The sequence below is a fragment of the Lissotriton vulgaris genome, chromosome 3_1, assembly GCF_964263255.1.
Source record: "Lissotriton vulgaris chromosome 3_1, aLisVul1.2, whole genome shotgun sequence".
Taxonomy (NCBI): domain Eukaryota; kingdom Metazoa; phylum Chordata; class Amphibia; order Caudata; family Salamandridae; genus Lissotriton; species Lissotriton vulgaris.
The window spans coordinates 902,805,125-902,877,213 of record NC_141689.1 but is presented as its reverse complement, the minus strand read 5'-3'; positions in this window follow the sequence as shown (position 1 = coordinate 902,877,213).

Genomic DNA, 72,089 nt, shown 5'->3' with positions numbered 1-72,089 from the left:
ACCCACAACCCGCTACAGAAAATAAATTACAAAAATAACATATTTTTCAATTAATCAATCATAATTAATTACCAATTATATTTGAATTAATTACCAATTATTTAACAATTATTTCAAAATATATACCAATAAATAAATTAACATAATTAATTAATTATAAATAAATTACTTCCCACCCTATTCCCCTATAAATCCACAACCCGCTACAGAAAATAAATTACTATAATTAACATAATTATCAATTAATCTAATAATTAAAATGAATTACCCATTAAATTTTAATTAATTACCAATTAATAATTAATTAACAATTAATTCAAAATAAATACCAAAAAATAAATTAACATATTTAATTAATTATAATTACATTACTTCCCACCCTATTCCCCTATAAACCCACAACCCGCTACTGATTTATATTACGCAAAAATAAAATACCATAAAATGAATTAATTTAAATAAAATATGAAATAAATATACACTTTTCACACATATAGTAACATAAAAAACACTTTAAAAAATTGATATTAACTTACTTACCTCTAATTCGATATTTTTGTTGTCTATATTCTGTCCAGTCGATATTGTGTCCATTCTATATTTTGGAATTGATATTAATGCTATTCTAGTCGATATTTTTGTAGTCTATATTCTGTCCAGTCGATATTGTGTCCATTCTATATTTTTGAATCGATATTAATGTAATTCGAAATAAAAAAACTCGATATTTTGACTCTATACCTAAAATTTCCAGCAGAATGGTACCCAGTAAAGGCATACTCTGTGGGTGAAGATAGCACTTCTTCTGGTACTGGATGCATCCATTTCCCTTTCCACCGCAGTCATTTAAAATCACTATTTCATTGTGGATCGCCTCCATACCAGCTGAGGGTAATGTTATGTTATGTTATCCGGATTTATTGAGCGCACAGATGCCCCAGCAAAGGGGCGTCCTGGCGCTGGAACAGAACAGAGAGCCGGACAGGAGTGAGAAAAAAAACACAACACAACAGAACTAAGGAGCTAGGGTGAAAAGAAAGGTTTTGACAGCCTAGCTTGTGAATATATAGTTTAGATTGGGTGCAGTAAACACGCTTAGGAGTGCGAGTTCCTGTGGGGCTGGAAGAGTGTACTACCTGGGAAGTGCGAGCCCCTCTGGGGATGGGAGAGGAGAGGAACAGCTTACCAGAGGGAGCACAGAATCAACCTGGATCTAAAGGAGGCATGCCACACCAGTTTTTGGAGTGTGTTTGTTCTGGCTAATGTGAGATCATGAGGGCTTTGTTTGCTCTCAAACCTTGCCCATATTATCCTGCCAGAGGTTGGAAGGGGCCCAGAGGCACATTGGTTTCTTCTCAGCTGCAAAGTTGTATTTAGCAAAGTAGGTAAACAAATGATGCACTCTGACACAGTACCTCATCTTCAATGTAATATCAACGTATTATTACTAACAAGAAAAGCCAGAATTGCTACCAGCTACCTCATCTTCTAGTCACAGCACTGTCAACTTGAAGTCAGGGTTTTTTTCAGATAGCTGTGTTACAGCAAGGCCCCACATAAACAAGACTCTTAAGTGAGAGTAAAGTACATGGGAAAATACTGCATATGCCAGGATTCATGGTAACACAAGTCAGAGGATAAATACATAACAAAGCAGTCTTATTTCCCAAGGAGGCATTTAGAAAGGAAAACAACTATTTTTGGAAAGAGGATGTGACATGATTTAATGTCTTTTTATTCTCGTCTTTTAACTATTTATGAAGCGTTTTTTTAATCAAAAATGTATTGTATTTTTGTTATGTGCTTTTAAGATATTTTTTATATCGAAATAAAGCTTTGATTGATTGACATAACATATAGAGCTGCCGACTTTGGAACTGGAGAACCAGGTTTGAGTCTCCACGTTGGTTCTCCCTGCACCTACCAAAAAATCGAACCAAAGCAAACGGAAAAAAGAGTGCAAGGAAACAAACAGAAATAGACAAACACGCAATAATACATGTAGCAGGGGCAGTCACCAGGGACAAGACCCATCCACAGAAAGGAGGGACACAAATTAACAATTAGCCATAGAAAGGAAAAGAATTTTGAAAAGCACACACAAGAATGAAGGGCAAGCAAGAGGCATCCTCAAAGCCCACAGAGGAGATTACAGCATGTCTCGAAGCAGTGCAAGCGCTGCTTAGGTGAGACCTAAAAAGGAGAGAATACAATCAGAAGTTTTAATTAAAGGTCAGTCCTTAATGCCAAATTCAAGGAATGTAAAGAATATTTTTAAGACAGCATGCAGCTTGAGGATACAACAATGTAGAAAGCAACACAAATTACTTGTAAAGATAGTCTTGTATTAGGTATTTTTGATAGGCACTAGAAGTATGTGAACGGTTCTATGACGTTTCAACGCATGCTTTTACCACGCATGCCTTTACAACGCAGGTATTACAACGCAAGTCGTTACAACGGCTTGCTTTGGGGCCGCTGGATAGTGGAATAGTTTAATTTTCTATTCCAACTCCAGTCCCCGTGGATAGTAGGGAAGGTGTTGGAAAGAAAATTAAACTATTCCCTATCCAACAGCGCACTCCTGCGAAAGTCGTTGTAACGACTTTCGTTGTAATTCCTGCGTTGTAATGGTAGTGTGTGGTAAAAGTTTTGTTGTAAACGATTTTCCCCTATGTGAACCATCCGTCTGCTACTAGGCTAAATCATTAATCCTGTCAGTTGATCAGCTTAAGGGTTGAAAGTGAAAAATAATAACTGGGCACATATGTTGAGAAATATCAAGGGCTTTAGGTTGCACTCAGAGAAAGCAGCAACTTCAAGATCGTAGCAGTATGAGAAAATACATGGGAAATGAAGCAAACATTGAAAGGAGATTCTGCCAAATCTGGTGTTCATCCTCAGGTTTGGTCCCAGTATTAATTACAAAGTAGAGTGGGCTCAATTTGGATGCCTCTGGATTGCATTGGCACCAGATATAAGGTGAGAGCAGCCTCCGAGACAGACAGTGGAAGCGTACTGTATGGACTCTAGTGGCTGGAGGGCAGGAGATGAAAACACTGGTGTGAGTGTGGAGATTATAAAATGACTCCCTTTACAAATTCAATGAAGACATTTTAACAAATAGCTGCTAGTTAGACTTCCTGAAGTGTTGCTCTTTTCTACCTGTTTTAGGTGAGGAGGGGTGGAGCCGCAGGTTGAAGGGGGGGCCTTTAGATAAGGTCAGGCCTTCTGTCTACATTGATTACACCTAGTTGTGCCACTGTTGTGGATGTTCCAGGCTATAAGAAGTTCACACATAAAATAAGACAAAGAAAATATATCAAACAGAACAGAGTAGATATCTTTTCAGGACTTATTGGTTCCAAATAAAACATTAATTTTAAGCAGGGCAATACGTAAAGTTCAGGCAAAGCAAATAAGCAGCAACCGGTTGTGCTGTAGTCTGTGTGTATGCTCACGCCCCCTTCCCAGTGACAGCCTCGAAGAGAGAATGGCTGATATCTACAGCACCCTGAAGAAGGGGAGGATTTAAATATAATAAATCAAATAGTACAGTACTGGCAGACGATAAGTGATACAAAAATGGGAGATGGGCTTGTTCGAAAACTGCAGGTAGAGTCCACTTGAATCATGTACAATAAGGAACCCCTACCCCTCTTACTTTGGATTATATTCTGTCATAAAGAACGTGTATAAGAAAATGTGGCTGTAAACAGCCACGCTTAGAAAACTCTGAATTGCCTAGGACCCAGAACCTCTTAAGCCATGCCGGAACCCCAACAAAGCTCCACGAGTCAATGACAGACAACAGATCCTTTCGGAAGAGAGCCATGTTTATTAAATAAAGAAACACAAACACAACATTTTTTAACATTCACATCATTTCCTTAAAACATATAGCAGTACACATCTAATAAAACTGAAGAAAACACATTTTACATTTTCATAATTGTATATACATAGAGTAACAAACTTTTACACTCTGCTAAACCCTATGAAGTCAAACAATGATAGTGCAGCCTCCCCTTCTTTGCTCATTCAGGACTAAGATCCAGGCAACCTTCATCCCATGGAAAACCACAAAGGTGTACTCCACCTGGGTCCCTGATGGATGGTCCCCAGTCCTCTGATCCTTGTCCACAAGCCTAGGGGCCCGCCCCTCCGACACCAGGCTGTACACGGGGCTTGTATAGTGTGGCCCACTCTGACTAACTGTGCGTCCTTTCACCAAGCCGTTGTGAACCTTCTGTTCTAGGATTCAACTTGCTGTCTCCTCCCTCAGTGCTGCCCAAGGAGGTGTGTTGGAGGACTCCACTCGCTGTTGTAAATCAATCATAGTGTTCACTTTTGTCCCACAAGCGCGACAAGGGCCTTTCGGTTCTTTGCCTTCCACACCAAAGAATAATGCCTGAGGAAAAGCCCAGATTCCATTGATAAACAGGTCAGTGCCCAAGTCCGACAAGTGAACTCCATCTCTGTGAAACATTTGGTCCCCCCAGAGCATCCTATGAAGTATATTCCAAAGCTAACCCTGTCCCATGTGCAGTTTGGCCATTTCAGCATTGAGGCGCCTGACTGATACGTTCAGAGCCCTAGATCTCACGTCAGGACCCCACTTGTGCTGCAGGATCATGTGAGGCCAAGCTAACAGTGCCCTAGGAAACATATTATCCAACCAGGCAAACTCACCTAACAGAGTGTCCCTGACTGCCCTATGCCCCAGCTTAATAACCATGTCATTACCACAGACGTGTATAATAATCAAGTGCAGGAACTTTAGTCCCATGTGACACCATGCCATTATCCACCAGCTGGTGAAGCTGAGCAATCCTGAGCCCCCAATTGTGCGCCATCAGAAGAAGACTTGCAGGTTGCATCTTACAATGCTGCTGCAAACGATAAGCGGTCATTGCACAAAGGAGTGGCCCAGCACCCATACCACTTTGAAAAACATACTACTAAAAGAAAGAAACTAGAGGGAGAAAAGCGGCACCACATAGAGAAAAAAGGTGCAAAGCACAGACAATCAGAGTAACTTGGGCATATGTAGCGATTAAAACACGATGATGAGCACCAGCCAATCTGCTTGACCTCAGTCAAAGACAACCCTGCAGCGCAAGTTGCTACCCCAATCCTGAATGAGTGAGACGAATAACCCACTGGGTTAATACAAGGCTGCCGAGAGTGGTGCGCAACACAGCTGAAAATTGATACCTTGACAGCCACTTTCCATTAGCATGAACAAACAGCGTGGGGGATTGCACATGTGATTGGACAGAAACGTAGGCCCTCATCAGTGTAACTGAGCACATAGTTGATCCCTGGCCTGCCCCGAGCTTCACCATAGCTCCATTCTGTGTGGGGTCAGTCTTAGACTTCCTTAGCTTAAGCGTGAGTCTGTAGTTGGTTGTTCAACAATTGCAGACCACCCAAGAAATTGTTTTTTGATTTACAAAGTAGCTCACCCACTCTCAAGGCCCCATAAAAAGCCACAGACAATGCTGCAAAAAAAGGCTACCTTATAAGGGGAGCTCCTTCCATCCTTAACCATGCCCCCAAGCCTGGCCAATCCTACTAAGGCCTTCCTCACTAGGAAGCAAACGCCCACGTCAATGGCTGCCAAATGAGCTTTCGCATAGGAAACTGGCCTGCCTTGTGATGTCACTGATTTCAGGAAGAGGCATATGACCATTTGCTATGGACCTGGAAAAGGGCAGCCCATGGTAATAGTGCAGAGAGTGAAATTGAGTTGACCCACAAGAACCTTAAGCTGATGTAACATCACCTTGCTATCTGAGAGAGAAGAATCAATCACCATGGTGAAGGGCCACACTGTATCAGGAGGTAAGTAAAGTCTTATTGGTTGGATGACTAAAGGCCTAATTACAGCCTTACAATAGAGTGGTTGTGTGGCGTTGCAAACCACAACACCACCACTCTACCGAAGGTTGGCGCCGCCTGCCAGATGACTACTTTTCAGTGGCCAGGCAGGCAGCGTGGCTATTTCCCCTGTGGTGCCCTTTACAAGGCGGTGGTGCCTTTTAAAAGGGCACTGCAGTGTGAACTGTTTGAGGGAAATCTATTGAATAAACCCCAAGAACAGCAAGTTGACAATACAATGTGGGTTTATTACAACACTGTAGTGAGGATAATAATCCACATTTGTAAAGCGCACAATCACCCGTAAGGGTCTCCAGGCGCTGGGGGCCGTCGGGAAGATTAAGCAAGCTATTGCCCAGAGTCACATGGTGCTGGGCTAATCTGCAGCCGGCCCTGGGGATCGAACCGTGATCCCCAGATTCCGGAGTCAGTCACCCTGGCCGCGGCGCCACACCTCTTGGATCAGTCACTACAGGAGAGATCAGTTCACCTCAAAGGAGATGCAACTTGATGTCTCTCATTTTAGCTCATAATCAGCTCTATTTATTCTTCTAAACCACAGAGGAAAAGGTCACAAGTTGACCATTGACGTAAGCAATGTTCACACAGGACATACAAGATGGCAACAGCAGATGTTGCAATTTCTCGGAAACAGAACCACATGTAGGTGGGTCTAGCCTCACATGATGAGTGTGGAAACTGCCCTGTTGGTTTTTGTTCTCGAGATCTAAGCGGAGCAAAGATATCTTTATTTAACTGCACGAGTGCTGTTATGTCCTGCTCAACACCTATTTGCCAAGCTTATCTGACCTTTTGTATGTGGTTTCTTCCATCAAGCCATCTAGCTGCTTAGGTGTGAAGCTGTGGTTTCTGCAGAAGCGATTGACCAGCTATCTGACTTCTAGGTGTGATCTCGGCAAAAGCGTACAAATATGCGTCAGTATGTACTAAGACAGGATGTGCACCTGGTATTTCTTCCTATGTACGTGTTCAAGCTTAAAGGTGTCAAAAACCATAGCGCTTCTGAGGATCCAGGCTCATATGTGATTGGTGCATTTTGGCCTATCCCTCTAGCAGATGAAACTTGTGGTAAACTATTTTTGCAGTTTCTATGCTAAAGCTCTACTGGTGTCCTACATCTAAGGAAGATATGATCTACTCTTCAAGCAGAAGCTCAATTTTCTAACTGCAAGCAATTGCCTGACCTTGAAGGCTACCTCCTGACATTTCAACAAACCGTGTGACCAGATTAATTCCGCTAAGCACATTGTCTTTTGTGGCATGGTACTTTTTACTATTCCTCGCAGAGGCCTGGGGTCCAAAACTGCTTCTAACTTGAAACCTTTGCATGGGAGTTGCAGGCCTCAAATTTGTGTGTGTTTGGATATAATGTATCCTATTTTTACCTACATCATTCCCCCCTCTAGTTGATTCTTCAACTACTTCTTCTCCTAATCTTCTTTCCTCAGAGGGAATCTCCTCATATATAACATTCTGTTCTAAGGCATCTGTGGTTCGTTTCCTAACTAAAAATATTCCTCCTACGCTAGCTGTAATCCTTTTGCAACATGCTAGTATCACCTGAAATATAAGACATGTCAAAGTTAGCACAACAATAGGAAGGCAACAAGGTCTTGAACATCCCTATCATGCAGGCCCGCACCCATTAGAACCAGCCCTCCAACCACTCATCCGGTGCTTCCCTCTCTTGAACCATCTTCTTGTGTAGATCATGCAATTTCTGAATGGCCTCAGCCAATGTCCCATTGTCTTCTTGCACACAGCCCCCTCATGGCTGTTGTTATCAACTTTATTCTGGTTCTACTTCAAAATAAAGTGTGGGGGAACTCACAGGGGGCTTGCAAACTGCATCTGGGCTTAGCCAGACCGTCTCCACTTTGCCCTGGGTCATCCCTCTGGTAGCAACCCCTAATGATAGCCACCACGCTAATTATGACCACATGTGTCATTGAATAGTCTGTGTTCCTGTGGAATATTTTCCCAAACCGCAGTGCCATAGTGTTCTGCAGCTTTTTTCTTCCGCTGATGGTGAAACAAAGTCTCCTAAGCGCATTGGACGGTTATACAAATTGGAGACATCCACTGCTGGTATCACCAGGGAGAGTGTGTGTATAGTCACAGATGCCATTCCAATTTGGGGTCAAGTGCATGTGGAGCCCGTACTGACAAAAGTGGTCCATCAGGCTGGCGGTGCCCCCCCTGCATGTCAGCGTAGTCTACAGTGGGGTTGCAGTTGAGGTTACTTCATGCCTTTACTGTCCCTTTTCCTCTGAAACTAAGAGAAAGCTGAGTTAATTTTATTGCTATTCTAGAGTGTGTGTTTTAGTTCATGTCCATGTATATCTTTGTATGTTTGCATCCCATATTTGCTGAAGTTGTCCTATAATGTTATCAAATCTTAAAGGGCTACTTGTCTCTGTGCCATTCTACAATGATACAGCTCCACATATGAACGTGGCACCAGAATGCCATTTATCGTTGGCAAATACTGATCCTGTACTACATTCACATGATGGTTGAGTTACCTATGAAATACCCTGGTCTAATATCTCTGTATTCCCCCCACTTTGGCCAATCTTTCTTATGACCTGTTTCCTTAATTCTTGTTTCCTTAATTCTTGACATCTGATCTCTTTTCTCTAGTCTATCTGTCAAGGTCAGTAGTACTTCAGAGATGGTATCAAATCTTGTTGTTTTAACTTGCGCAATAATGGGGCTAAGGTGTGTTGGTTGCAGCTGTGCTTTTCTTCTACATAAAAAAAGGTGCACAAGACAATGAGTTAAGAGCTTGGGAATACCTTTTTAGGGTGATGCAATCTATCTAGTGCAGCAACATGGGGGAGGGGGTGGGGGGGGGGGGTGAGGGAGCATACATAACAACTGGTGTTAGATGTGGATGCGCCTTTACAGTGCATGTGCTGGTACCTGGTACCACAAATCTTCAAATCAAAGCAGTGTGGAGAGGATTATGGTCAGTATCATTATCAGCTGTTCTGCGCATGTGTATAATAGTGGATGTAGAAAAAAAGAAACAGACAAGAGCTAATAAGCATCAGTATTAGCACACTGAGAAAGAAAAATAAAACTAAAGCACATAACTTAAAATAAGTGCCTCTTGTTGAAGCGGTGGAGGAAGGCTTTCCCCTGGTTGCTTCTCCTGTCCCACCCTCCCCCTCTTTTTCCTGCTCGGTGTCCAAAGGGATGAATGGCACAGCTAGGGCCAGGCAGATGAAGGAGTGAGAAAAAAATCCATTGCTTGTAGCTGCAAATGTTTCACTACAGCTAACTGTGCTGTCAGAACCTCTCCACTGGTGAATCAGTTTCTGATGCAAATTAGAGTTCCCAATGGCAAGGGTGTCTGTTGGTCATGCACTGGAGCGGCGTCATCGGGAGGGACGTTAATGTGCATGGCAGCTACAGTGTACCCTCTTTAGAGATTAATTTTGACACTTGGTTTAGGTGAGACAACATACATTTAAGTTTGTACTATTTCAGGTGCAATCTCAGTCTTTCACCTATGTATAGTTAGTAGCACAACAGTGTTTATCTTCTCTGTCATTATCTGATGTGGGGTCAAATGGTGGTCTGACCTCAGGTGTTTCTCGAAGTGAGCATTGCTAGTGAGAGACATTACAACCATTTTTTTCCCAATGTTACACAAGGTTTACTTATTTTGTGTTTTAAGGGCTCATTTAAGCACACCAGGATTTTGTTACTTTGCGGGTGGTAAGCTAACAAGAACTTGTGTATCATTCCTAACAAAGTGATGAGGTGGGACAAGATATTATTGACAGAAATGTGTGTGCCAAAATAAAACCTGATCCCCTCAGGAACGCCCCACTGGAGCTTTAACTTACTGAACAGATAATTAGCAGCACACTTGGCGTCACAGTGGACATGTGTTCCTACTTTATCACTGGTGGCGCCTGGTGCGAAAATGTTTATTGACACTCCCCAATGACCACCTCTGCCACTGATTCACTCGCTATCAACCCGTAACAGTGCCCCTTAAGTCTTCATAAACACTCTCTCAGATGCATTTAATTGGTTCTGAAGCACCACTCATATCGATATTAATAAGAATGCATTTCTACTTATTGCAACATTAGAAAAATAAAAGACTGAACAAAAAGCATACTGCTCTAATCTGTACCTTGTAGTATCCCTACAACTCTTTGACAGTCAATAGCTCACTGATATATATTGTGAGTTTAACTAATAAAACTGTAAGTGACGCAAGTATCTTCCAGAAGAAAGTAACCCACTCACCTATTTACTTTGTATGTACTTTGTGATTTGCCTGTGGCAAGGAATGCTACCAAATGCTTTTAAAACCATAATACACTTGAAACCGGTGCCCCCCCCCCCCCCCCCCCCCCCCCACCTGAAGTCAACACTCAATGTGATGGCACTGTCCGCACTTCCCTTTTGTTGGTCCTGATCCCAGTGGAGGGCTTTCGATGTTGAAGTATTGTATAAACTATTACTTTAAAGGTGGGGTTTAATTAACCCTGCTGGCACCCAGTACAAGCGTATTCATATAGTTTGGTCATCTCTTGTAAGTTGCAAACAAACCAATTCTGGCGTATTTATAGAGACATGCTGGGCCAAGCGGTGTGCCAAGGGAAATGTGGCTGATTTAGGGCTATAAGTAGCAATGCTTGAATATCTTTCTATATATATTAACCCCTTGCATGCGGCGCAAATTTTCGCGCTGTGCAGGCATTTTAATTAGTGGGCGGGATTCGGCCAGCCCCCGGCCGTCCTCCGCACAACCCTACCGTGACGCATGACGGTCGGGGGCCGTGATAAGCATGCAAGGGGTTGAATCTGTTCCTGTCTGTGTGCATCCAATGGGCCTGAAGATGGCAATGTTTTACTAGCTAACACAACTATAGTATGTGTATTACGAAGGGACCATTTTGCACTATTGTGGTGACATAGCCTGAATCAAAGTATATGGTTATTGCTTCCCCTGCCCCTTGTTTAAGTGCTGGCACTAAAACTACTAGTTCAGAAACCTGAGTTAAGTAATGAGGTGGCAACCTTATCTGGTCTGGTATCAGCAATATATCTGAAGAGTCATGCTAAATGGCTTTGACCATTACTGCATCTGTGTGTCACAATCATGTATCCTAATCTACTGTGGAAACCCATTTGCAAAATATACAACACTGCCTGGAATGGGGTCTTCTTGTGCTTGGTTTTGCTCATCTGGAGTATATGTGGCCCAGTCATGGATATCATCGCCTGTATCTGAAAGGGAGTATGCAAATAAGGCAGCTGGTTGCCTTTAAGACACTTAACCACCTTGATGTGAGTCAACTGAGGAGGGCATTTGTTTTCTTTCAATGTCCCTTCTTCTGCTTAGTTCTCATTAGGATACTCTGGCTTTGGCCATTTTTGAGGTCTCCCTCTTGGCCTCTTCTGGGATTGTGCATCTACTACTTGTTTCCGTGAGTGACTTTCCTTTATACTGCCCTTGGGTCTACCTCTGAGTCTCTTCTGCATAGGAGAACTGGCAGGGTCCTGACTTCTCTTTGCACTGTCCTTAGGTCTACCCCTGTGTCTCTTTTAATTGGGAGGACTGGCAGGCTCCCGAGGCCATGTGTATGTGGTATTTGGTAGCCTTGTGCCATTCTGTACAATTGTTTCCTATCTGGTCTCTATTTTCATGGTATACCTCAACCAACTGTTTTACAGGGGATCCAATGGCACTTTGGAGGACCTTGAGTTTATGTTTGAATAGAAAGGTTACACTGGACAATGCATGAATATCTATTCCATTAATAAATTGTCCACCTCTATTTCGCCAACCTCCAAAGCAAACTTTTTATATTCCTAAATTCCTGAATTCTTTCATATGATCATATTATTCTATTTATTTCTCATTATCCTGAAGATCAACCGGTCTCCTACTCCTTCCATACTTTTCATTAACACAGGCTAATCTTCCCTTTGAACTCACTGAGGCGTCCCACCAAGCATATTGCGGCCTCTCACTGCTGCTCTTACGCCAGGGAATAGTGGTTCCTTGGGGAAGCCAGCGTTCCTAGTGCGGTCCGACTACCCGAGTCATAATCGGGTGGTCAGAACTCCAGTGCGGCTGTGGCTGGATCCGCCTGGCCACCATGAGTCAGGGGGTCTGAGGAGTGCCAGACTTGTGATATGAACCTTAGAGTCCCTTCCTTTCTCTTTCGATTTTTGATGTATTTGAATTCAGGATGGGAGGGGTGCCCCCGGAATGAGCACGCATGTTTAAATTGACAAAGCCCTGCTGGCCGGTAGCACAACTTCCTATGAAATGCTCAACAGGACCCTTTTTTGTCACTTGTACCCCCTTGCACACGAAAAGGCTGTTTAAGTCAGGTTTTACTGTTTACACTCTCCAGTAATACATTAAACTCAGTTTGGCCCCATCCAATCTTGGGGTCCTCAACCTTAGCCCATCTGAAGTCCCTATCATAATTCAACCAAGCCGTCTTTTTGTACACGTGATCTGCTTTAACCATTTTATTCAGACAACAGTGGTCCTTTAAGGAGAAATATATACAGTGAATGAATATAGACACAGTCATAGCTATATTGGTTAGGACTTGTCCAGCCGGAGAGAGGTCTATTATTTACTTATAGTTGAATATGAGGAATGTTACACAACAATTCACAAAGTGGGGCAAAAGCCTGCACCCTACTTAACACATGTGTAACAAACATTCAATGACAAAACAGGAACACATGGGTGTGTAGGCAAAAAGGAAGAGGTTTGAGGTACCAGTAATTGCACAATGTCATGGTACATCAGAACATGATCAACACCTTTACATTAGTAATACATATACGATTTTGAACTTTGTATAAGGTGTTATGACACCTTATACAAAGTTCAAAATCGTATATGTATTACTAAGTAGGGTGCGGGCTTGTGCCCCACTTTGTGAATTGTTGTGCCCCACTTTGTGAATTGTTGTGTAACATTCCTCATATTCAACTATAAGTAAATACTAGACCTCTGTCCGGCTGGACAAGTCCTAACCAATATAGCTACGACTGTGTCTATATTCATTCACTGTATATATTTCTCCTTAAGGGACCACTGTTGTTTGAATAGCATTTCTCCCAAGGTCCCTTTCGACTTAATTGGGTCCCCTTGTTGTTCTTAATATATTAAGCATTTTATGGCATAAAAATTCATGCCACTGCTAATCCTGGTTTCCTTTCCAGCCAAACAGTCACAAAACATTAAAACCAAACATCCAATTAATGATGGATTCCTTGACCTTAGGTTTCTTTTCCTTCGAATAACCATCCTTCGCCTCTTTTTCCTTTGCCTCTCGTTCTTGTCTCTTAGGTCTAATCAGTGAAAATATGTCAACAAAATCACCCATCCATATTTTTTCCTTCACTTCCACATGAACATGTGACACTAACGTCCCTGGCCTGGAAAGTAAAGTGTCTTTCTTGGTCATGCCCTTTGTCCCTTAACCTGATGCAGCTGTGGCTGGGTTTTTGCATACAGATGGGCCCCTGAGTCCATGCTCTGAGCACTGGGGTCACCCATCATGTGCCTTTGCAATGGATTCCACCTGCTTCTGCAAATCGGCGATGGCAGACACAAAGGTCGATAAAGAGGCCCAGGGGGCATTAAGGGTGTGAACTCTTGAGTTCTTGCTGTCAGACCCACTAAGTGAGACAATAGAGACGCCACTGATGAAAGCACCCCAGTTGTGGGGTAGGGTAGGGTCTTAACCCCCCCCCCCCCATGAGACAGTCGGTGCCCCATGGTTCAATGGCCCAGCTTGGAAACTATGAGAAGCCACCACCACCGCTAATAATTGGGAGTCAGGGACAGGTGTCCGTGTCACTTAATGTGCTAACCCAACAGATGAGTCGTCTACTGACCACCGTGACTGGGAGTCAAACACTTTTCTGTTCAGAAAGCAGCTTCAATAGCTGTCTAATGTCAACTAGTAGAGAGATGACCTCATGTGAGCCTTGCACTGCCTGCTGTGAGTCTGGAGGGGGCAATAGGTGGAATGGATGAGAGAGTAGTGTCCTGCGCAGTGCCCTCGGTCATAGGGTTCGCTTTGGTACCTGCAACTAGCTCCAGAACCAATGGAGCCCAATGTGTCCCACAGTTGGGCTGGATACCTCTTGGCCCTTCTCTTTACCGGTGGAGAAGGGCGCTCAAGGAGGGGGTCTTCCACCATGTGCTCTGGTTAAGGCTCAGGTTCCGACTCGGTTGCCAAGCTGCTCGACTTCCCACCCTCCCACAACTTTGCAAAGACTATTTTTAAAAGATGTGCTAACTTCGGGTCACCACCCTTTTTCTTATCCGCTCTACCACCCTTGGCAGCCGTCATACCCCCGCAACCTAACGAGCAACCAACAATGCACTTAAAGCAGTAAAATACAAAAAAAGCCCCCTCAACAGACACTCACCTTTATTTCCCAGTCCGCATTCTAGACTGGTGCAGCTGCAGAGAAAGGAGCACAAGGTGCCTGCCCAAGCAAATTAATGCCAGGGATATAAGAATGAGAGTGACTACCCCCTGTCAGGGACAAATCAGCGCACCTGCCTGAAATATGTATGCACCCCAAGATGCCAAGATGCCTGGCTTGAATTATAGCTTGAAGTAACCTATGAAAATGTACCCGACCACGCAGAATCCCCCTGGATTTGTACCCTTAATCTTCAGAGTGAGAGTCCCAGGCCCTAATCAATTGTGCAACAAAATGACACAGAAGAGAGGGCTACTTTGCTGCTGATCCGTGCCCACCATCATGATGGTGAAAGGAAGGGACCCAGGCCGATATCCCTTCTATAAGCCCCATGCCTACGACAGTTGGAGCAGATGTGACACGCAAACCGTGCACTGCCTGTGAACCAGAAGGATCCACTAGCCCACCTCGCTTCCGGCCAGAGAATCTAAATGGCCATTTGACGTTCAGGGCAAAACACATAGCAGGGGTGGACAATGACATTGCTGATGCTCTCCCTCGCTCATCAGGATTTTCATGGGCTTGCACCATGAGCAGACGAGAGGGAGACAGCAATGCCGGGGGACCTGTGTAAGGTTGGAGGGGTCTCATGATGCAGCTGATCAACAATTTTGTATCAGATTTCACAGGAAGGGCTTACGGCCTTTCATGGAAAGAGCTTTTGGCTTTAGGGGCTTGGAGCGGAGGCAGAGCAAATGTGAAGAGAGAAGATGAGAGGATGTGATCAAATTCATTACGCTTTTAATTAAATGAGGTTTGTCAGCAGTGACCATCGCTGGTAAGTTGGTAGGCTTGGCATTCTTCACCCATCAGCAGGGGAGATGGAGAAGCCCATGTTGTAAGTTCAGGCTTTGGAAAGAGGAATAAGGGACAAGGTGTGGAGACCAGTGACTTTGAGCATTTTGAGTAGACTGTTGAGAACTCTTCTGGAGGTGTGTGAAGGTGGGAAGGGAAATTTATTGTTTTCTGGGATTATGATGTGGTTGTCTTTTGGGGCATTTGGAGTGGCAGTGGTGTAAGTTCAAAGGGGAAACAGTGTCTTCGGAGTGGGGACATCCGTTTTTTGTTCGAAATAGTTCAGGTGTGATTGCCCAGGTCAAAGAAGGATCAATCAGTACAGGGAAAATGTGTACATTTGTGGTGGAACCCTGATGAGACAATTTGCCCTCTGCATTGGTGGGAGAAGATTTTACATGGGGCGAGCAGACAATGGAGGGTTTTTCGACATGTAAATGGTGGTAAACTTTCAGCGTTCCAAATCGTGGGAGTGATGAGGAAGGCGTTATTTGCAATGGGTTTACTTGTACAGGATTTTGTCACCCACTCATTTGGCATAGGGAAGGCAATTGGGGCGGAATTGTGGGGATGGTCCAATTCAGACATACAGCGGTTGGGGAGGTTGAGGTCCGATTGTTATAAGAGGTACATGAGATAGGGTGGTTGCTACAGGAGGGTTATTCAGTGTAATGTTTTTGTTTGTTGCAGATTGTGTTGCAGGGCCCGGGTGTAGTAAGCACATACATCACAGGAAACACTGTCATTCACTCCTCTGCCTGCGGGTGGAATCTCCGGAACTCCTGCAACTTGGAACGAGACAAAGCATCAGCAGCGTGGTTATCAACACCTGGTATATGTGCCGCCTTGAATGTTAGATTCAGTCTCAAGCATGCTAGCACCAACCTCTTCAACACCCTCAAAACATGCCGGCAAGTGGCCCCTTGTCTGTTGATAGCCTCCACCACTGCCACGTTATCAGAACAAAAGATTACTGCCCTGTCCTTAAAGCGTTCTGCCCAGACAGTGACTGCCACCAATATGGGAAAGAGTTCCAGGAAAGCTATGTTCTTAGTCAGGCCTGACTCATGCCACTCTGCCGGCAATTCTGCCCCACACCAGGATGGACCCAAGATTGCGCCAAAGCCAACGCTGCCCGCTGAGTCAGTAAACAAGCCGAGCTTAGTGCTGGACACTGGGGGCGCTGGCCACACCACCAGCCCGTTGAAATTATTGAGGAATCTGCGCCACACCCTGAGGTCGTCCTTTACTTCCGCCCTCAGGCGCACACTGTGGTGCTTCTGGGTAAGACCCACTATTGCCCTGGCTATGGACCTAGAGAACGGGCGTCCCATGGGAATGATTCTAAGAGCAAAGTTTAGTTGACCCACCAACACCTGCAACTGGTGCAATGTCACCTTGGGACCTGCCAGGGTTGCTTCAATCGCCTGGGAGAACGCTTGCACCTTGTCCAGCGGCAGCCTGCACTCCCCTGCTACCGTATCAATTTCAATGCCCAGGAAAGACATACATGTGTCTGGGCCCACAGTTTTGTTTGGTGCCAAAGGCACGCCGAATTCTTGGAACATTGCCACCAGATCGCTGAGACCCCGGGCGCACGCCTCTGACGCCGCCGGCCCCATCACCATGAAGTCATCCAAATAATGCACCACCTCTAAGCACCTAATCCTGTGTGAAAAAAACCCACTGCAGCATGGAACTAAATGTCTCAAAGTACTTGCAAGATACTGCGCACCCCATTGGCATGCACTTGTCATAATAAAATTGGTGATGCACCTGGAAACCCAGCAAGTGATAATCATCAGGATGTTCAGGTAGGAGGCGAAAGGCTGACTCAATATCTGTTTTTGCTAGCATTGCAACCATTCCCAGGTCTCTCACTTTTTGCACTGCAGCGTCAAAGGTAGAGTACGTCACAGAACATAACGCCGGATCAATGGCATCATTGACTGATGACCCCTTGGGGGCAGAAAGATTATGGATCATTCTGAACTGCCCAGGTTCTTCTTTTAGGCACCACACCCAGGGGTGAACATACATAATCCTCCCACGGGGGAACCGGGAAAGGGCCAGCAACGCAGTCCAAAATCCGCTCCTTATCTACCTTATTGACCACTACTGAGGGATAAATTTTAGCTGAAAGGAGGTTGTTGCACTGGCTAATGGGGGGGACATCTAGGGCTGGAATGCCAAAACCTACGGAAAAACCTTCAAACAATACCTTTGCTGCCGCCCTGTCTGGATACAGATTGAGCCACTAAGTCAGTCTACCAATGTCTACTGGCGTGGGCAGTTTAGGACTGCGGGGGCTTGATGTCTCTGGGCCCTGCCCCCCCACGCTCCTTGGCCTTCTTGTTACACTTAAACTCGGGATGGGAGGAGTGGCCACAGAAAGAGCACTCGTGCCTGAATTCGCACTGTCCCACGGGCCAGGTGCACACTTTTTTATTAAATGCCCAACAGGCCCCCCTCTTCTCCCCCGGGCCTCCTTGGGAGGTCTGAAAGGGCTGTTTAGCGGGATGTTCCCTACTATTCACACTCTCTAACCAAGCATTCACTTCCACTTGATGCCACCCAATGTTCGGGTTCTCCTCTTTTGCCCACCGGAATTCCCTATCATAGTATTACCAAACTGCCCCCCCATGTGTTGCATGGGCCTTCACAATCTTGTTTGTGTAAAAAACCAATGGAATTGCCAACTCAGGCTTCTTTTCCAATGACACTGTAGTAAACACATGGAATCCAAAGAGCCAATTAGTCAGAGATTCCTCCACTCTCTGCTTCCTGTCCCTGAAGGAGCCCTCTTTGCCTTCCCTTTCTTTGTACTCCACATCCCTCCTCTTGGGTCTGATGAGTGCAAATATATCCACATATGCTCCCTTCCAAATTTTTTCCCGCACCTCCATAGTGATGTGCGTCGCTAGCATTCCTGGCTGGGACAACACATTCCCCTGCATTCCCCCAGGGACTACTCCCACCTCCAAGCTTTTGGTCACTGTTTCTCCCATCTTACCTCCTATAGACATAGCTGCTAACGCTGTTGCGGGGAGATTCGCTCCTGTCGCCATGCTGGGATTCGCATTGCGCGTTTCCACCAAGAGAGCCAACTGTCTCTGTATTTCATTCAATACCCCCTGTTCTGCCGCCTGCGCATGGACCCAAGGAGCCGCAGCCGAAGTACTTGGTTTACTATTCTTACCCACCGGAGAAACTAGCTGCCCCACTAATGTGGCCACCGATGCCAGCAGGCCATTCCTAGGGTCCTGCGCCACTCCAGCTGCAATCACCACTTGCGACGGAATAGGAGCCGATGGTTCAACTACAGTGGCAGCCCAATTTGCTGGAGCTAATGCCTTCAGGGCTTCCCTAATCTCGGTCAGTACCGATCCCACTGGATCCACTGACGCAGGTGCCCCACTTGGAATCTCAGCCCCTGCAGGTGAATTTGGGCCTTGAACTACTGCCTTTGGCAACACAGAAGTGGGTGGGGGAGCCACTACTACCTCAACCTCGATTGAAGGAGGGACGGGACCTACTGATCTCGTGTCCTCAATTCTTACGTCTTGACTGGGCCTATTCCTCTTCTGTTTAGGCCCCCCTTTCGTTGCGTCTTGGGCTTCTTAATTAAAGGTGGAAAGGCAGCCCTAGGTGGCACCCCCTCCCTGTGAGGACGCTCCACTATGGTGGCCTGCTCCTCCTGTGAGGAGTCACTCTCTTCGCTGCTCTCTCGATTATCTTTGCTCAACTTAGCTAGCAGCAGCTTCATGATCTGCGCGAAGTCGGGGTCCTTTTCCTTCCTTCTGTGTCCTCCCTTCTTAGGAGCCATGGTTCCTTTTCCTTCGCTAGCGCGCTATGACAATTGTTGAATATTCCAGGGAAATACCGCCTGCTGAAACAATGCCCCCTCTAGCAGCGGTCCAGCCTGCGCGCATCTATCGTCACACACGCTGCCTCGTCTGCGCGCCCGCCGCGTTTCCTGCCCAACTTGTTTCTCATTGCCTAGCCACCGCCGGAGCCCTCCCTTAACACTCGCGCACACACTGGCCCCTACAGCCGTGCCACCACGTGCATGCTCCCTCAGCTACCGCCGCTGCCTGGATATTACAGTTCCCCGCACCCGGTCCCCCGCGAAACCCCCCCCGCGTCGCCTAGCAGGAGCCCGCACCTCTGGAGCCCCGCACACAGCCGCCAATCGCCGTAAAGGCCGAATAACAACACTTTATACCCCGCCCCCACCGCAATCAACAGCTGCACACGGGCCCCCCCAGGCACCCGACTCCTTACCTGGCTCAGTGGGCGTTGAACCGCTTGTGAAGTAACAAGAAGGCAGGAAACAGATGATCAAACTATTGCAGAATAGTTTATTTGAGTAATATGCAGCAGATCACAGGAGCGCAGCTTGCCAGGATCAGGTCCAAGGTAAAACTGACTCAAGTACAGTTAAAACATGACTGTGTCCAGCATGACACGAGGGACGCACTTTTGAAGAGAAACATTCTCTTCAAAAGTGCGTGCAGCATGTTAGAACACAAGACAGATGATGTAACATGAAACAGAAGTGAATACATGAGCGCGCCGTAGCGTGCCATGTAACCATTTGAATAAAAACACTTACATGTACTTTACATCTTCTCCCTATTTACATAAATGAAGAAGATAAAAGAAAAGTAAAAACTTAAGAAAGAAAATAATCTTTAAAACGAGATGGAAGAGAACAATTCCTGTGAGGCCTGTCAGTGGAAACATGAGAAGAGGTTGCATCAACATGAGAGTTAACAGCATCATTACATATTGGTTCATCAACATTAGAATCTGCAACAAAATTTGAGTTAGAAGTTGAGATTCGAGAACAAGCAGAACTGACAAGTGAATGTCCGTCAGAGGTAGTACCTAAAGGGAAAAAAGAACATGAGGAAGATTCATTTACATATTTACTGGAGGAGATTTTTCTTGCCTGTTCGGGAGAAAGTCTGACAATGACACGCTTACTCCACCACCCCCTTCCATCAAGAAAAAGAGATCCCTTAGATACTTTAAGGACCTGTGAAGGTAAAGAGAAAGTCGAAAGACCTTTCTTAACCTTGCTATTAGACTTAACCATGACCCAGTCTCCAACATTGAAAGGTTGAATAGAAGAAAGAAATTTTGAATTAAAATTTCTCTCTTGAGTCAATTGTTTAGAGGTAACATTAACTTTAACAATTTCCTTGTCATGGCAAGCTAAACAAGAGTTGTCCCTAACTTTCAAATCTTTTATCCAAGACGGGCAAATATTTCCATTTGGATTTCTCTTTCTCAGAAGTCGGAAAGGGGAAACACCAGTTGTACTATGAGGAGTAACTAAATAAGACCATAGTTTGCCTCTAAGAAATCTTTCTACATCCAAATTAGAAGATACAGCAGTTTGTATTCCTTCCTTGAAGAACTTATTCATTCTCTCTATAAGTCCATTGGATGAAGGAGAATACAATGCCACTCTAAGATGTTTAATACCGTATGACTTAAGAAAGGACTCAAAAGAGGACGAACAAAAATGAGAGCCATTGTCACTGACTAACTCTCTAGGGGGACCCTCAGAAAGAAAAATTTTACTCAGAAAGCTAATGGCAACAACAGAAGTGGGAGAATCAGCGAATTCAAAAGCACACCACTTAGAATGGTAGTCAACCAATGAAACAATATAACGTTTATCACTAGGTAACACTTCCCAAGGACCAGAAAAATCAATAGCCAGTTTGTGCCAAGCTTCAATAGGAAATGGAACTGTGTGGAAAGGTAAAAGGGGTGTCTTCCAATACTTATCTGAGATCAAGCAAGTAGAACAAGATTCAATCCAGTTGGAAACATCCCCATCTAAACCAGGCCACCAAAAATGTTCCTTCAATTTCCTTGAGGTGCTACCAATACCAAGGTGTCCTTGATGAGCTGAGTCAAAAAGTTTTTTTCGAATGCCTAAAGGTGGAACACATAAATCACCCCTAAAAATGACATCATTAACAACGGTAAGTTCTCCGGAAACCTGAGCAAAAACCTTCAATGAAGCAGGAAGTGAACGAATTTTTGGCCACCCAGAAACAATTAGATTTTTTACATTGAGAAGAACTGAATCTTCGGAACAACTATGCAGCCATTCAGCCTCTGATATACAAAAAGGTGAAAGAACCAACTCCTCTATAGATGCTACAACGCACTCAACATCATCAAAGGGATCATCTTCTGCATCATTTTTATCCAAAGTCAGTCTTGAAAGAGCATCAGCTCGCAAATTATTGCCACCCGAAATGTGTTTAATTGTAAAATTGTACTCATGCAGTTTAGATAAAATGCGAACTAATCTAGAAGAAGCCTTGCCTGTTCCATTACCATTGAGGAGGTGAAGTAAGAGCTTGTGATCACTGAGGAGGGTAAAGTGTGAACCCCAGATAAACGTTTTAAATTTCTCAATTGCCCAGGAACAGGCAAGGGCTTCCCTTTCAATAGTGCTATAATGAGACTCAGCTACATTTAGGGCCCTTGACGCAAAACCAATGGTATTCTCCTTACAAAAGTTTCTTTGAGTTAGCACTGCACCTAAACCTCTTTGGCTGGCGTCAACAGCAATGGTACATTCTAAACTTGGATTGAAAGAGGATAATGCAGGTGCCTCTACAATGACCTTTTTCACTGTGTCAAAAGCTTTGTTAGCTTCCTCAGACCAAGTGAATTTAACATCTTTTTTAAGTAGGGTGCGAAGAGGTTGGACAAACTGAGAATAATTTTGGATAAAGCGTGAATAGTACTCAGCAAGTCCAAGAAATGACCTCAGGGCATCCTTGTCCTTGGGGACAGCCACATCAGAAATAGCTTTGGTTAAACAAATCTTTGGTTTAATACCATGTGCGGAAATACTGTGACCAAGATAGTCCAGTTCTTTTACCATAAATATACATTTCTTAACGCCCAAGGTCATACCTACTTCCTGAAAGCGAGACAAACCCTTCCTTAAAACTTTAATATGTTCTGATCTATCTTTTGAATGTATCAGAACATCATCCTGATAGGCTTGAACATTTGGGATGTCATGCAAAATTGTGTCCATACATTTTTGGAAGACACTGGCGGCAGACGCCAAGCCAAAAGGAAGTCGGAGGTATTTGAATGCCCCAAAAGGAGTTATGAAAGTTGTTAACTCAGAGGAGGACCTCGAGAGAGGGATCTGATGATACGCACTCTTGAGGTCCAAAAGTGAAAACATTTTAGATTCCGAAATGCCTGCCAACAATTCCTGAATTTTCGGTAATGGATGGCAATCCACAATAATGTTTTGATTAAGGGAGCGCAAATCTGCACACAAACGAATTGAGGAGTCCTTTTTTTTAACGACAACTATGGGACTGACCCATAAGGATGAATTGGTAGGGACAATAATACCTTCTGAAACCAAGTTGTCTAGGACTTTTTTAAGCTCATCTCTTACATTCAAGGGAACATTCCTCAGTTTATGGGCGACAGGAATGGCATTGGGTTTTAGTCTGATCAGATGTTCAAAATCCTTGATGTAGCCCACAGAATCCTTGAAAACTTTAGGAAATTCAGATATCAAGTTTTGAATTTCCAGGTTTTCCTCGTGAGCCAAGTTAAAAATTGACGTCTCATTAATTTGAACTGGTGAATCAGAACCAGGAACCAGTTTCAAACCCATTCTAGCCAAGTCTTGCCACCCAACAATAAGCTTTCCATCAATTGCAATGTAGACTTTTGTTGTAGTAAACCTACCCAAACACTCAATTCTTGTAACAAAATATCCTAACATATTAATACTCTTCCCATTATAGGCTTTGGGAATGATGTCAAGAGGACATAAGGTTTCATTCTTACTCCAAAATTCATCAAATAAAGTATCAGAGATGATGGTAACGGGTGCCCCCGAATCTGCCATCATGTCTAATTTAACATTATCCACAATTACACAGCAAGTGGGGTCTTTAACACGTGTAGTGTGGTGATCAAGCTCAACTAAATCAATAGATAAAATTTTCCTTTCAGGAATAGATTGGTCAGGGTTTACATCTTGAATTGAATTAATATGAAGATCATCAAAAGGAGATTGTAAGGAAGACATGTCAACATTAGAAACATTTACATGAGGATTTTCAAACGAAGAAAGATTATTAATTCTAACTGCTTTCCTGTTTCTACAAACTATATTACAGTGACCAATCTTGCTAAAAAAAGTGCACTTTTTACCCAATGCAGGACAAGTTGGGCTGTTACTAAGGTGACTTTTTGAGCCACATCTAAAACAATAAGAGTTAAATTTCTTTTGAAAAGGTTTAAATGATGAGTTTTTTTGAAGAACGGCGTTAATTTGAACATCCTTTTCATGTTGAAGAAAGTTTCCATCAGTGATGCATCTCGAAGAAACAATTGACCTTTCTACGCTCTTAGCCATATCTAGGACTTCATTTAAAGTGGTGTCGCGACAACTCAAAATTCTCTCCTGAATCTTTTTGTGATAGCAATTGTAGACAAATTGGTCTCTGAGAACAGTGTCTAGATATGCCCCAAAATTACATTCTGCAGCCAAATTTCTCAAAACGGAGATGAAGTCCTCGACAGACTCATCTTGATGTTGTTTCCTTTTCATGAAGTTGAAACGCTCCATCATAACACTGGGCTGTTCAATAAATTTTTTATTTAATCTTAAGATTGCATCTGTAAAGACATTCCATCCATCACCATTTCCTGGTGGAGGTTCAGATACAGGAAGATTGTTGAAAATCTCCTTTCCAGCGGTTCCTAAATGACTATATAGAATAGCCAGCTTCCTCTTTGCAGAGTGCTCATCTGCTCCAATTGCCACTAAGTAATTTTCAAAACTTATGAACCACAATTTCCATGACTCCTTAGGTTTACCAGGATTAGGTAAAAAATGATTCAAATACACAATTTGTTGACTAGTGGCCATAATGGATAAATTAATGAAGAATAGGAAGCTTTGTAAAATTCTTTTAAAATTCTGACAACAGATATTGTAATAAATAGACAAAAGTCTTTAGTCTCGTAAATTTCAAATAAATACCTTTTGAAATCGGTGCGCTCGCTGTTGCAAAATGATGAAAACACACTTGAAAATCACTCGTTGAAGTGTTGTCATGGAAACGAGCTAAACGAGTGAATAAAAATGGCTGCCTGAGCGTGAGCGTGGTGACGTTGTCAGGATGACATCATACGCGTCATGAAGCGCTCGACTAATCAACCGCTGTGCTGCCAGAAATGTAAAAAGTAAAGAAATCTCTCAGGGCTTAACGCAGCGTCGTGCGGTGGCGAGGTTTTCAGTCTCAGGAGCGGTATTTGAAGGTGAAGAAGCGAAGCGCAGAATCAAAGGAAGGTATTTTTAAAATGAATGCGCAAAAAATGGTAAAATGCTGCCAAAATCACCAGAATCGCCGTAGTCCTTGTCGCCAATATGTGAAGTAACAAGAAGGCAGGAAACAGATGATCAAACTATTGCAGAATAGTTTATTTGAGTAATATGCAGCAGATCACAGGAGCGCAGCTTGCCAGGATCAGGTCCAAGGTAAAACTGACTCAAGTACAGTTAAAACATGACTGTGTCCAGCATGACACGAGGGACGCACTTTTGAAGAGAAACATTCTCTTCAAAAGTGTGTGCAGCATGTTAGAACACAAGACAGATGATGTAACATGAAACAGAAGTGAATACATGAGCGCGCCGTAGCGTGCCATGTAACCATTTGAATAAAAACACTTACATGTACTTTACACCGCTGCAGCTGTACTCGATTCCGCCGCCTCTCCTGTCGAAGCCGCCCACGAAGACCTGCTGCCGCGCTCGGACCCCCCAGACCGCTCTCCCTCAACAATCCAACGGGATAAGCGGAGCTGGAAGTTAAATTGGCCGGGCCTCAATCCAGGGGGGGGTTATGAGCTGGCGAGAGGTCAGTGCAACCTGGAGTGGTAGCAGGAACAGAGACCGAGGCCACAGGGATTTGCCCCTAAATAGGCCAAAGGTCTCCGCCCTCTACCACTCCGGAAGCACGTCACCCCGTGACCCGGTAGTGAAAGGCGGCCGGTCGCCCATTGGGCAAGCCGGCCGCCCAACCATAAGAGACCAGAGGCGGAGCCCGGGGGGGCGAGTCCTAAGGGCGCGCGTCTTTACTCTGGCGCTTGGCATAAGAGGTACATGAGATAGGGTGGTTGCTACAGGAGGGTTATTCAGTGTAATGTTTTTGTTTGTTGCAGATTGCGTTGCAGGTCCCGGGTGTAGTAAGCACATACATCGCAGGTACTCTTTTATCAAATGGACAGCATGTCAAGCAGATTGAGGAAAATGTGGGTGCAACTTGGGTGTTTATAACCTGGCAGTTCAAGTAAAATGATTTGGAAAAGGTGGAATGCGTTTGGATGAGGTCCCTCATGAAGTTGGAATTGCTGATGAGAGCATCCCCGAGCCCAGATTTATTAATGATCAATTTTGTAGAGGAACGATCTTGTACAAATGAAAGGTTTGGCGTTATTGAATTTCACCAAAGAGGGTCTTTTGGAAATAAAAAGTATGTGGGCATGGACTACCATTATCTGGGCAGAGTTGTTGCCACATAGGGAGTAAGAGGCGCCAAGAAGCCCGGAGCTATTCACAGGGCACAGGATGTTTAAAAGGGAGATTATGAGGTTTTGCAAAGCAGATGGGATTTTCATGATGGAACATCCAGACATGAAGTACAAGTTAGTTCACTTCTTTAGGGATGATGGAGTGCAGCTATTAATTTTTGGACTGAGACTTTATTTGCTCCAATTACAGATTGTTTTGGAAGAGTTGTTGCAGTTGCCTCCCTAAGTGGTTTTCAGGGAGCAGAAAAACGCTGAGGTTTTTCTGGTGGCAGTTAGTTGAGCAAGTTTTCCAAGTTATTTTTATGGAAAATGATCAGTTTGAGACCCTGTTGAGAGTTGCTGGGGGAGGAAGGGAGAAGTTGGAAGGCAAGAGGAAGGCAACAGTTTGTGTATGCGCAGTGATGATTGGATGTGTGAAGTTGTGATCGAGGAAATGCTGTGCGCTGTTTAGACACACGAAGGGTTATTTAGCGGCCGAGGTAGTTTGGCTGGTTAGGTTATTTATTGTCTAATGAGGACTATTGAAGTTCTGTTTTTCATATTTAACCTTGACTCATGTGATCGATGGCTGCGTGGTCTCAACAAATGGTGACAGTTTTTCCGTCTTCCTCCTTCCTCGCTTGCATGTTTTTCCCTCCCTTGCTCTCAGAAAATGTCTAATGAGGAAAAATAAGTGCTGGTACTCCAACAATAGGTGCACTGTCCCCTACTGGCAACAAAAGGCTCAAATTAAGCACTGATAAATGGTATATGACATCATTTGCATGTAATGGCACCATTGTCTTAATGGATTTTAACCTTTCATTAACAGCGACATTTACCTCCTGTTCAATGTTGTCGTTTATATTACAATCGTGCACACAGAATGTTCACTATTGCTGTTTCTTGTAATTGCATTTATATAGCGCTTCCTGCACTGACAAGGCGTTGAAGTACTTTTTCGGCATGCAACATGCTGCTCAAGGTTACTGATAATTCTAGTGTTATTGGTTACCGTTAGTTAACGGGACTGGTATTGTGCTATCAAGCAAACCATTCCATGCAGGCGTCCCAGGGTGGAAAGAATGCAAACATACATGTGTCAGACTAGGTTGTGCTCAGATAGAGGAGGCATGCAGACGATGGCTGTGTAGGAGAGGGACATTTGAAAGAGAGGCTGCTATCAAAAGTTGCAATTAATGGTAAATTCATGCTGGATTTAAGCTATGTAGAGAATATTTTTGATACAACATACCGTTTTGGGATACAAGAATATAGAAAGAAACAACATTATTTACTTGTGAAGATTGTGCTCTGTATATGTTCAAAACATGCACAGAAAATGTTCACCATTGCTGTTTAAATTCAAATAGTGCACACAGAATGTTCAATAGTGCTGTTTATGTTCAATCGTGCAAACAAAATGTTTAATGTTGATGTTTACGTTCAAAGTTCAAATCGTGCACCCGGAATGCTCAGTATTGCTGAATGTGACCAGAGTTTGCAAAGGCTTGCCTTCTAGGCGACAGACAGTAGGCCCCAAATGTCTGTTGGCAGATGTGTTTGACTTCCTGCAGTATTTGGAGAGGGGGCGAGTAGTCTGGACAACATTAAGGAAATGGTTGCTGTTTAAACAGAATGGCACTCTTTAAGCAAGGGTACCGCCAAGCAGCGCAGTGCGGCTCATGCTTGTTATCCCTATTTAGTTTGACGCCCAACTGTTTTGAGAAGTTTATTGAGGCAGGCGAGGTGCAAATGAGAGCGGGGAATTTTCTCACAGTCAACTGTAATGGATTGCGGGCGGCACGGTTGCTGATTAACCTCCTCGCCAGGATACTACAGAGTAGTTACAATCCGTGTGAACCGTAATGGCTTTTTCTCAGCTCCCTGCGAGCGGGGCCACTTCTCCTGTAGGGAAGGACGCGTTATTTGTGCAACTTTTTAATCTATCATCGCGGATGTGACATTCTTCACGAGGAATAAGCAAGAGGATGGACATGTCTCCATAATAAGAATTTAGGTTTATGCAGGCCATATATTGGGTAACATTAACAGATGTTATGCACAGCGCTTAGAAAGGGGCACGCGTGCGGTATGGAGCGCTATGTAGAAACCAGTTGCTGTTTATTATTATTGGGAATGTGTTTGTTTGCTTCGGTCTTCCTCCAGCTTCTAAGTGCAAAAGTGTAGATGGTCTCTGACAGGGGTGTGGCAATAGGCGGAAGTAAGAAGTCTTGACAAGCGACTCGAACGTGTAATTAAGGGTGTGGCCTAAAACATGTCAACAGAATACTGAACTAGCTAGGCACAACATGGTGCGTAACAAGCCTTTGGATGCTTTTATATGTGTTTTTATCCAACCATATTACACCATGAGCACATGCACTTAAAGCTGCCCTATTGGCTTTCAAAGTGCTAGTTAGCATTGGTTTTTGTTCAATGTCAGAAAAATGAATATCTAGTGATATTGTGACTAATTAGAATTGCAAATGTTTCGTTCTAAAACCTGAGATTCTGAAAAAGTCTTGGAACCGTCCCTCAACCGCATATGGCTGACCTGTGTTGCAGGGAAGGCTGGTTTAGTTTCAGGTGGGCTGGTGGTGGTGACATCACTTCCAGGGTGCTGAAGGCCACCAGCCTTGGTATCGCGGAGGCCACTTGTTTACAGGGGTGGCAACAGGAGCCATAAGTGCCCCAGACAACAACGGGAGGTTACTGTAACAGGCAAGGGTTTTGGCGTTGTTTAGCTCCTGTGAACAAACCATATGCATAGAAGATTATTATTATTATTTTTTTTTATTGTTGCATCATCGAACAAGGATACAGAGTGGATCATCTGCTGGCGTGGCGTCAACATTCAGCCGCGGTCAGCCGTGCGTGCAACATTTCTGTACATAAACCTGTGTAATTTGGCATTTCCTCCATTGAACAGTACAGACGAATCAGACAAGTATTCAGGCTGGGATAAAGGAAACGATCTCCGTAAGGGAGAAAGGAGATTAACAGTAGGCACGTGAATTCCCGCCTTGGGGGTCTGGGATCGGGGCCTGTACAGTTCGCATAGCAGTGTTACCAGGTAACTGGGGGGACAGAACTGTGGGGGGGAGCATGTAGGCGTTAACAAGAGCATAGCAGAAGGAAACAGGTGTCGGGAGGCAAGGGGTTCCCCAGTATGCACTCACAGTGAGGTTGAGCGGCCAGAGGGCAGAGGCATCCCATGCACGTGAGTAGCGGGACGGTCGACATGGGGGCGGGGCATTGACGAGGGGGTGTGGAGCATCGGGGTCCGGCACTGGGAATGAGGGCATCAGTCAAGGATTATGGGCTCACTCGGGTGGGGGAGGGGGGGTGAATGGCCGGGGCCGGTGTCGGGGGAGGGGGGGAGTTGCAGGTGTAGGTGTGTCTTCCGTGTACAAGGAATGCCGGAAGCTATGAAGGAGCATGGCCCATTCCATAGAGATGGGATGTTTACACGCACCCCTGGCCCCCTCCTCCCTAAGGGCATCCTCCTCTGCTGCCGCCCACTTACAGACTGCCCCCGTCCATGCCGCTATGGGGGGACCTTCCGGAGATCGCCAATGCATGGCTATACATCTTTTTGCCAGCAGCAGCGCTAAGGACACAAAGCGTCTGTGTACCGGGTCCTGTTTAGGGATGTGAAAAATGCCTAGTGCGCTGGATTCCCAGGAGGCTAGGGTTGTGAGGCCTGTGAGATCTGTCAGTGTGTCGTGCACCGTTTGCCACAGGGAGTGGAGGTCGGGGCAGCTCCAAAACATGTGGCGGAAATCTGCATCGGGGAGCGACATCTGGGGCATAGGAATTGTGTTGCAGGATAAAACTTTTTCAGTCGCGCCGGAGTAAGGTATGCCCTGTGCAGTATGTAGTATTGGATGTTTTTGAAACGAGCGTTCCTAGAGACGCGTTTCGGGGCCTCAAGCGCCTTGATCCACTCTGAGTCATGTAATGCGCGCCCGATGTCTTCCTCCCATGTGGCCCGTAGGGTCGCCAGGGGAGCGTACGTGAGTTCCCGGATCGATTTATACAGCCAGGTGACGAAGTGGCGTCCCACTCCCATGTGCAGGATAGTGTGTATTACTGGATGCGTGTCAGGTTCGCCGGCCTGGAGATTGTGGTAAGGACGAAAGCCCTCAAGTAGCTGTCGGTACCTGAGGAATTGACCTGGGGGGAGTTCGAACTCAGCGACCAGCCGGTCGATCGGTTTCAGCTGACCCTCCTCAAAAAGCGACTCCATGCCCGTGATGGCACATTGCGTCCATTCAGCGAGCATTGGAGCCGAGAAATAAGAATCCCGTCTGGGGCAGCCCACCAACGGTAGTAACGGGGAGTATGGGGTTCTACCGGGGGACATCCGGTGGATCCGCATCAAGCATTGACGCGCTATCGCGACTTGAAGGGGGTATGTACGTCGGGGTTTGGTGCCCGGGAGGAGAAGACGGGTGAGTTCCGGGGTTGTGACTCTGCCGGTCGGGGTAGAAGTCTCCTGGGTGTAACGGTCCGCCGTCCAATACGACAGCCATTGGAGCTGCGCCGCTAGGAAATAGGACTCAAAGGAGGGAGCTCCGAGCCCGCCTTGTGTTGTGGGGAGTTGGAGGGTTTTCAGGGCCACTCTGTGTCGGCCTGCGTCCCATATAAGGGTGCAGAGGAGAGAGTTGAGGTCCCAAAAGAAGGACCTGGGTGGCACCACTGGTAGGTTAGTGAAGTGATAGAGAAGCCGGGGAAGCATCACCATTTTAGCCAGGGCTATCCGCCCTATCGGGGCTAGTGGGAGCTTCTTCCAGAAGGCAACAGTCGGGCGAAGGCTAGCGAGCGCTTTACGGTGATTACCGTCGAAGATGTCTGTCGGAGAGTGGTACAGGCGGACACCGAGGTACTGGGGGGCCTCCGCGGACCATGAGAGTCTATGAGTCCCCAGCCTAACGTCACGGGGTAGTAAGCCCGGGTGGAAGGGGTAGATCGTGGATTTGTCCCAGTTCACTTGGAGTCCCGAGGCGTCTTCGAACTCAGCAAGCACCACCCCTATGGGGGTAAGGTCAGCCTCGATGTCCCGGACGTATATGAGGAGGTCATCCGCGTACATAGAGACGCAGTGAGTGGCGTCCGTGAGCGGGATGCCCCAGTGTATTCCCTCTTGGTGCAGTCTGACCGCCAGCAGCTCGACGGCTAGGGCAAAGAGAAGAGGTGACAGGGGGCACCCCTGTCTCGTGCCTCGCCGAACTTCAAATTCAGATGAAATGTGTTTCCCAATACGAACTCACGTTGTCAGATCGGTGTACAGAAGGCGTGTGTACGCCATGAGTATCGGGCCAGGCGGTGCGGGGGAATCTGTCCCGTACCTGGTCCTGGACAAGGAAGACTCGGCAGATGTTCTGTGAGGTGTTCCTCCCCGGAACGAATCCGCATTGGTCAGGGTGGATCAGTGGGCATATGACCTGGGCATACCTGTCAGCCAGTATCTTCCCGAGGATCTTACAGTCTGCCGATAGGAGCGTGATGGGGCGATACAAACCCATGTGGAGTGGGTCCCTGTGTGGTTTGGGGAAGGTAACAATCACGGATTCTCGCAATGAACGGGGTAACTTTCCCAGATCAAGGGCGGCCGCGAACATCCGAGCCAGGCGAGGGACCATCAGGGGAGAAAACGTCAAGTAGTATTCTAGTGGGAAGCCGTCGAGCCCTGGGGCTTTATTACGAGACAGGGCACGTAGTGCTTGGGTGATATCTGAGGGTGCTATTTTAGCGTCGAGCGTACGCTTGTCAGCATCCGATATCATGGGCAACGTCAGTGGATCGAGGAAGTGGTCCGCGAAAGATGGAGCGTACCGGGTTGGGGCCCCGTACACCTTAGCGTAATAGTGTTGGAACGCCAGGAGGATCTCAGCTTGAGATCGCACTAGCACACCCTCCAGGTTGATGATGTCCGTGATTGGTTTGATCTCGGTGTCCTGCCTGCCATCCAGGCAAGTAGCGTTTCCGTTTTGTCCCTGTCTTTATGGACTCTGGAGGCATAGGCCCTGAAATTATATTTCCTGAGATCAGCACAGGCAGCCTGGTATGTTGGCTTCGCCTCGGCTGTGAGTGCGGTGTGCTCCTCTGAGTCATCGGTTTGTTTAGTGAGTGTAGCTAGGCGCTGTTCCGTGGCTAGGAGTGTCTGTTCTAATGTGCGGAGAACCCCTGCGATCTGTTTGATGCATTCCCCCCGTGCCACTACCTTGAATGCATCCCATTCCACCAGCGCCGATGATGCCGTGTTCGCGTTGTGTGAAAAGTAGTCTTGTATGCTGGTTTTGTGCGAGTCCCTGAATACCAGGTCTGACAAGCAGTCTTTAGGGAGACGCCAAGTGGGGACGGGTGGGTGCGGGGGGCGCCAGGTCAAGCGCAATATGTGGGCGTCATGATCCGAGTGGATCTGACCTAGGTATTCCGAAGAGGTTACCCTAGGGAGAATTGGTGCAGAGCATAAGAATCTGTCCAGGTGGACTCGAAGGTTGTGGGGTATCGAATGGAATGAGTAAATGCGGGCCAGAGGATGTAAGTGTCGCCATGCATCAGTAAGCGCCCAGTGTGTGGTCCATGCTCTGAAGAGTTCCGCTTGCCGGGGGACTGGGGAATGTGCGGGGGGGTGATCGGTCCAGAGTGGGGTCCAACGTGCAATTTTAGTCACCCCCTAAGACCCAAGGAACTGTGGTGAACTGGGCCAAGACTCCCGTGAGGTGGTCCCAAAATTTATCCTGCTCAGTTTTCGGGACGTAAATGCTGCCCAGGAGGATCCCTTGTCCATCGAAAAGTCCCTCTATTAGTGCATATCTGCCTTCCCTGTCCACCACCCGTCTGAGTGCTCGGAAAGGGGTGCCCGGCCTAACCCAAATTAAGGCGCCGCGCGCAAATGCGGAATATATCGTGGCACAAAGGGTCCCCCGCCATTTGGTCTGTAACCGTCCTAATAAATTCAGTAGCATTAATATGTGTCTCTTGTAAAAGAGCAATACTAGCTGACATGCGCTTAATGTAGGAGTAGATGGAGTAGCGTTTACTGGGTGTGTGGAGACCCCGTACATTTAGTGTGAGGACATTAACATCTGACCGCGGAACCGCCATTACTAAGGGATAGTGTATGTGATCGGGGCCCCTTTGCAGTCCCCGAGGGCAATGAGGTCATGTGTTTTGTGTGTGCTCCTGCGCGCTATGCTTCCAAAGGTGTGGGGGGGGAACTGACGGGGTTAACAACAGGTGGAACCAAGGGTGGGAAACAGTTCCAATACAGGGGATATATCACCGGGGGTGGCATATCCAAACTAGTGTCCCACTAGGGGCGAAATATAACAGAATTCTGCATGGGTGGCAGCATGTGTTACCGCCAGGCTTGTGCGCGAATCGGGCTTTTGTAGGAGATATGCCTATCGCGCTCACAAACAGCACATAGCACATAGAGCGACCAGGAAAAGAGGAAACAGCAAGTGTCTTTCTGTCCATCATGAAGAGGTGCCAGGTTGTCCAGCCAGGGTAGCGTTCACTGTGTGTGCGGCAATGAGGGGGGAAGAGATTGGGCCAAACCCCGACATTGTGCCATCACTGTCTTGGTCTTTCTCAGGGGTGAACAGGTGTGGTTGGCATTCCAGGTCCGGTGCGAGGGGAGATATGTGTAGTTCAGTCACCGCCCTTAAGGCGTCTCGTCTCTCCTGCATGATTTGCGTAAGTTCGGGTGAACCCGAGGGGGAGGATGTTTGGCTTTTAGAGGGGCCCGTCTGGGTACGTTTCGTGCCCCGTCTCCTGGATCGTTGTGAATCGCTGTTGTGCACCCGTTGGGGTCCGGTCTTGGGGATCAGCGGACAGTCGAACTCAGTCCAGTCTTGTGCCTCATCCGCCGTGGTGAAGAATATGGCCTTCCCTTTGTGCAGCACTTTGAGGCGGGCCGGGAACAGCAAGGAGTATTGGATATAATTTGCGCTGGGGCGTCTTTTAACCTCCAGAAAGGTAGACCGCTGCTGCTGGACTTCTCGGGCATAGTCCGGGAACACCATGATCTTTTGGTCCTCCACCTGCAGGGGGCCCGCCGTCCGGGCCGCATGAAGCACCGCATCGCGGTCTCGGAAGTGTAGGAACTGGGCCAGCATGGGACCTGGAGGGAGACCCGGCTTGGGTTTCCGGGCGGGGACCCTGTGGGCTCTTTCAATAGAGAAGAATGCCGAGCGCTCTGACTCGGTGGTGAACGATCTGGTCCATGATTCCATGTAGGTCAGAGGGTCCGAGTTCTCATTTCCCTCCGGCAGCCCCAGGACGCGGATGTTGCATCGCCTCGAGCATCCCTCCAAATCAACCGTGCGTTCCTCGAGGGCCGCCACGCGGCGCAGGACCTCCTTCAGGTCCGCTTCCTGAGTTTTCACCGTGGGTTGTAGTGTGGCCACAATCTGTTCCCCCTCCTTCACTCTGTCCACCAGCTTACGATGGTCATCGCGAATCAGGCTGATGTCCGTCATCAAGACACCCAATCGTTCCTCCATTGAGAGTTGGGATAGTTCAATAGCTGCCAACACCTGGTCCAGTTTCGCCGATAATGTGGGGTCAGTTTGCGGCGTGTTGGCCTGCGTCCAGGTCCACGTGTGCGGCATGTTCTCAATGGCTGTTTCAGGGACGGCAGTCACCTGAGAGCCCCTCGGTTTGCCCATGGGCCCGGAGGAGAGGGCCCCGCGCCATTATGGATTCCGGGAACAGCGGGCCGTCAACTACCAGTTCGTTGGGGTAGACGACAACCCGGTGGGGGTTGGTTACTCAGCCTTCGTTGGTGCCGGGGTGGTTAGGGGCTCGCCAGGGGGCCCCCAGGTCCAGAACGCGCTAGTGGCCCGCAGCCGCTGGTGGTTTCAGTGGTGCAGCTGGGGGTCGTGTGGGTATCCACGGGCACGTACCACCTGGGGATTCTCCCACACTGTCAAGGTCCTCCAGAGGAAGTGGGGCCCCTCGCCATCCGTAACGTGGCAGTGGGAAGATGGCCGATTCCCGCCCCCCCCCCCTTGGCGCTCGGACCAGTCTATGCGCCGGTCGTTGGGGCCAAGGGTCAAGTGGCAGGGCCCTGGGGATCCGGGGCAGTGGTAGGTCGTTTTCAGTGCGGCGTGTGGCCGCCGCAGATCTGGGGCAGCGCCGCCGCTCTCAGAATGGGGCTCGCGCCGTGTCCGGTGCTCGGGTCCCCGCAGGCACCATGTTGGGGTCAGGCGCCCCGACCTGTAGAGCCGCCCGTGGTTTCAGGAGCGTCTTGGCCCGTCCGCTCAGGTGAGTGATGAGGCGGGTGTCCCCCGGTGGGTCCCAGAGAGAGCGGGAGGTCGTTTGGGTACTGGAGCAGGGATCCCCAGGGGGACAGGCACTCACCGCCTGGAGGAGGAGCTGCGGTCATCAGGAGGGTCCGGCGCCACGTAGGAGATGCATCCGCAGGCACTGTCGATCCGCGGTGGCAGGCGGGGCCGGTGCAGGAGTTGGATCAAACTCCCGGCTGAGAAGGAGAGCTGGTGGTGTGGAGCTTCGGGATGGCGGCCGCCATCTTGCGCGCCAATGTGCGGCTGCAGAAGAGAGCCCGGTCCCGATTACACTCTCCGGGGCCGGTTGCGCCACACAGCCCGGATCTCCGCAGCGTCCGGCCGTACCTCGTAGGGCTTCCGATCGAGGTACAGGTGCTCAGTGGTGCAGGCATCTGTGGGACGGAGCCGCGACCGCCATTTTGCGACTCGGCACGCGGCTCCGGCAGGAGATGTTTCTATAGATGCCGCACGTTAGCGACATCCGGAGGATGCCTCTTGAGGTGGGGGCACTACGAGTGCCAATTCTGGAAGTTGAGGCTCCCGGCGATCACCGGAACTGGGCAGGATGATAGCCCGATTCCGGAGCCTCAGAAGAACACAGCCGCCATTGTGGCTTGCTAAGCCACGCCCCCATAGAAGATTTGTTTTGTTAGAATATTATTTATTGGGGTGAAATATTAGATTAGCTAGGTTTTTTTAAATCAACCAAATTAAAAAATGTAGTATTTCATTTGTTTGGTGCTTGTCTGTGGTCAGTTTTGTCAGGGTTAGAACCACATAATGCACAAAGGGGCACTAACTTCAATGAAGGATAAATATAACAATTATGCCATGCCATGTATTTTTGGCTGAGGCTGGCACTGGTGTGCTGGACTGCCACAAAGGCAATGGTGCCCTGAAAACGGGCCATCAGTCTGCAGCGTGAGAGGCCGAGTCTGGGTTGCAGAGCTCGTGATCATTTAACTCCCGCACAGGCCCATTCCCGGATGACCTGCAAACTTCCTTACATACGTATTACTACAAACACAGCCAACACGAGGTGTAGTTTTTGTTGCGGTCGTTGTTGGCCGCAGATTTATTACCATAATATACCAACTCACTTTTTGCCCCTTGAGCATAACTTTTTTATGGCCAGGGGCATAAATCATTATCATGGCCTAACATAAATCATGTGTCATACCTTATCCGTATGTCATAAATCATTTGTGTCATGATAAACTGGACATCATACATGATTGGTGTCGCTTGTCATAAGTCATTTGTCATAAATCATTTTTGTTGGTCATAAATCATTTGTCTGTCATCACTCATTTGCATATTATAGGATCATACATCATGTGTCATAAATCATTTGTGTACCATAAATCATTTGTGTCATGGACCGCCATAACTTGGACATCATATATCATTTGTGTTACATTGTCGTAAATCATTTGTCCTCCATCATTCCATCATTCCTGGTCATAAATCATTTGCTTGTCATACCTCCTTTGCATATCATAGAATCGTGAATCACCATGACAGTTCGTTATTCCGCTATCTTATGGGCGTATCTCCTTTCTTGGCACTTTTGGGGTCCAACTTGTTCCGTTGTTTTTTACGCCCCTTTGCGTGTGGGGTGTAGCCTCTCCCCAGAGTAAGGCCCAACTCGCTACCTTGCTAGTCTCTTTTTGTGCCCTGCCGTCCGGCTGGGTCTGGGCTGCGAGCGCCGTCTCTATTTGCTACCCCTTTTTGTCAGGCCTACTCACCCTGCCGTTCGGCATCCCATAGAGAGTGGCCCTCCTTCTACACACTGCCCCGTTGGTGTGCCCCAAAACTATCCGCTGTACCTCTCTTATCCACCAGCACTGCGACACTACTGGTGCATAGGTGTGGGTGGGTGGCACTCGAGAAAAAACATTCTGCGGCATCTTATCCCCCACAATTTTCCCTCCGTGAAACGGGCTGTTGCTGCCATTTGGGGGAGGGTCCAACCTCACCGGGCCCCCCAATTGGCCAGGCGACTAGGCGCCAACCTGGCGCGAGTTCTGCCGTGATGAAAGTGCCCCTTCTGCTTCTGGGCGCTTTCCGGCGGCTGGAACCGGATCCTTCCTGGGCTCTGGCGTCCGTTAAGGCGCCGGCCCTCGAGGCCCCCTGCGGGGGCGGCCTCTGCAATTACAGTCAGTGCGGAGAAAAAGCCGGACTGGGAACTGAATGCAGCCCTTGCAATTTTCTCAGACCATTCCAGGAGGAAAGAAGGAGAGGTGGGGGGTGGTGTCGGGATGGATGCCTGTCCCCTGGGGGAAGCACTGCCTGCCCAGGGAGGCTGGAAATGCTTGTTTGATGCTTTTATTACTGGGGGCGATATTGCAGCATGGCTGCAAAACCGGTCACCAGTAACAAAACTAGCTCCTACTACTTTAAAACTGCCTCCACCCATCCAGCCTCCTGGAAAAGTGCCTGATGCTCGCTACAGGGAGTCTTGCCCTGTGCAGAGGGCTCCATTCAGTGCTTTAAATGAGGACAAAATAGTGCAAGTACTCATTTAAATGTGACGAGCGGGCGGGGCCAGGGGCGTGGCCGAAGGCAAGACATGCCATACTTATTGACTTCTATACTAGTTGTAGCACATACCAGAACACAGAAGAAATGGTTCCTATCAACGAAATAGGTTACATTGTTACACAAGACAAACGCAGTGATATTTTAACATTTCCTTGGTTTGTAATATTTGCAGTTTGAAAACTGTTATTTGCTGTTACTTTGTCACAATGCTATATATTCTCGAGCATGAAAGAAACAAACAGATGTGCACACACAAAGCATTCTACACATTTCCTTTAATATTCCCCCAAGAGTGTCTCGATTTCCTCCCTCTTTTCTCTCACACGTAAACACGCACAGGTAAAGGAACAAACATAAGCAGACAGTCAAACAAAAGAAAATGGGTGGGATTAAAGCCATTTTAACGTCCTTGCCCCCCCCCCCCATGGCTTTCTTAAATGCACTGTCATTGGGCTGCCTCGATTCCTTACAACACAGAATGATGGTGAACACCGGGATATCATGCAAATGAGCCCACGCTGAATAGCTCAGCAGTGGCTCGGCTCAGAGCTACAGAAGTGTTTTGACTGTCAAAGACAGGTTACCAGCCCTAGCAGTCAATGCTCCCATCCTTTCATGAGTACCGGTGCTCTGCTCGGCAGTAGAGGAGTGCCGGTACTAAGACCGATAAAAATAAGACGTGCTGGTACTCAGTACCTGTGAGTACCAGCCCATTTAAAGAACTGGCTCCATTGGTTCCCGGAAAGGAGCACTCTGCCACAAAAATGTGTTTGGCTACATAGTCTCAATTGTTGGCACACAAATGGTGAAAGTTGTTGATCATCGGGATGCAGGGAGAATGCTAGTTATGCAGATGGATAACCACCCTGGATGAAAGTGTGGCTACAGGGGGAATCACTCCCCCAATCTATGATCGCTAGTTAAAAAAAAAGAAAAGGTAAGGGCACTACAAAACAGTAGCAAGTATTTCTTTTCTTATCTGCATATATTATGTATGCACATTAGCTGCAAGTCCTGTGAAGTCCTGATCAAAGCCAGAGACACTCCAGGCTGTAAATAACTGGCTGAAACGCAATAGCTTAAAATGTGAAACCATTCTAGTTTTCTTACATCAAATATCTCCTTAGGTTTTTAGGTCTCGCCTGTCGATGCGCATGCGCATCGAGCAAGCGAGACTATTGCGAGTTATCCACTCTTTATCCACACTGCAAGGAATCGTGGCGATTCCTTGCAGTGCCCGTGACTTTTAAGGTCAAGCTTATGCGCATGCGCATTGACCTTAAAAGCGCGTGCGCGTGCACGTCCGTCTCCTAACAACACACACACACCCTCTCCCCCGCTCCGCCCCCTCCCCGCCATGTCTGCCCCCTTCCCGCCGTGTCGCATTTCTCCTCCCCCCTCCCCTCTCTTCCCTCCGGCTTGTATGCCACTCGCAACGCTCCCTGTTGCTGTCTCACACATTTGTTGTTGTAACTCTTCCTGTGCCTAAATTATTTACAAAGACTCACATTGCTCCTACTACAAGCCTTTGAACCCGCCATCTCCCTGAGGTGACTTTCGGAGACGTTTCGCAACGAATTTAAAATTAAAAGAACCCCGAAAACTGTAATTACGAGTCTTACTCACCCCAACAGCTTACAGCACTATCACCAGCGCCGTACCCGCTCCGCCCCCTCCCCTTCCCGCCGTGTCGTATTACTCCTCCCCCTCCCCTCTCCTCCGTCCGTCTTGTTCTTTTGCTCAGTTCTACCCCTCTCTCTTCCTGTGCCTAAATTATTTACAAAGACTCACATTCCTCCTAAAAGCCTGCATGGTGAGCACCACTGAGTGACTTCAGAATTTGCCACATTGTGCATTTTGTTTACTATAAAGGTCAATTCCCCGGATAGATTACCGTATGACCGAGATTTTACATTCCGCTTGAGTGAGTCATCAGTGAGGAATGCTGCGGTGTCGCACTTCCTGCTAGATAGGCTTTGATACACGTTGGGAGTTCAGTGAACATTGGACCTCGTGAAAACCACATCTCCGCGCTTACACTTTATCAACATGTATGGAATGTTTTGGGGAGTTCAGATAAAGACTTCTTGCAAACTGTATTTCCGTACGATTTTATCAGTTTCAGAAAGTGAATGCAAGTAAATTGCTAGTTTGACATGCTGGTACGGAAACTGGGAGTTACAAAGAAAAATCTTGACTGCATATTTCAGCCCCGTGTCACGCGGGTAAACGGGGCGGTAGCAAGGTATCTCCATGGAAGTGTTATCGTATGTTGTTATAATGGAGCCGTTCCTCCGATTTTTTTCTTTCTTTGCTGAGATTAGTCCTGCAGGAATCTTCCGTCTCCTAACAACACACACACACCCTCTCCCCCGCTCCGCCCCCTCCCCGCCATGTCTGCCCCCTTCCCGCCGTGTCGCATTTCTCCTCCCCCCTCCCCTCTCTTCCCTCCGGCTTGTATGCCACTCGCAACGCTCCCTGTTGCTGTCTCACACATTTGTTGTTGTAACTCTTCCTGTGCCTAAATTATTTAAAAAGACTCACATTGCTCCTACTACAAGCCTTTGAACCCGCCATCTCCCTGAGGTGAGTTTCGGAGACGTTTCGCAACGAATTTAAAATTAAAAGAACTCCGAAAACTGTAATTACGAGTCTTACTCACCCCAACAGCTTACAGCACTATCACCAGCGCCGTACCCGCTCCGCCCCCTCCCCTTCCCGCCGTGTCGTATTACTCCTCCCCCTCCCCTCTCCTCCGTCCGTCTTGTTCTTTTGCTCAGTTCTACCCCTCTCTCTTCCTGTGCCTAAATTATTTACAAAGACTCACATTCCTCCTAAAAGCCTGCATGGTGAGCACCACTGAGTGACTTCAGAATTTGCCACATTGTGCATTTTGTTTACTATAAAGGTCAATTCCCCGGATAGATTACCGTATGACCGAGATTTTACATTCCGCTTGAGTGAGTCATCAGTGAGGAATGCTGCGGTGTCGCACTTCCTGCTAGATAGGCTTTGATACACGTTGGGAGTTCAGTGAACATTGGACCTCGTGAAAACCACATCTCCGCGCTTACACTTTATCAACATGTATGGAATGTTTTGGGAGTTCAGATAAAGACTTCTTGCAAACTGTATTTCCGTACGATTCAATCCCTCACCCACACTCACCCACACTCACCCACACTCACCCTCACTCACCTTCACCCTCACTCACCTTCAACCCCTCACCCTCACTCACCCCCACTCACCCTCAACCCCTCACCCTCCCTCACCCTCATTCACCCTCAACCCCACTCACCCTCAACCCCTCACCCCCTCACCCTCACTCACCCTCAACCCCTCACCCTCACCCTCACCCACACTCACCCACACTCACCCCCACTCACACTCACCCCCACTCACCCTCACTCACACTCACCCACCCTCACTCACCCTCACTCACCCTCACCCTCACTCACCCTCAACCTCATGCTAAAGATTTACAAAAAAAACCATTAACAATTCTAAAAGCACTAACTCTAATGCTGCGAGACCTATTGCATTTCTAATGCTTGTTTTATCTTGACATGGCGAATAAAGGTCCATTGGAGCGTGCATTAGGTCTTTTTAGTTATTTCTTGGTGCCCCATTAAAATATATGGCCGACAAGAGCTTCCAAAGAACAAATTGGGGAGCCCACATTGGAAAAATACAGCTATCCAGGGCAAAAGCTCTATGATGAAGCACGCCATGATACTGCATGCCGGCTATTCTCCAAAAACCATTTGGAATGAATGTCCTTTTTAGGTCTCACCTACCCAGCGCGCAAGTGCTGCTTGGATGAGACCTTTAGTAATCGATTCACTTTTTGGGCCAAAAACAAGCACGCTTTGCATTGCTTTCAATGGCAACGCGTGCACGTTTGGCGATTCCCTTGCGAGAGCGAGCTTTGAAACCATCTGTTTGTAAATAACTTGCAACCAGATGGTGCCCCTGCTGGCTCCCGCAAGGGAAACACTGTGTGTGCTCTCGGCCGCACTCCCCTCACCCTCCCCCTCAGCTGCATTTCTCGCATCACACGGCGTATTGACTGCAGGAGTGAGCAGTGCCTCCTTGTTTACATAGAAAGGGTCAGCTTGCCTGCATTACTGAGCATATCATATGTGTTTTAATTAATCAGCCAATGAAGTATTAAACATGAACCTGCAGCGTTGTGGCCTAAAAACTGATCCTGGCACCTGAGCATTTTGATGAATTGCTCTACCCCTCTACCTCTCCCTCTACCTCTCTACCTCTCCCCTCTCTACCTCTCTACCTCTCTCTCTACCTGTCTCTCTACCTCTCTCGCTACCTCTCTACCTCTACCTCTCTACTTCTACCTCTATCTCTCTACCTCTCTCTACCTCTCTACCTCTCTCTACTTCTCTCTACCTCTCTCTCTCTCTCTACCTCTCTCTCGCTACCTCCCTACTGCCACCTCTCTACCTCTACCTCTCGACCTCTACCTCTCTACCTTTATCTCTCTACCTCTCTCTGTACCCCTCTCTCTCTCTACCTCTATCTACCTCTCTACCTCTCTCTATACCCCTCTCTACCTCGCTCTACCTCTCTACCTCTTCAACCTCTCTCTCAACCTCTCTCTCTCTACCTCTCTCTCTACCTCTCTCTCTCTACCTCTACCTCTCTACTTTTACCTCTCTACCTCTCTCTACCTCTCTACATTGCTACCTCTCTCTCTACCTCTCTCTACCTCTCTCTCTCTACCTCTCTCTCCTCCTCTCTCTCTCTAACTCTCTCTCTCTCTACCTCTCTCTTTACCTCTCTCTCTACCCCTCTCTCTACCCCTCTCTTTCTCTACCTCTCCACCTCTACCACTGTACCTCTCTCTCTACCCCTACCTCTCTACCTCCCTCTCGCTACCTCTCTCTCTCTACCTCTCTACCTCTACCTTTCTACCTTTCTACCACTCTACCTCTTGCTCTACCTCTATCTTTACCTCTCTCTCTCTACCTCACTACCTCTACCTCTCTTGCTCTACCTCTCTACCTATCTCTCTATGCCTCTCTTTCTCTCTACCTCTCTCCCCCTCTCTCTCTCTCTCTCTCTCTCTCTCTACCTCTCTCTCTACCCCTACCTCTCTACCTCTCTCTACCTCTCTTTTTACCTCTCTCCCTCTCACTTTCTCTCTCTCTCTCTACCTTTCTACCTCTACCTCTCTACTTCTCTCTCTACCTCTCTACCTTTCTCTACCTTGCTACCTCTCTACCTCTCTCTCTACCTTTCTCCCTCTATACCTCTCTCTATTACTCTCTCTGTACCTCTCTCTCTCTACCTCTCTCTGTCTACCTCAGTCTCTACCTCTCTTCCTCTACCTCTCTCTCTCTCTTCCTCTCTCTACCTCTCTCCCCCCCCCTCTCTCTCTCTCTCTCTACCTCTGTACCTCTCTATCTCTACCTCTTGCTCTACCTCTATACCTCTTGCTCTACCTCTCTTTTTCTCTCTCTCTCTACCTTTCTACCCCTCTCTCTCTAACTCTCTCCTTCTCTCTCTCTCCCTCCATCTCTCTCTCTCACTCCCTCTCTCCCTCTCTACTTCTCTCACTACCTCTCTTTACATTTCTACCTCTATACCTCTCTCTCAACACCTTTCTCTCTCTCCTTACCTCTCTCTCTCTACCTCTCTCTGTACCTCTCTCTCTCTACCTCTCTCTGTACCTCTCTCTCTGTACTACTCTCTCTCTACCTCTCTCTCTACCACTCTCTCTACATCTCTCTTTACCTCTACCTCTCTACTTTTACCTCTCTACCTTGCTACCTCTCTCTCTACCTCTCTCTCCTCCTATCTCTCTCTAACTCTCTCCCTCTCTACCTCTCTCTCTACCTCTCTCTCTACCCCTCTCTTTCTCTACCTCTCCACCTCTACCACTCTACCTCTCTCTCTACCTCTACCTCTCTACCTCTCTCGCTACCTCTCTCTCTACCTCTCTACCTCTACCTTTCTACCACTCTACCTCTCTCTACCTCTTGCTCTACCTCTCTCTCTACCTCTATCTTTACCTCTCTCTCTCTCTACCTCACTACCTCTCTTCCTCTACCTCTCTTGCTCTACCTCTCTACCTCTCTCTACGCCTCTCTTTCTCTCTACCTCTCTCCCGCTCTCCTTAACTCTCTCTCTCTCTCTCTCTACCTCTCTACCTCTCTACCTCTTGCTCTACCTCTCTTTCTACCTCTCTCTCTACCTCTACCTCTCTTACTCTCTCTCTACCTCTCTCTTTACCTCTCTCCCTCTCCCTCTCTCTTTCTCTCTCTCTCTACCTCTCTACCTTTCTACCTCTACCTCTCCACTTCTCTCTCTACCTCTCTCTACCTTGCTACCTCTCTATCTTTCTCTCTCTCTACCTCTCTCTCTTACTCTCTCTGTACCTCTCTCTCTCTACCCACCTCAGTCTCTACCTTTCTACCTCTACCTCTCTACTTCTCTCTCTACCTCTCTCTATCTTGCTACCTCTCTACCTCTCTCTCTACCTTTCTCTCTCTCTATCTCTCTCTCTTACTCTCTCGGTACCTCTCTCTCTCTACCTCTCTCTGTCTACCTCAGTCTCTACCCCTCTTCCTCTACCTCTCTCTCTCTCTACCTCTCTTTCTCTTCCTCTCTCTCTTCCTCTCTCTACCTCTCCCCCCCTCTCTCTCTCTACCTCTGTACCTCTCTATCTCTACCTCTATACTTCTTGCTCTACCTCTCTTTCTCTCTCTCTCTACCCCTCTCTCTCTCTACCTCTCTCCCCCTCTCTCTCTCTCCCTCCATCTCTCTCTCTCTCTCTCACTCCCTCTCTACTTCTCTCACTACCTCTCTTTACCTTTCTACCTCTCTCAACACCTTTCTCTCTCTCCTTACCTCTCTCTCTCTACCTCTCTCTGTACCTCTCTCTCTACCTCTACCTCTCTACTTTTACCTCTCTACCTCTCTACATTGCTACCTCTCTCTCTACCTCTCTCTCTCTACCTCTCTCTCCTCCTCTCTCTCTCTAACTCTCTTCCTCTCTACCTCTCTCTCTCTACCCCTCTCTTTCTTTACCTCTCCACCTCTACCACTCTACCTCTCTCTACCTCTACCTCTCTACCTCTCTCTCGCTACCTCTCTCTCTCTACCTCTCTACCTTTCTACCACTCTACCTCTCTAACTCTTGCTCTACCTCTCTCTCTACCTCTATCTTTACCTCCTCTCTACCTCACTACCTCTCTACCTCTACCTCTCTTGCTCTACCTCTCTACCTCTCTCTCCCTCTCTCCCCAACTCTCTCTCTCTCTCTCTCTCTCTTTACCTCTTGCTCTACCTCTCTCTCTACCTCTCTCTCTACCTCTACCTCTCTTACTCTCTCTCTCTACTTCTCTTTCTACCTCTCTCCCCCTCTCTTTCTCTCTCTCTCTCTCTACCTTTCTACCTCTACCTCTCCACTTCTCTCTCTAGCTCTCTCTACCTTGCTACCTCTCTACCTTTCTCTCTCTCTACCTCTCTCTCTACCTCTCTCTCTTACTCTCTCTGTACCTCTCTCTCTCTACCCCTCTCTGTCTACCTCAGTCTCTACCTCTCTTCCTCTCCCTCGCTCCCTCTCTACCTCTCTCTCTTCCACTCTCTCTCTGTCTCTCTCTACCTCTCTCCCTCTCTCTCTCTCTCTCTCTCTCTCTCTCTCTACCTCTGTACCTCTCTACCTCTCTTTCTCTCTCTCTCTACCTTTCTACCTCTCTCTCTACCGTTCTATCTCTCTACCTCTCTCCTTCTCTCTCTCTCTTCCTCTCCCCCTCTCTCTCTCTCTATCCCTCTCTCCCTCTCTACTTCTCTCACTACCTCTCTTTACCTTTCTACCTCTCGCTCTACACCTTTCTCTCTCTCTTTACCTTTCTCTCTCTGTACCTCTCTCTCTCTCTGTACTACTCTCTCTCTCTACCCCTCTCTCTCTACCTTTCTCCCTACCTCTCTACCTCTCTCTCTTCCTCTCTCTCTACCTCTACCTTTTCTACCTCTCTACATCTTTACCTCTCCCCCTCTCTCTCTACCTCCACCTCTCTACCTCTATACCTCTCTGTACCACTCTCTACCTCTTTGCTTCTCTCTACCTACCGATCTCTACCTCTCTACGTCTATCTTTACCTCTCTCTACCTCTCTCTCTATACTTCTCTCTCTCTCCCTCTACCTCACAACCTCTCTCTCTTTCTCTCCCGCTCTCTCTACCTCTCTCTCTCTCTCTCTCTCCCTACCCCTCTCTACCTCTCTCTACCTCTATACCTTTCCACACCTCTCTACCCCTCTACACCTCTCTACCTCTCTCTCTCTACCTCTCTCTACCCCTCTACATCTCTACACCTGTCAAGCTCTCTACACCTCTCTATATCTCTATATCTCTTTCTCTACCTCTCTCTACCCCTCCCTCTACCTCTTTACCTCTCTCTACCTTTCTACCTCTCTACCTCTCTCCCTGCCTCTCTCTCTGCCTCTCTCTCTCTACCTCTCTACACCACTATTCCTCTCTCTCTCGCTCCCTCTCTCTACCTCTCTACATCTACCTACCTCTCTCTACCTCTACCTACCTCTCTCTACTTCTCTCTCTACCTCTCTCTACCTCTCCACCTCTCTCTATCTCTCTACCTCTCTACATCTACCTACCTCTCTCTACCTCTACCTACCTCTCTCTACCTCTCTCTCTACCTCTCTCTACCTCTCCACCTCTCTCTATCTCTCTACCTCTCTACCTCTATCTCTACCTCTCTACCTATCTCTCTCTCTCTACCTCTCTCTCTCTCTACCTTTCTACCTCTCTCTATCTCTCTACCTCGCTACCTCTCTCAAAGATGGCTGCAGTATCTATATGGGATGCAGTGGACTCAGTGGCCACCGGAGCCTGATAGCACTGCTTGTCCTTTAAAAAAACAAGCCTTGGCATAGCCAATAGGTCTCCCCTTTGGGACCTTATACATGTTTAGTTATCCAGTACAATATCCTTGGTGCAACAACATCAAGTGTTGCATGGCTAAACACTTATAAGGTCCCAAAGGCGAGACCTATTGGCTATGCCAATGCTTGTTTATATATAGTTCGCATATTGGGAGACGATATCGTGTGTGACACAGTGGCACCTTGTGAGTTGGCAGGTATGCTTCTGAACAAACAGAAGAGGAGCCACTTTGCCTACTATATTGAAGGTTACTCCAATAGGAGCCGAATGGTGTTGCTGAGGTTAAACAAAGTGTAGTGGAAAAAAAGAAGAGTGAATAGTGATTAAAAATGCCTCCAAGTTGACCTAAACTGAATTTTAATACATGCCTCAGAGGAGCCTATTAAAAACAAAAAAGACAAGGGGAATATACCTTTATCCCAAGCATCATAATACAGTCAACATGTTTCTGCCGCTAGTAATAATCTTACTATGAAGTGTATGGCATTCTTCAAGACTACATTTCTGAGACATATCACTCTGTAGGTAAACAAAGGATTTATATTTACAAATTTGTGGAGCAGGAGATCAGTGGCCTTGCTTGTAAGGTGAGGGACATTAATAAAGGGCCAGTTAGGGACCCTTTCAATGGATATTTGTAGTAACTCCTGTGCTGGGCACTGGCAGAACTGCCACTCACCCAACCCCACTTCAGCAATCTTTAGGCTGTGTGTGAAGAATAACTGTTCTTTTCCTTGTAAGATAGCTCCTTCCTGGTAGGGTTTAGCAAAGCCACTCAGCAGCACACATGGGGCCATATGTAGGTGGGCTAATATCGGTCGGTAACGGCCGAAAATCAGTAAATTTCCCGTTACTGACCGGTATTTAGCCCTTTGAGATGTAGGAGGCCGGATTTAAGCATTCGGTAATTTACTGGTTAGTTATTTTAAGGAATTGGTAAAATACCAATTCCTTAATTCAAGGAATCAGTAAATTACCGAATCCTTAAATCCTATGTAGGGAGCACTTAAGTGAGTGCATTTTTGGTTTAAGGATTCGTTATTTACCACCAACTACAAGTTTGTGGTAAATACTGATTACCTTTTAAAAAGCAATTTTGTGCTTTTTTTAAAGTGCCATGTGGCAAACATACATGCCCTTAGGGCATGTATGTGCGCCACATGTGCACACATGCACGATTTAGGGGTGCAACAGGGTGTCAATGTGACACCCTGCCACCCTTGAATATGCTCCCCCTATTACAGATTCTGTATTTACCGAATCAGTAATAATGAATGGCTTCCCATTCATTCCTATGGGCCTCCAGGCCCATAGGAATGAATGGGAAGGTATTCCTTATTACCGATTCGGTAAATACCAAATTAGTAATAACGAATATTACCGAATAGGTAAACTTTACCGATTTGGTTTCCTACATTCTCTTTACCGATTCTTAAATACAGAATCAGTAAAATTCGGTATTTAGGAATCGGTAAATAGAAATTACCTACATCTGGCCCTTGGTGAGGCTTCATACCTGTAGTAGAATCAGTAAGCTTTTCTGGTAACAAAAAACATGTCCTGATAGGCCATCCATTGAAGGGAAGCCCCTAGTGTCAGGAAAACCTGGGGCATCTGTAATCAGATCTCCAGAGGTTCTGGGGTCTGCTCAGTCGCAGGGTTTAGCTCCTTGGCTGGGATACCAGGTTCAGGGACTGCCTGACCTGGAGGGTGGGACACTTGTAATCAAGGTCCCCACCCAGTTTACTTCCAGGGGTACTTTTCCAGGTGGGAGGGTGTGGAACTCTGGAAAGGGGTGCAGAGGGAGAAAGGGCTCGCCTCTGGCACCGGCTCAGCCACAGGGCTTAGATCCTGGGTTGGGAGGCCAGGGACAGTTACTGCCTGACCTGGTGGGTGGGACATCAGTAAGCAGTGTCCCCCAAGAATTGTCTTCCAGGGGTACTTCTCCAGTTAGGTGGGTGCAGAACTCTGGAAGGGGGTGCAGGGGAAGGGAGGACTCGCCCCTGGCACCGGTGCAGCTTAAGGGTTTAGACCCTGGGCTGGTGGAGCAGTTGGAGGGTCACGGTCCTGGACGAGTGAGAGAGTAGTAGTCTGAGGGTGCCCTGCATAGGAGGAGAGGGTGGAACCCCAGAAGGAGAGGAAGGGGGAGGAGAGCCTCGCCCCTGATTGCTGGTCAGCCTGAGGGTGCGGACCCCAGGTGGGCGGACCAGTGGCAGTTTGGAACTGCACGGAGGAGAAGGAGAGTGGTCAACAGGTACTACGGGCCTGGGGCTACTGCCCCCAACTCTGGGAGAGAGCAAGCGCCAGAGACATCTGGATGGACTAGGGGCCGGTCCTGGCTGCAACCAACTAGAGTGTACCAGTGGGGGGGCTTAGTTGGTTCAGGAGGGTTTTGAGAGAGGGAACTATCGGGTTCCAGAGTGGCGGAGAACCTGCGGGTGCCCCTGCAGTTGTGGGCCTGTGCACACGTTTTCTCGACCCAAGCAGGGAAGTCCATCAAGGCATTGATCGGTCTACCCCGGCTTTTGGCTGGGAGGGGGTTGTGTTGGATTTGGCCCTTTTTCCCCTGAATTTTTTCGCTTTTGTGGGAATCAACATGTCATGTTGATGAATGTGAAATGCAAATGTTAAATGTGACACAATGGTGTACGCACCTGTAATTCCCCCATTGTAAGAATGCACCTTGGTAAAATGTCACTTTTAAAATGGATGCCATGGCTGTGTGTGGTGCCGCCTGACTGAGGTCGGTTACCAGTCTAGTTGTTCGTTTCCCAGCCATACCAGCTTTTGGAAGGAAACCTGGCTCCCAGGGTGCTGGACACCTCCCTCTAGACAAGTTAGAATCAATTTTCCCAGACACTTCTAGAAGCTTCTGGCACTATCTGGTAGGTGGGGTTAGGGGTGTATCAATAGGAGGGGGGTGCCACCATGTGCTCAGTCAGAGCATGAACCTGAGAGAGAGGGGGCCCTCTACTAGGAGGTACCGCCACATGGGCCTGGGTGCTGACCCCTGTGCCCAACTGTAGCCCTCTGTGGTCCACAGGGCTAGTGAGAGCCCCGCAGCTGGAGTAAAGGCAGCTGTATCAAGAGGAGTGCCATGCTACAGAGGAAGATGGTTCCTAGGATCTACAGCCCTGTTCTGATTAATGCCCACTGACTGCTAATCTTGCCCAGTAGTGCCTGCTGCTCTGCTACCTAGCACCTGAAAAGGAAGGAGCACTAAACTGGGCTGGTCTGTGCTTCCTGTCTGCTATCTAACACTTGGTGAGGGTGGCGCTCTATGCTGATTGCTCAGGAGAGGAGGAGCGTTAGCACCATTCCCTACATAGCCAGGAGGTGAGGAGCTGACACCTGCAGTGCTGCGAGAACGCTATATTCCCCTAGTTGAAGCGCCTGTGTGTGCTGCGCGGATGCTTTACACAATGACCTGGAGTTTAGCCTACCTGCTTCGCACCGCGCTACCCCATTTCTAACTGACACACTTTATTTTTACAGTGAAAACTAACCCTTTTTTTGCAAAGTGCCTAACTGTAGATTTTAAACACTAGCTCTGCCGGCACATAGGGAAACCTAACAAACCTATACATTTTTAAAACTAGAAACCCAGGGGAATCCAGGATGGGGTGACTTAACTGGCTCTCTCCAGGTTCTATTACCCAGACTTCCTTGCAAACCTAAAAATGTGTTTTAAAAAAAACACATTTTCCTCACATTTCTGTGGTGGAAAGTTCTGTAATCTGCGCGGATCCACAAAATTCCACACACCCCGTGTTCCCCAAAGTCTTCTGAGAAAAATGGTACCTCACTTGTGTGGGAGACCTAGTGCCTGCGACGGGAAACGGCCCAAAACGCAACGTGGATACACCACATTTTCACAGTGAAAACTGACCCCTTTTTTTGCAAAATGCCTACCTGTAGATTTTGAACCCTAGCTCCGCCGGCACCTAAGGAAACCTAGCAAACCTATATTAAATTCAATTCGTTTATTTGTTACGGAACTCCAACGGAGGTCCACAAAAATACACCAATACTATAAAAAAGACATACTTTATAACAAATACAATTCTAATAAATATCCAAGAATGTTTTAAAAAATTGAAATATTCTATAACAAATCATTTCATTTGGAGGGGACAACACAAAAGATCGTGCCTCCTGAGCAGAACGAATATTACATTTGATAAATAAGGGTCTCAAAAGCATTCACCTTGCCCTTAGAAGTTCTGGGCACACAAATAACACATGATTGCAAACCTCTACATTTCTGAAAACTAGACATCCAAGGGAATTTAGGATAGGGTGACTTGACTGGCTCTCACCACGTTCTGTTACTCAGAATCCATAGCAAACCTAAACATTTATCAAAAAAACACATTTTCCTCACATTTCTTAGGTGGAAAGTTCTGGAATCTGTGTGGATCCACAAAATTAAACCCACCCCGCGTTCCCAAAAATCTTCCGAGAAAAATGGTAGCTCACTTGTGTGGGTAGACCTAGTGCTTGCGACAGGAAACGGTCCAAAACGCTACGTGGACACACCACACATTCACTGTGAAAACGAACACTTTTTTTGCAAAGTGCCGAGTTTGAACTATAGCTCTGCCGGCACCTAAGAAAACCTAGCAAACCTATACATTTTTGAAAACTAGACAACCAGGGGAATCCAGGATGGGGTGACTTGTCTGGATCTCATCAGGTTCTGTTACCCAGAATACCTTGTAAACCTCAAAATTTGTAAAAACAAACATATTTTCCTCACGCATCTGTGTACCCATGACGTGGACACAGGGGACAGACCACCAGTGAAAACCAAGTCTTACTGGCAAAATCAAGAGCAGCATCCAGGGTGAGGTGGCCAAAATGTTGGGCACCACACCAGAACTTCGGTTCTGTGTGGATTATCGTGGTCTGAACTCTGTGGCCAAAACGGATGCTCACCCAATCCCCCGGGCGGATGAGCTGATTGACCGGCTGGGAGCAGCCCGGTATCTCAGTACCATTGATTTGACGTCAGAATACTGGCAGATTGCCATGGCGGACGGAGCGAAGGAGAAAACAGCGTTCTCCACCCCTGAGGGCCACTTTAAATTTCGGGTGATGCTCTTCGGCTCAAGAATGCTCTGGCCACCTTCCAGCGGTTGGTTAACGAGGTGCTGTCTGGCCTGGCGTTCCTCACAGCTGCGTACCTGGATGACATAGCTGTCTTCAGCAGCAGCTGGGAGGACCATCTGCAGCATCTCCAGGAGGTGCTGCTGGCTCTGCAACGTGCTGGCCTGACCATAAAGGCTATCAAGTGCCAAATTGGACAGGGATCTGTTGTGTACCTGGGACACCTGGTGGGCAGGTATAAGGTGCAACCCCTCCAGGCCAAAATTGAGACCATCATGGCCTGGGAGCCCCCCAAGACCCAAACTGAGGTTTGACCTTTCCTCGGCCTCACTGGATATTACTGCCGGGTTGTCATGGGGTATGGTACCATCGTAGCCCCCCTGACTGTGTTGACATTCAAAAAGCAGCCACAAAGAGTCATCTGGACGGCTGCCTGTCAAGAGGCATTCAACACCTTGAAGCACGCAATGTGCACAGCTCCGGTGCTTGCAACACCAGATTCTTCGAAAGAATTCATCGTGCAGACAGACGCCTCTGATCATGGCATAGGAGCTGTGCTCTCTCAATTGAACAACGATGGCCAAGACCAACCTGTGGCCTTTATTTCCCGAAGGCTACTTCCCAGGGAACAACGATGGAGTACAATCGAGCGAGAAGCCTTCGCTGTGGTCTGGGCCCTGAAGAAGTTGAGGCCATATCTCTTTGGTTCTCACTTCCTCATTCAGACTGACCACTGACCCCTTCGCTGGCTCATGCAAATTAGAGGCGAACATCCAAAGTTGCTAAGGTGGTCCATTTCCCTACAGGGTATGGACTTTCGGGTGGAACATTGGCCCGGAGTTGACCACGCCAATGCTGACGGTCTCTCCCGGTTTTTCTGCCTTAGTGATTAGAACTCCCTAGAGGTTGGGTAGCTCCCCCCACTTTCAGCTGGGGGGGACGCATGTTAGACCTGTCCGCCCTAGGGTGGTTTTCCCCCATTTTTTTCACCCTTGCCTTGTTTTTTTCCACCACCTTTTTTTTGTTGGACCTAGGTCTCTGGGCACCTTACCACTGCTAATCAGTGCTAAGGTGAAGGTGCTCTCTCCTACTAACATGGCTGCCAAAGGCCCCTGCTACTGCGGAGTGGTCTTTTTAGTAGCATACTAGTAGCCAGGAGCTGGCGGGGACATTAAGATACTGTAGCAATGCCAGCACGCCTTTTCTGCCCACAGCTTAGACTGTGGAAGCTCCTAGAACCTTCCGGAATAGGGGAAGGGTCTCACTTTGCCGCCTTATAGAGTTGTCACCTGATCTAGGGGTATTTAGGGAAAGCAGGGAAATATGCCTGTCAGTTGGGGCACCACTGGACCTTGGGAAACCTCTGCAGGAGTTTTAGGCGGTAGGGCCTAGGGGAGGAACCTATACCACTGGAGGTGACTGGGCCTAGGCATTGCCTTCTAAGTTGAGTAAGGGACTCTACCAAACCCACTTATCTGGCCCAGCGTTGGGGAACCCAGGGAACCACCTGCAGTGACCCAGGGAACCAGCCTGACCGTAAGCCACCAACTCACCACACCCCCCTTCATTACCTATCCCAAAGGAACTACCTGAGAAGGGCGCAGAAGCCATCAAGCGCCAAGAGAACACCTATTTACAAGAAGGGCTGCTGGGGGATCAACCAGGTATTAGCGCTTTATCATCCACGTGCTCCCCTGCTCAGCCTGTGCCCCCCTGTGCTGTCCTGTCCCAGTTGTGTTGCTAACCTGCCTGAACTGCCTTCTAAGCGCTCCCACTTCTTAGCGCTGAAGCCTCCTTGCACTGGCCTGCCCAGAACTGTGCCTGTCGGAAGCTGCCTGAGTGTCCGAGAACTGCCATCGCCAAAGCGCTATTGCCTGGGCTGCCTTTGGGCCCCCTCACTGCATTGAACCCAAGCGCTATGCCCCCTTCGAAGCACTGCCAGCCCGACTCACCGCCGCAGCCCATCTCTTTTGCGCACCAGCTGTAGCGCCAATACCCCCAGAGAGCGCTGCCGTCCTCACCGTTGCGGCCCGGGGATTGCTGGGGCTGCCTCGCGCCACCCGAAAGCATTCTGGGGTCTGCCGTCACGGCCGCGGCCCGGCGCTGGACTCTAGCGGCACCCGCTGCTGCCTGCATTGTCCCGGCGGCCCTCGGAGCCAGGAGAGGGTCGCTGCATCGTGTTGATAGGATGCACTAGGCCCAGTGAGGCGCGAACACTCCCCTCACGTGATGGGGGCGCCCGGCCGCGTCATCGGCCGCGACCGCGCCCCTGCATCACAGCCATTGGCCTTCCTTGCCGTGCCCACGGAAAGCTGCTCCTGATTGGTTCTGGCAGCCAGGCCTGTCTCTGCTGCCCGACTTCTGGCGGAGGCTGCCGCCCCCTTCCTAGAAGCGCCCCGACTGGTCCCGGGGCCGGAGATGCCGTCGAGGCCCGGGACTGTTCTCCTAGCACCGCCGTGGCCCATAGGAGGGTCGGAGCCCTCCCCACCAGCCACTACACGTCCCGGGGGGCCACTTCACTGGCAGGAGGTCCCCCAGCCGGAAACCACCGCAAGGGCTTTCTGAGGAGCCGAAGACCCAGGTAATCTCCCGGGAAGGAGGGCGGAAGGCCAGGGAGATGAGCGGGCCCCCAAGGAGCGGAAATTGAGCCCTGTGGTCACCCCTCCCCGCGGGAGGAACTGTAGTTGGGCCCAGTTGGCCCCAGTTCTCCGGAATGGGACCCCTGGACTGGGCAAGAGCCCCCTGTAAGCATTTGGTGACTGCTTTGGTCGTAGAGTTAACCCCTTGTTAGGGGACTGTTGTATCTAGACTGCTTCAAGCAGGAGCTGAGAGGTAAATGCTGAATATGCCACATTGTTTTTATTGACCTTGCTTAGGCCCTGCTGAGGTCCCACGTTGATACCGAAACATGCTTAACGAAATGTTGATTGAGTTCTCCTATAATGAATATCTTACCTGTGCTTTTATAATGAAATGTTGCCTGAGTCCTCATGAAATGGATTTACATATGCTTACAATGAAATGTTGCTAATGAGATAATGCTGAAGTGATTACCCTGAAGGATTTGCCAGCCCTGAATTTGATTTAGATAAAAGTATATTGATTTTAACAGACCAGCTGGTGTGGTGTCAAATATTGCGTGTGTTTCCTGTCTCAGTGGGAGTGTGTGCTGCACTGCTACTTTGCACCTAAGCTTTCGGGTGCCTTCCTGCTCGCACCAAGCTACCCCCGTGGAATTGGTGATCTCAGTTCTCACAACCCCATCCCAACATCAATACAAAAACATCCTGGTTTCTAGTGTGCTTTCTATCCCTCGGGGAGGAGGCATATGGGGTCTACTGCCCCCGACTGCACCGTGTGGGGGACAGAAAGACAGGTATGCCCAAAAAAATATGGGGGGAGCAAAGGCCCTTGCCCAAGCGGCTGCTCCCCCCTCCTTGGTGCTAGTGGGTGGATCCCTGCTTGGGGATCACCCTCTTGGGGTGATCCCCAAGCAGGGATTAACTTTGGAAGCATACCATTGGAAAGGGGAGATTCTCCCCTTTCCAACGATACCTCTCCCAAGTGTTTCGGTGTTTGGGGGGCTGAGATAGCCTACGAGCACTGAAACACTAAAACTGAAACTTAGTCTCAGTTTCGTATTCAATCTAATGACGACATCGCGCCATGCACGCGATCGTCATTAGATTGAAAATGAGGGAAGGGCCTCGGGAGGTTGGGAAAGCTATTCCCTACCTCCTGAGGTCCAAAAAAAATGGAAATCCCTCTGCTGTTTGTAGCAGAGGGATTTCGTGCCCCTGTCCTCATGACGGAATGGTTCAGTCATGAGCACAGGAGCACTGGTGCTCATGACAGAACCATTCCGTGATGAGCACTGAAGCGGATAAAAGCCTGAAAGTAGCATATTTTGACTCATTTCTCAGTCAGTCCCCTCCAGGGAAATTCACAAACCCTGGGTATCTTTAGGCTCCCTAGGATGTTCGGAAAAAAGAATGCTAATTAGGCATTGAAAGCTTATGTGGACAAAAAGTTTTGGAGGCCTAAGCACCTAAAAATGGTTCAGCACTGGTGGGCGGGGTGCGGGGGGGACTCCGCAGTTAAGGGGTTATTTGAGGAAAACACTCAGCAAGCAATGTAGATTGCTCAAGTCGAATAACTTTTGACTACTGCAGGACTCAAACTTCTTCAATGGTAGATGGGGAGGTAGATACTTTTTGTCCCTGAGGTTCAAACTGTGGAAACCACTTCCGGACAGCTTCTGTATGGCTTCTTCTATTTGTGTCTTTAAAAAATAACAAAAAACCTTCCTTTTTGATAAAGGCTACTTCATTCCTTCAAGGCTATCGTCTGTCCAGTCTCTTAGCTTTAAGCGCTGGGACGCTTCTGCTGAAGCAGCTGTGTGCTCTACAAATGGGTTTGATTGATTGATCAATTCATTGATTGATTTAATGTTAGACAGGAATCTCTTACAATGTGACAAAAAAGTGAAAGTTTGTGGAAAGTCTCCCATGGAGTCCGCAATGGTGTTTTAAAAAGTGGTTGCAACAAATGTTGAGCATACTAATTTACTTCACAATATGAAGATGTTTTTGAAATCTACTTCAAATTTGGCTAATAATTTTACGTAGTCTGTTTATTTGTTTCCTCTATGAATGGTTGCCAGATTGGTAAGCCTTTGTACCTTTCTTTGTTAATCTTGTCCCCGCTTTATGTATTCCTATGATGAATGTGATATCTAATTAGGATGGTATACATACATTAAATTATGTTTTTTGTTGTTGTTTTTTTCTAGTATTCCTCATATATCAATAATGGGCATTCTAGATGGGTAAATCCCGTTCTCCCCTCCAATGCTACGATGTTACGGCCTCCGCAATTTGAACAGAGGAGAGAGAGAGATGGGAAAACCCCTCTAGTTTCAACTGTTTGCTTGCTCCACTCCAATTCTCTGTACCTGGATGGCCCATGGGTTGAATTGGAAACCAAACACCAACAGTGCCCAGATGAAATCATTGAAATACTTTCGAAAAAGTCTCATCTATTCTGCCATGCCACTAGGGCCGCCCAGATCTTATCCTGACTAGTACACTCACAGGCTATATCAGACTCACTAGTATATATAATATATTTCAGGCATTCAGAGAAAATAGGGGGATTTACATCCTTCCAGGCCTTGCATATTTCCAGTCTCGCTAAGACCATCACAGATTAATTTAGTTGCCATATCATCAAGCTGGTGTTCTACCGAAATAGGATTGTTCTGGGGTGATTAAGAATTGTATACCCAATACTTCAGCTATAAACTCTCCTATTCTGGACCAAAAATCTATAAGCCTGGGACATTCCACAAACATGTGGAGATCATCGGTGGCAAAAGCTTTACATCTCGGGCAGTGGTATTCTAATTTTGTGATCTTAAACAGTTTCATAGGGGAAATGTAAACTCGGTGCAGAGTAAAAAGGTGATTTCTTTTGACGGGTGCCGCCTTGACTACTGCATTTCGCATCGTAAAAGAATCACTCCACAGATCTTTTAAGTTATTACAGTCCAAGGTCACTATCCCCCCACACATCTTTTGGAGTTCTTGCTCTGTAACTTCCTCCGACTCCAACATGGCCTCGTACCAAAAAGATACCTCTTTCTTCCACCTCCCCTTTCTATTTACCAAATCCAGCTTGGGTTCAGATATATCAGAGGGCCATGATGTACTGGCCCACCAGGCTGATAATTGATAGTATTTGAACCTGGTAAGGGTTCCTCTTGTCAATCTGGAGATGGAATCCCAATCCATGAGCTGTGAATTATTTTGCAAATCCTTCCAAAATGTTATGCGTGCCGCTTTGAGGGGGTTTGATAAACTATCTTTAAGGCATTCAGGTGTCCCTGGGGAGTCCCATATCGGTGCCTGTGGTAAATAGTAGGGAATTCCCAGCTTTTTTCTAATGAATACCCAGTTCTTTAGGGCTGCCCCTAAGATCTTTAGCCGTACTTTTTTTTTTAATCTGGGATCGCCGAATTTGTATAGGAAATATTCATGCCCTTGAGGGATGCCCTGTAGTAATGCCTGAAATAATCGGTCCATGGGTGACATGTCAGCTTTATCTGCCATTATCCTAAAAAAATGTAAATGAAATGCATGACAATATATTAGTAGATCTGGCAATGCTAGCCCTCCTGCCTTCAGTTTTCTTCTCAGCTTTTTCCAGGATATTCGTGGGGCTTTCGAATTCCAGATAAAGGATCCTATTTTTCCCTGCATCTTTGCTATATCTTTAGGGCTAAAGCTTAGGGGTATAGAATTAAACAAAAATGTGACTTTGGGCAGAATAACCATCTTCACCAAGTTTACTCTACTGAAGATATTTAATGGGAGACCAGACCAGCGCTGCAGAAGTCCACATACCTCCTTAAAGATTCTATTGAAGTTTATTTTTAGTATTTCTAAAATGTCCTGTGTCAGAAGTATTCCGAGATATCTCATCTGTGGTTTAGCTACAGGGGATATTACTTCCTGATTCCACTGCATGAGCTCCGTTTTTTCTTTGTTTATTTTATATCCTGAGATTCCACCGAAGGCTTTTGCCTGGTTGAAAAGTTGAGGGATTGCTACTTCTGGATTAGTGGTAAACATTAAAAGATCATCCGCATACAGTGCAAATTTAAGGGCTAATTTGTCTAAATTAAAGGGTTTAATCAGTGGATCGGATCTTAACTGAGCAACTAAGGGTTCAATATATAAATTAAACAATAATGGGGAGAGGGAGCATCCCTTCCTTGTACTGCGAGATATTTGAACCCAATCTGTGAGAGTTCCATTGACCAGAATTCTGGCCTTTGGATTTCGGTACAAAGCCTGTACTGATGTTATGAAATTTTTTGGAAGACCAAAACCAACTAATGCTTCCCATAGATATGACCAACTAACTTGGTCAAAGGCCTTAGCGGCATCTATTGCTACGATTGTTAACGGAAGTTTCCTATTTGTAGCAAAATCTATTGCGGCAATGGCCTGGAATGTTAATTCATTAAGTTGTCTCCCCGGCATGAAACCCTTCTGGTCTACGTGTACCACAGATTTTATCACTTTGGCCAATCTCGCCGCCAAAACCCCTGCGAAGATTTTATAATCTGTATTCAGCAGCGAGATTGGCCTGTAAGACTAGACGATCAGGGAGTCTTTATTAGGTTTCAAAACAAAGGAAACAGTGGCTTCTAACCAGGTTTGGGGAATGGGTTCACCTGTCAAATGTATTTTATTAAATAAGGTCGTAAGAACAGGGACGGTGATATCAGAGCTTATTTGATAGACATCTATAGGAGGCCCATCCGGGCCTGCTGCCTTCCCCTTAGCCAACTTCTCCTTCTTTGATGGGGAAGCTCATAAAGACACTATCTGCCGCTGTTAACTGCGGTAAGCCAAGCTGTTTTAACCAATTCTCTGCTCCTTGAGTTGAACCATCACTGCTCCTGGTGTATAGGTTTTGCATATAGACCCTGGCTTCTTCAGAGATATGATCGTTATCATACGATATGTCACCTGTGCTATGCATTTTTAGCCCACAAATTTGGTTTCTTGCCTTATCCATTCTAGCCTTCCACGCCAGGAGGCGCCCACACTTTTCTCCATAAGAAAATTTTTGCAACATACTCGCATCCCACTTATCCTTAATTATTTTGTCCAGGTCAGCCTGATATCTGGCTTTTAGCCCCTCCAGCTCTTTCTGTATGATGATCAAATTGGCCTGCTGATCTAGTGAGGCCTTCTGTAGCTGCTGTTCCTTTAACTTCATCTTAGATAAGGAGTCCTCCTCTGCTTTTCTCTTAATCTTATTTCTTCCAGACATGACAGCTGTGAATAGACCCCTTACGTAAGACTTAAAGGCCTCCCAGACTATTTGGTCTGATGCAGTGGCGCTATTGAATCTAAAATACTCAGCTATCTGTTTCAGAACGCAGTCTTTTACATCATCTTGTAAGAACAAAGTTCTATCCAGAGTCCAGCGTCTACTTTGCACCCCCTGCGGGAGCTTAACTATTAGTTTGACTATAGAATGGTCTGATAGTATAGCTGGGATATATGAGGTAGAGACGACTGCAGGAAATAAGCCTTGGTCTATGAGAAAAAAGTCAATACGTGAGTGGTGTCTATATCTATGACTATTGAATGAATAATCCTTATTTTTGCCATTTTTAATCCTCCAAACAGTTGAAATCCTTCATGATGTTTTTCAGCTCTCTTTTTGATTTATATGGAGGTGAAGAAACGGCTCTGGAGGTGCGGTTTAAACTTGGGTCGAAGACCAAATTAAAATCGCCTCCCAAGATAACAGGTAGATTCATATCCGACAGACTGGTTTTCAAGTTCAACAGAGCCTCCGGGGAATCTTGATTTGGACCATAGTACACTACACATCCTAATCTTGTTTTGTCTAAGACCAAAGATGCAGTCAGCCATCTACCTGAACAATCAGTCTCGTATTTTTCTACTCTTATCCCACTATTCGCCCGGATGATCATTGCTACTCCCCTAGTATTTCCACTTTGCCCAGAACATAGCAGATCTTGGATCCACCTTTGACTTTTAAAAGCTTCCTTACATTCTTGTGATTCAAGATGAGTTTCTTCTAGGAGTAAAACATGAGCACCCAATTTATTAAGAAACTCACAGATTCTATTTAACTTCCTTCCCTCCCTCAACCCATTCACATTCCAACTTATTATTTTAACTTTATTGGAAGTCCTGGTCATAGGGTAGGAATAGGAACTTCAAAGATAACTCAATTCTGGGCCTAACACTTTTCAAAGAAAAGATTTGTTTCATAGTTATTTCAAAATGTATGATTCTATGAGGAATAATTTTTCTTTTTATCAACCCCTCCCCTCCCCACCCTTCGTCACCCCCCTTAAGGAACCCCCCTCTTGAACTTTGGCAATACCATTGCCATTGAGAACCCTATCCCTATCTTGGATTCCTTTCTATGTTAATCTTATCCCCGCTTTATGTATTCCTATGATGAATGTGATATCTAATTAGGATGTATATATACATTAAATTATGTTTTAATGATATAAGGGATAAAGTACCCCCTACCGTAGATTATAATGATATTGCAAGTTACCAAGGAGTTACATAACCATATAGAGGAACAAGATCGAAGGCTGGGCTCCTTTGTAAGGTAATGGAACTCCAAGGTGGCTTGCAGTACCTCATCATGTATGACAATGTATTATATGTGACCATATAATACATGGTCACACCATCACCTTTCCCACAAACCACTTAAATTCTTGGTGCATAACTCTTTCATATGAAAGAGAAAGCATGTTTGAAAACATGAAGAATAAAAAAAAACTCTAATGCAAAATTAAACACATCAAAAACCTGTTAGACATTTGTTGCAAGGAGATATTAGAAACAGTTCAGTTTAGATTACAATTTAACCATGTTAGAAATGTTTTATGATATCCTGTGTAGCTGTTTTAGATGTACTGAGACACAGGTAATTCCTGTCATAATAAATGCTTTTCTTTAAAAGTGTCTACTCTTCTTTGTGCAGTGTATGTTTGCGTGTGTGTGTGCTATATTGTGAATAATGAAATAGGTTTTTTTCTGTTACCACGGTGTCCCCGATCCCTTTCTAGGAATTGTAGTAACCCAAAAGCAATATCTGTACTTCAGTGATGTATTTTGTAGGATTGTGTGGGGCTAGAATAACCAGTCTTTCACAGTTAGCGCTGGTGCATTGAACCAAGTTCACTTGTGCCACCTGTGAGTGGCAAGGCAAACCATGTAGAACTACGCCAAAGTTGTAGTTTATGATAGAGTTGGTGCCCAGGTGGGGCTGGTATCTTATTGTTACGTCTTAAGTCATTTTTTACTATTCATTCTCATGTGAACCATTATTATGTCATTACAGAAATGTCCATAGTAATCATGGCTACCTTTTTCTGAGGGCAAGGGAGGACCAATTTCTATACGTTTGTCAAGCTTGATTCAGTTTTTCCCCATTCTGTAGGTTTTCTAATTCTTTGATTCCAAATTCAATTGAATCAGTGCACTATGACAGCACCAATTGTGATAGGGGCCAATTACAGGGAATCTGTTATTCTGCATTTCAAAGCTCACAGTGTTTCCTACGAGTGGAGGCAGTTACTTGGTGATAGCTGCACAGGTGACATTTGTCTTTGAGACATTTTACTCATGGGTGGAGTTTGAGCCTATAGATCTTGCCTACACATATTGTACCAGGATTTGGAAATCCCTCTGACTTACCAGGAACACCAGATTTGGTTTGCTTGTCAATTGCCACATACACACTGAAAAGTCAGTTTGGGGCCTCTCAGCAATTAATGGGCTATGTGGGTGGCCTGGGCTGGTTGTGCGCCCATTCCTTGCCCCTATAACTTAATACTTGTTGAAAAGATTGAAGATTTAAACTATACATTTGCCTTTTACTATTTGTACAACCTACTTTGAGCTGCAGACCTGCTCTTGTAGCAGGACCAAATTCTCTTATGCAAGTGCAAGCATTAGTCCCCAGACTACTAATGGTAAGCGTGACAAAAATGGCCTTCGGGCTTGCTCACAAGACAAACACGTTAGAGGCATGTAGTGTAGCTGTACACTACAGTAAACAGACAAAATATTGAATTCAAAATATAGAATAGCCGTAATATCGAAGTCAAAATATCGAATGGACAAAATATCGAATGGACAGAATATAGTGGTGAAAAATATCAAATTGAAGGTAAGTAATATAATATCGATTTTTTAAAAATATAGAAAGTCAAAATATCGAAGTATATAATATAGGTATTAAAATATATCCAATTTTTTATAATATCAAATTTTTTAAAGTGTTTTGTATGTTAGTATATTTGTGAAAAGTGTATCTTTTTTTGTAATTTATTTTAAGTAATGAATTTTATTTTATTTTATTTTATTTTTGCGTAATTTAATTCTGTAGCGGGTTGTGGGTTTATAGGGGAATAGGGAGGGAAGTAATTTAATTATATTAAATTAAATAAAAATTTTTAGAAATTACTAATTATTTTTTATTTAATTTTGCGTTTTAGTTCTGTAGTGGGTTGTGGGTTTATAGGGGAATAGTGTGGGAAGTAATTGAATTGTAATTAATTAAATATGTTAATTTATTTATTGGTATTTATCTTGAATTAATTGTTAATTCATTTTAATTGGTAATTAATTAATTTTTAATTGATAATTAATTTTTATTAATTGATTAATTGATAATTATGTTAATTGTATTAATTTATTTTCCGTAGTGGGTTGTGGGTTTATAGGGGAATAGGTTGGGAAGTAATTTAATTGTAAATAATTAAATATGGTAATTTATTTATTAGTATTCATTTTGAATTAATTGTTAATTAATGTTTGATTGGTAATTAATTTTTAATTGGTAATTCATTTTTATTAATTGATTGATATTTATGTTAATTTTATTGATTTATTTTCCGTAGCGGGTTGTAGGTTTATAGGGGAATAGGGTTGCAAGTAATTTAATTGTAATTAAGTAAATTTTTTATTTATTTATTGGTATGTATTTTTTATTTGTTAATTAATTGTTAATTGGTAATAATTTGTATTAATAGGTAATTACTTTTAATAACTAATATTTATTTGTATCTTTAATGGATTAATTATTACATAATATTAAATTGGAAATTAATTTTATATAATTTTCTATTGGTATTGATATTTAATTTATTTTTATTAATATAATAAATCTTTACTTTCCCTACTGTTAAACTCACTAGAGTGTGAATAGTACTTTTTACCCCAAGGCTATCCAACGCTTTCCCTACTGTTGCACTCTCTGGAGTGGGAATAGTAATTTTTACCCCTACGCTAGCCAACGCTTTACCTACTATTGCACTCTCTGGAGTGGGAATAGTAATTTTTACCCCTACGCTATCCAACGTTTTCCCTACTGTTGCACTCTCTGGAGTGGGAATAGTAATTTTTATCCCTACGCTATCCAACGCTTTCCCTACTGTTGCACTCTATGGAGTGGGAATAGTAATTTTTACCCCAACGCTATCCAACGCTTTCCCTACTGTTGCACTCTCTGGAGTGGGAATAGTAATTTTTACCCCTACGCTATCCAACGCTTTCCCTATTGTTCCACTCTCTGGAGTGGGAATAGTAATTTTTAACCTCAAGCTATCCAACGCTTTCCCTACTGTTGCACTCTCTGGAGTGGGAATAGTTATGTTTACCCTCCCGCTATCCAACGCTTTCCCTACTGTTGCACTCACTGGAGTGGGAATAGTAATTTTTACCCTGCAGCTATCCAATGCTTTACCTACTGTTGCACTCACTGGAGTCGGAATAGTAATTTTTTCCCTCTTGCTATCCAACGCTTTCCCTATTGTTGTACTCACTGGAGTGGGAATAGTGATTTTTACCCCTACGCTATCCAACGCTTTCCCTACTATTGCACTCACTGGAGTGGGAATAGTAATTTTTACCCTCCCGCTATCCAACGCTTTCCCTACTGTTGCACTCACTGGAGTGGGAATAGTAATTTTTACCCTCCTGCTCTCCCACGCTTTCCCTACTGTTGCACTCACTGGAGGGGGAATAGTAATTTTTACCCCTACGCTATCCAATGTTTTCCCTACTGTTGCACTCACTGGAGTGCTAATAGTAAATGTTACCCTCCTGCTATCCTACGGTAAAAATATGTATTTTTTTATTAATATTATGTTAATAGCTATATATATATATATGTTTAAAAAAATAAAATTGTATGTTTTTTTATAACAAATTAATTATTTAATAATTTTAAGGTTAAGTATTTTTAAGTATGTTTTAGTTAAATATATTTATTATTTCATTAATTTTAAATTACTTTTAAGACATTTTAAAACAAGCATTTACAATGCAATGGTCTCGGCAATATTAAAGGTAGAGCTATTGGCATTGCTCATGACATTTTTTTTGGGGTGTTTTAAAAAAAACATAAATAAATGGCATTGTCATTTACAATGCCAATAGCTTAATCGCTCGCAAATGCATGACCTATTGCATTTTACACCCACACAGAGCCACACACACAAAGCCACCCACACACACATAGTCACCCACACAATCTGCATTCTGAATCTGCACTCTGAATCTGCACTCTGAATCTGTACTCTGAATCTGCACTCTGAATCTGCATTCTGCACTCTGAATCTGCATTCTGCACTCTGAATCTGCATTCTGCACTCTGCATTCTGCACTCTGCATTCTGCACTCTGAATCTGCACTCTGAATCTGCACTCTGAATCTGCACTCTGAATCTGCACTCTGAATCTGCACTCTGCACCTGCACTCTGCACCTACACTCTGCACCTGCACTCTGCACTCTGCACCTGCACTCTGAATCTGCACTCTGAATCTGCACTCTGAATCTGCATTCTGCACTCTGCACTCTGAATCTGCACTCTGAATCTGCACTCTGAATCTGCACTCTGAATCTGCATTCTGCACTCTGCACTCTGAATCTGCACTCTGAATCTGCACTTTGAATCTGCACTCTGCACCTGCACTCTGCACCTGCACTCTGAATCTGCACTCTGAATCTGCACTCTGAATCTGCATTCTGCACTCTGCACCTGCACTCTGAATCTGCACTCTGAATCTGCACTCTGAATCTGCACTCTGAATCTGCACTCTGCACCTGCACTCTGCACCTGCACTCTGCACCTGCCCTCTGCACCTTGAATCTGCACTCTGAATCTGCACTCTGAATCTGCACTCTGAATCTGCACTCTGAATCTGCACCTGCACCTGCACTCTGCACCTGCACTCTGAATCTGCATCTGCACCTGCACTCTGCACCTGCACTCTGAATCTGCATTCTGCACTCTGCACCTGCACTCTGAATCTGCACTCTGAATCTGCACTCTGAATCTGCACTCTGAATCTGCATTCTGCACCTGCACTCTGCACCTGCACTCTGCACCTGCACTCTGCATCCTGCACCTGCCCTCTGCACTCTGCACCTGCACTCTGAATCTGCACTCTGAATCTGCACTCTGAATCTGCACCTGCACTCTGCACCTGCACTCTGCACCTGCACTCTGCACCTGCACTCTGAATCTGCACTTTGAATCTGCACTCTGAATCTGCATTCTGCACTCTGCACCTGCACTCTGAATCTGCACTCTGAATCTGCACTCTGAATCTGCACTCTGCACTCTGAATCTGCACTCTGAATCTGCACTCTGAATCTGCACTCTGAATCTGCACTCTGCACCTGCACCTGCACTCTGCACCTGCACTCTGCACCTGCACTCTGCACCTGCACTCTGAATCTGCACTCTGAATCTGCACTCTGCACCTGCACTCTGCACTCTGCACTCTGCACTCTGCACCTGCACTCTGCACCTGCACTCTGAATCTGCACTCTGAATCTGCATTCTGCACCTGCACTCTGCACCTGCACTCTGAATCTGCACTCTGAATCTGCACTCTGAATCTGCATTCTGCACTCTGCACCTGCACTCTGAATCTGCACTCTGAATCTGCACTCTGAATCTGCACTCTGAATCTGCACTCTGCACCTGCACTCTGCACCTGCACTCTGCACCTGCACTCTGCACTCTGCACCTGCACTCTGCACCTGCACTCTGAATCTGCACTCTGAATCTGCATTCTGCACCTGCACTCTGCACCTGCACTCTGAATCTGCACTCTGAATCTGCACTTTGAATCTGCACTCTGAATCTGCATTCTGCACTCTGCACCTGCACTCTGAATCTGCACTCTGAATCTGCACTCTGAATCTGCATTCTGCACTCTGAATCTGCACTCTGAATCTGCACTCTGAATCTGCACTCTGCACCTGCACTCTGCACCTGCACTCTGCACTCTGCACCTGCACTCTGAATCTGCACTCTGAATCTGCACTCTGAATCTGCACTCTGAATCTGCATTCTGCACCTGCACTCTGCACCTGCACTCTGCACCTGCACTCTGCACCCTGCACCTGCATTCTGCACTCTGAATCTGCACTCTGAATTTGCACTCTGAATCTGCACTCTGAATCTGCACTCTGCACTCTGAATCTGCACTCTGAATCTGCACTCTGAATCTGGAATCTGCACTCTGAATCTGGAATCTGCACTCTGCCCTCTGCCCTCTGCACTCTGCACGAAGCTGAAGACCTGGCTTTTCGAGTAGTCCCACAAGGCTCCAGGTGTGTCTAGACTCGCAGCTGCTCAGCGCCAGGATATCGTCCCAGGTGATACTGCACTCTACGAATCTGCATAACACAACTTAACATAACAATCATGGGCTTGTCAACAGCGGAGTAGCAAGGGTGCCATAGGGCCCACTGGAACCATGGAAAATGAGCCCTCTGATCCCGTGCCGAGAAGTAAAAGCATCCATAATTGTGAAGCGGTGTGACCCTCACAGCGCTGGACCCTGGTGCCACTGCACTTGCTGCACTATGGATCGCTACACCTCTGCTTGTCAAAATGTGTTTGAATGCCTAATGAACTTTAAAAACAAATAAACTGCTTGGGGGCGGGGGGGGGGGGGGTTGCAGATGCTCCTACCAGTTGTCCCTTTTAGTTATTAAATAAATGTGGCAATAAGTCTCACTTTTGATATACAATTTCAAAATAGTCCTCTCAGAATGTTGCCTTTTAAATCGCCATCTCAATTTTGGGTCTAGGCTCTAGAGCTGGAAGTGGGAAACTGAGTCCTGAAAAGCCTAGATTTCATCTGGTTATAGTATACCTGTTGGAGTGTCACCAGTAGGTCCACTGAGCCGCACTCCATGCATTCTGTGGCCACAAGATAGCCCAGCGGGTTTAGCTGCTACTGCAGAGACTGTTGTACAACTAACACACAGTAAGAAGGGATGCAGCACAGTCCCTTTGAGAAGGCATAGTCTCTTTCACCCATCCCATCCAGAGTGATAGTTTTGTGGACGCGTATGTCTGGAGACCACTGGACCTGAAGGCGGGGGTGTCCAATGCGGGCCCAGGAGGGTTGATTGAAACTGTTCTTGGAAGCCTACCTACAATTGTACCCACTACCTCTGACTATGTAAATTAGTTCACTTGAATTTCCCTGTATGTAGTTCTCTTTATATGTATAGCCTGAAAATCTGTCATAGATATGGCCCTCTGGTTCCCTATTTGGACACCCCTGCTGCAAGGGTATAAGCAGAGAGAACAAGGTGGCCGGCAGACCTCTTCGCTGCCACTTACAGCTTTGAGCATTGACTACTGTGTACTTAAGGATGTGAACCGCGTAGCAAAGAGATGCCTCATGACGTAAAGCTACTTTATTTATTTGAGATTTTTATATAGCGCTAGCTCGACCCGAAGGCATCAGAGCGCTTTACAACAGAAAATGTTCACATCAAAGATAACAAGTCTGTTCAGAGCATTGCTGTTTATGAACATGTAGAATTTGAAAAGAGGTGGGCAGGGAGGGGTATTAAAGAGCAGAACCTATTGTGTTTTAAATTTTACAAAGTCGTTTTTTTTTAAGATACCTAAAGAATTTAAGATTGGTCAATCTGGGATGGAACTCCTGCCCAAGCCTCTTTTACCTTGGAAACATTTTTTTAATGTTGTTCAGTGATTTTACCTTGCATTTGTTGTTTGGTGACAAGACATTGGTTTTAATTTGTAGATGAATTCGCACAATATAACTCAAATCCAATGTTCATCACTGCATGTGGTGCAACGTCATCCAGTGGGAGCCATTTGTTAACTGGGCAACTGGAACTCCTCTCTGAGAAATACAAGGCCCAAGAGAGGGAAAGAACCTGAGGGTCAACTGAGGGTTAAAAGAACGCGATCTTGGGAGACATGACTCCAACATGGCGTCACTGCCGATGCATTGTTCACTGAGCCGCACTCCATGCATTCTGTGGCACAAGATAGCCCAGCGGGTTTAGCTGCTACTGCAGAGACTGTTGTACAACTAACACACAGTAAGAAGGGAGGCAGCACAGTCCCTTTGAGAAGGCATAGTCTCTTTCACCCATCCCATCCAGAGTGATAGTTTTGTGGACGCGTATGTCTGGAGACCACTGGACCTGAAGGCGGGGGTGTCCAATGCGGGCCCAGGAGGGTTGATTGAAACTGTTCTTGGAAGCCTACCTACAATTGTACCCACTACCTCTGACTATGTAAATTAGTTCACTTGAATTTCCCTGTATGTAGTTCTCTTTATATGTATAGCCGGAAAAGCTGTCATAGATATGGCCCTCTGGTTCCCTATTTGGACACCCCTGCTGCAAGGGTATAAGCAGAGAGAACAAGGTGGCCGGCAGACCTCTTTGCTGCCACTTACAGCTTTGAGCATTGACTACTGTGTACTTAAGGATGTGAACCGCGTAGCAACAAGCCACAAACAGACGTAGATAGGTGGGCACGTGCTGGGGGGGGGGGGGGGGGGGGGCAGTAACCACCAACACCGGTGACGTCACGAGGAGACTCTCCCCCTGGAAACAGAAAGTAACCAGGAGTGTCACGCAAAAACATCTTTAAAAAGATGTGCCTCAGATGAGCTTTCTGTGCAAATAAATATGCTTCTGTTGGGGGGAGGTGCGTCTTCCAGGGAAGGAACTCCCTGGACTTTTATGTACGTCGACACTCTCAGAGATGGAGTTTGCAAAGAGAGCGCCCTGGGCGAAAGCAAATCTGGCCCCTGCCCACCTGCCGCTTTCAATTGAGGGTGTGTTGGAAAATGGGATGGGGGGGTTGGGGGGGTGAGCGGGAGAACTTGTCTCACTCACATCCCCCCTCCCGTCTTGTCCCGGACAAGAGTGAGCAGGTAGGAGAAAGAAAACACACAAAATGTAAAGCTGTGCACGGAGCCCAGACCTTAGCAACGGCGCTGGCAAAGACAGTTACGTCACGAGAGTATTATGGGCTGCCTGTGCCACTGACCGGTGTAGGGAACGGGGCGGACATGGAGCTCTTGGCTGTTGGGGAGCGAGTGTTTGCTGCGGAGGCACTGCTCGAGCGTCGGGTGTGGAAGTGTCAGACGCGTGTGCATTTATGAGCGATGGTGGTTGCACACACATGCGACAACTTCGCAGTACATGGAAAACCAAACCTGTCTGGACACATATTAAAGACGGTTACAAAAAATGTGAGAAAGATACGTCCCGCCGCCCCGGCAGCCATAAAGGTGGACGTAAACTGAACCCAGTTCCTTCAAACCAGTTCATCGTACACAGTTCTCCAAACTGGCCGCCTCACATCGGGTCAATCAGATGATGGCGAGGGGGGGGCGTGCGAAGAGGTACATTCCTGTCTGCGCCTTAGATACATGGATGCTGCACGCATGGTGCAGGAGGTGTGAACGGACGGTCTGCTGAAGGCTTCTTCTCTGCTCCATCGACAAGCGGGGGGAGGGAGGGGTGGGGGCCGAGAGCTGCAGTAGAGGGAGGGGGGGGGGGTTAGAGGCAAGAGCGCGACGGAGGAGGACAGAGGGAGGGGGGAGGCGAGCGGAGCCGAGGTTCATCGTACACAGTTCTCCAAACTGGCCGCCTCACATCGGGTCAGTCAGATGATGGCGAGGGGGGGCGTGCGAAGAGGTACATTCGTGTCTGTGCCTGGCTGCCACCTCCGCCGTAGATACATGGATGCTGCACGCATGGTGCAGGAGGTGTGAACGGACTGTCTGCTGAAGGCTTCTTCTCTGCTCCATCGACAAGCCGGGGGAGGGAGGGGTGGGGGCCGAGAGCTGCAGCAGAGAGGGGGGGGGGGAGAGGCGAGAGCGCGACGGAGGAGGGCAGAGGGAGGGGGGAGGCGAGCGGAGCCGAGTGTTGGACAGGCCACATGACGGGCCGCTCTCCCCCGGCTCGACCAAGCCCGAGCCAGTCATACAAGCACCACACACCACCATTGCACGTCCTACGTCCCCTCAGGGACACCTGCCCTCGAGCATGATAACCTCGTGGGTCCGATCCACGGCCGACCCACGCGCCCAGCCCGGGCCGCCATCTTGGACACTTCGCCACGAGGCCGCCTGGCCCCCGATCGACCTCAACCCTGGGCCTAGCCCGGCCTCAGACATTCCGGCACCACCCTCCACCCAGGAGGCGAGCGAGCTACTTGGCCAGTCAATGGGAGAAAGAGGTGTCGATGGTTCTCCCCCGGCCAGTGCCGCTCGCCCATCGCCTCCCTGGGCGCTGGCTCCACCCCCCTGCTGGGTGTCTGGACTCCCTCATCCCGGACCTCCCGACCTCCAAGTGCGAGGGTCCGGACATCAAAGCACGCCAGCCCTATAACTGGGGCAGCTCCAGAACAGGAAGGCAGTTGTATCTTGGAGTCGAGAGACGAAAGAAGAACTCATCCTGGACGAACTACTGGCGCTGCCGTAGCTCTGTCCTGTGCACCATCATCCTGCCTGTTGGCGCTGCCACAGCCGTCGTAACCTTCACCCTTCACCGTCGTCCGGATCTGCTGGCGAGGCCGCGGGCCGTTGTAACTGTCATCTGCATCGGGACCTGCTTGGCTTCTCCACGGCCCGTCGACCATCCTTCATCCATATCGGGACCTGCTTGGCTTCTCCACGGCCCGCCGACCACCCTTCATCCATCTCGGGACCTGCTTGGCTCCTCCACGGCCCGATCAGCAACCACGCCGAGCTCGAGGATTGAGAGCTATTGAACTCATTGGTAACTAAGACTGTCCCGCTACCCTTTTCCTCAACTAGAGATCAGAACCGAGGGGACCCCTGAGTCCAGACCTCCTTGTATTATATCAACGTAACCTAAGAAGTGCATATAAAGTCTCGTTAACCTTCAATCTTGTGTGGTGTCCGTCTGTGGGGGGGAAGTTACTTATCTGTACAGTCGTTGGAGACGGCTCTCCCTGGAGACCTCTCCCCGTAATCTCGGCCGACCCTCCCGGTCCGTCTAACATTGGTGGCCAGCGGCGCGATCCGAATCACCGCATAACGTACAGAGAGTAGCTCACCCCACAACGAACAACAATGTCGACTAAAGAGAGCGGATCAACTGAGAAGTTCCAAATGGAAAAGCTAGAGGAATACAGCCATCGTGAACTAAAACAGTTCTGCATCGAACTAGGTATCGCTACCACCGGACTAAGTACCAAGGACGATTTTAAGCATGCCCTAGAATCTTGGGCAGAGACCGGGGATGTCGAAGCCCCGGAGCAAAGCACCGCGAAAAAGACCAACACGGCCCCTGAAGAGCAAAGAACGGGTCTCTCGCAAGACGAGATCCAAGAAAGAGAAAAAGCCCGACTACACGAACTTGAAATGGCCCGACTCAAGATGGACATAGAACTCAAATTGGCCGAGCAAAAAATAAACTTAGAGCACCTTCGCCTCCGAGAAGAAAGAGAGGAGAAACAGAGGCAAAGGGAGCTCGAGGAAAAAAGACTAACGTACGA